This window comes from Zalophus californianus, chromosome 9 (genome assembly GCF_009762305.2).
Source record: "Zalophus californianus isolate mZalCal1 chromosome 9, mZalCal1.pri.v2, whole genome shotgun sequence".
NCBI classification, from domain to species: Eukaryota; Metazoa; Chordata; class Mammalia; order Carnivora; family Otariidae; genus Zalophus; species Zalophus californianus.
Genome location: NC_045603.1, coordinates 92,764,869 through 92,836,688, shown reverse-complemented (window position 1 = coordinate 92,836,688; position 71,820 = coordinate 92,764,869). Strand labels below are relative to the sequence as shown.

The 71,820-nt window shown below is 44.3% G+C and overlaps 1 protein-coding gene across 2 annotated transcripts; it reads left to right on the top strand.

Annotated features, from left to right (window-relative positions):
* Positions 1-33,906: 33,906 nt before the first annotated feature.
* EMP1 (epithelial membrane protein 1) lies at positions 33,907-55,480 on the top strand. Of its 2 annotated transcripts, XM_027594845.2 has the most exons (6): positions 33,907-34,076; positions 41,581-41,815; positions 48,567-48,681; positions 51,110-51,206; positions 51,319-51,459; positions 52,540-55,480. In XM_027594845.2, exons 3-6 carry the CDS (start codon positions 48,604-48,606, stop codon positions 52,704-52,706), a joined length of 483 nt encoding a protein of 160 aa, XP_027450646.1. In that variant the 5' UTR covers positions 33,907-34,076; positions 41,581-41,815; positions 48,567-48,603; the 3' UTR covers positions 52,707-55,480. The 2 variants fall into 2 exon arrangements, with proteins under 2 accessions (XP_027450646.1, XP_027450645.1); XM_027594844.2 differs by lacking the exon at positions 41,581-41,815 and having other exon boundaries at positions 33,909-34,076.
* The last annotated feature ends 16,340 nt before the right edge of the window (positions 55,481-71,820 follow it).

Here is a 71,820-nt window from a genome sequence, read left to right as displayed (position 1 = left end):
TTAAATCTTGCAACTATGGAGGCTTGGCTCATGAATATGTAGATAATGGGACCCCTGTGTGTATTTATGTTGCTGGGGCAGCACTGTAATACAGGTCTATGCCCCACCTGTCACTTAATACTGCATCACAGTTATTCCCTAGTATCTTTGAGAATGCTTGATAAGCATCATCAGAGGTGAATGACTATGTAATAGTCTATCTTATGGGTGAACCGTAATCTATAAATTATTGAATCATTCCCTTGTTTTGGATATTTATGCTTTTTTCTCCTTTCTTTTGGCTATTTTTATAAACAGGGCAATAAATAACATCTCTGAACACAAATCTTCATTACATTCCTGGTTTTGTTTCTTGTAGATACATGGAGGTGTAATTGTGAGATTAAAAAATCTGGATAATTTTATGCAAACTGCCAAATAGTTTTTTTGGCTATTGATAGTAATTTATAGTCTTACCAGCGGCATATGAGTGTACATGGAATCACCTTTGCCAACACTGAGAATTTCAAGTAAAATATTTTTGTTAAGCTAATATGTGAAAATAATACCGATTTACTCTTTATTTGAATTTATTTGATAATGGTTTTTAAAATGTGTATTAACAGTACTTTATTTTCTGTAAATTCTCTGTTCATGTTATTTTTTCATTTATCTATTGTGGATGTTTTTGACTCCATTTATTTGCAAGAGGTTTTTTATATTAAAGATATTTACCCCTTTGTTTAGTGTATTCGTAACAACCTAGACTTTTACTTCTTTTTATTATTATTAAATATTTCAACATATAGAAATGGAGACTTTCTAAGAATTCTTTATACTCACCACTGGTTTTAAAATGATAAATTTTGTCATATTTGGCAAGACAGTACAAAAATAATTGAATCCCCTGTGGAAGTCCACCCCTGGTTGCCACGCTCAGCTGTCCTCAACCCCTACCCTCACCCCAAGAGCCAATTTTTTTTTTTTTTTTTTAGATTTTATTCATTTATTTGAGCAGCAGCAGGGAGCAGCTGAGGCAGAGGGAGAAGCAGGCTCCCTGCCAAGCAAGGAGCCCAATGTGGGGCTCGATCCCAGGACCCTGGGATCATGACCTGAGCCAAAGGCAGATGCTTAACCGACTGAGTCACGCAGGTGCCCCCAAGAGCCATTTTTAATGCTTCTGATTGTCATTTCTTTTTTCTTTTTAAAGATTTATTTATTTATTTGAGAGAGAGAGAGAGAGAGCATGAATCTTTAAGCAGACTCCCTGCTGAGCATGGAGCCCAGCTCAGGGCTCTATCTCACAACCCAAGAGATCATGGCCTGAGCTGAAACCAAGAGTCAGAGGCTTAACCGACTGAGCCACACAGGCTACTCTGATTGTCATTTCTGTGTATGTTTTTGTATTCATTACACATTTGTGTGATCATAAATTATGCAGAGCATTGTTTTTCATGTTTTAAAAATGTATAAATGGTGTCTGTCATACTGTATGTCTTTAGGAGGTGGTTTATTCTTTTCTTTTTGTGATCCAAGGTAATTTTTTGGATTAATCCATGGTAATCCACTTTAACTGCTATAGATATTTAATCATAACTATTCATTCTTCTGTTTAAGTTTTTTCTTTTACTATTACAGTCAAAAAATTTAGAAATAAGCTTTCCTGTGCACTTGTGTTATAGTTTTTCTAAAGTGTATATACCTAGAAGGAGAATTTCTGTCTGTTCAAAGAATGCTTATCCTTAATTTTACTACATATTTCCATATTTTAATCCATAGTGGGTTGTACCAATTTACATTAAGAGTTCTTGTTTTTCTGCATTTTTGAGAAAATTTGGTACTGACAAGCTTTAATTTTTTTTAAAAACTTCCTTTTTCCTGATTCTAGTGAGGTTGAGCATCATTTCATTAGTATATTGGCCATTTGGGTTTTTCCTGCATATTTCCTATTTGTATCTTTTGGCAATTTTCTATTGGGTTATTCTTTCTTATTGAATTAAATAAACATTTCATATTTTTTGGACACTAATGTTTTGTTGATTATATGCACTGAAAATATAGTCTCTCAGTCTATGACTTATGCTTTCACTTTGTTTTTATATTTGTAATACTGCAGAAATTTAGAAAAACCTATTTAATCAAATCAATCCATTTTTTCATATAAAGTGACTGCTTTTTTGCTTGTTTAAGAAAATCTCTACCCTGAGATCATGAAGATATTCTCCCAATTTTCTTCTAAAAATTGTGAAATTTTCTTTTCCAGTTTGTATTTAAGTCATTTGGAATTTATTTCTATGGTTGGTAGGATAGAGGAGATAAAACTTTGTAGGTAATCTGTTGTATTAGGATTATTTATTAAATATCCCATCTTTTAAGAAAATCTCCATTGATTTTTTTTTAAGGTCTCTTGTCTCATACACGAAGTTTTAATTTATATGAAAGTCTGTTTCTGAGCTCTCTATTTGGTTCCATTGGCTTATTTGCCCATCTTTACTAATACACTCTGTCAATAATTCTACTTTATAGGAAGTTTTGATCTCTGGTAGGGTAAGCCTTGTTTCTCACTTTGTCTACTTCAGCAGTGTCTGGGCTATTTTTAGCCCTTTTCCTTTCCATGTGACTATTAGGATCAAATAAATATCTGAATGGAATCCTGTTCCTTTTATGGATTTATTTAGGGAGAATTGATGTTTTTGCAATATTGAATATTCCATTCATAGACATGTTTTATTTCTCCATTTATTCAGGTTTTCTCTTAAACATTTTAATATTGCCATTTTCTCAATAAAGATTTTACACAATATTTGTTAGCTTTCTAGGCACCTTACAGATGTCATTGATTTTGTGAATGAAACTTCTTCCATTAAGTTTTCTAACTGTTTATTATTTATAGACATCTCTCGACTTCTTAATACCTTTATTGAGAAGGAATTCACATACCATAAAATTCAGCCACTGAAAGTATACAATTCAATGGTTTTTGGTATATTCAAAGATATGGGAAATAAAGATATGGTCTTGGGAAATAAATCTAGATAGGTTGGAGTTTTATCTTATGAAAACTCTTGTGATGACTTGCAGCACAGACTGGAGTAGGAAAGCCAAACTCTCAGGCAGGAGGCCTTTGCTATAGTTAAAGTGAGTAATAGTGAAGACTCTTCTTTTGCACCTCATCAATTTTAAGATGGAGTCCAACCAATTAACTCACCCTGATTGACCAGGGCTGATGTGGTCTTTCCCCTCCTTCTCCAGCTTCATCTCCCCCCTTGCCCTCTCAACTCCAGCCTCACTGGCCTCTTTCAGTTTCATGAACCTGCTATGTTCCTTTTGATCAAATGGTCTGAATAAATTATTCCATCACTGAGGAACTCTCCCTTCTCTCAGCATGCCACATCCATTTTTCTAATCAACTTCTAGTCATACTTCATGTCTCAATCCTTAGCTGTGTTCTTCTCTTTCAGAATACTCATTTCGATTTTCAGTCATATATTCATTAGTGTTTTCTTGAGCAACATCTCTCTCTCTCTCACCAGACTGTAAATTCCATTGCTGGAGCAGGGAAAATCTGGGTCTGTTTTTGTTTGCCTAGTTCCCTGCACAGAGCCCCACACAGAATAGGCCCTTAATGCGTATGTGTTAAATGAATAAATTAAAGAAAGGAATTTTCTGAATTAGGGAAGGTGAAGTCAGTAGGAATGAAATGGATAAAAAGAAAAGGAGATGGCAAAATTTTTTTAGAAAAAAAACTGACTTGACTTGATAATTGACTAAATATGGGGAGGAGAGAGGTAGAGGAATTAGGAGTAGTTCTTAAGTTTAGCACACTAGTGATTAATTAAGAGAGAAGTTGTGTTATTAGTAGAAGCACAGAACCCAAAAAGAGGATGAAATTAATTTCAGATATATCAAATCACTATGAAGACCCTGAGGAAGACAACATCCAATAGGCAATTTCAGGTATAAGGAAATTAAGATTTTAGACATGTCTTCAGACTAAAACAAAAACTCATCTAAGAGAGTGGATAAAATAAGGAGAAGAGAATAAACAGAATAGCAGAGGTCCTGGGAACTAGATCCTGACAAATGTCTATATTAAGGAGCCAGTAAAAGGAAAAGGACTCGACAAAGGGGGTGTGGGCACAGGAAGAGAGATGGGGACGTGAGGTTGTGTGCCGCCATCGAAGTCATGGGAAGAGCAAATCCCACTGAGTGGAACATCCATACTGCAGAGGAAGAATGAGGACTGAAAATTGGCCATTGATCTTTAGATAACACCCTGGTGACATTTAAGAGTCAAGTTTTCATAGAGCATGAGGTAAGGCAAAATACTGATTTTAGGAAAACAAGGGACTGCGTGTATAGATCAGTGATTTAAGAAGTGTAGCCATGGAAAGAAAACAAAAATAAGACTGTAAATAGTGTAAGAAACATCAAGGAACGTCAAATTATTAGAAGTCTGAACGTGCTTATAAGCAGACAAGAAGAGGTCTGTGGAGAGGAGAAATTGAAGGGGCTGCCGAATGGGGTAAGCCATGCTGACTGAGGGAGATAGGAGGGTTTGGGTAGAAGTGACCAAGGAGGTGGTGAGTAAGGGGACGCTCTTTCTGGAAGGAGCAAAGTCTTGAGGTGGAGGATATCACTCTTAGTCAGATAGGAGATTATCATTTCTTGTCAAGACTGCTGAAGATATCGGAGTGAGAGGGTGAACTGGGTGCTCGAAGGACTTGAGCAATAGGGAATAGGTGTCCACGTCCTCAGTATTCTCCACTACCACAAGCTCAGACTAAGAAAAAAAAAAGGGATGTCACCCTAGAGCAAGTGGCCTGTTGTCCAGGCCAGTAGTGAGCTTCTTTAAAATGCTCCAGAAGCCATGAGAACCCAAATCAGGGGGCGGGGGGGGGGGGGAAGCGCAGAAAGAAAAAAAAAACACCCAGAGGGGCTGACACATAGAAAGAGTCACTGCATTCCGGGATTGTGCTCACATCTGGCTCCAGACACGACCTGCCTCCACCAAGCCACCTCTGAGGACTGTGGGAAGGGGCTCTTTCCTGTGCTCGGAGGCAGTAAGGAAAATCTCTTACGTTTCCTCTCAACAATTTCAAGTGTTTTCCCAAAATATGATCTCATTTCATTCTCAGGGCACCATGGTATTATTGTCCTCAATCTGAAGATGCCAGTCATTGAATGTCTTGAGTAAAGTCATGCAGCTCACATGTATGGAGGCCTTTTGATTTGAAAACCCTGGCTCTTTCAACCACCCACACGTCTACACCTGACTGATCCACTTTAGTGGTGAGGAGATTGGTTCTGGAAATTGGGAGGCAAGAATGGAGAAAAAAAAGAAAAGAAAAGAGGTGGATGACAACTCCGGGTGGCAAAAACCCTGTATTTATCACTCAGCTGGAGTTTGCCAGGGATAGCCATCCCCTTCTGTGGGCCAGGAAGCCATTCCCATATATGCTGGAGGGAACGAATGGCACCTATAAATTTAAGATCTTCTCATGGAAATAAAAGGCTTAGTGAGTTCTTAGAAGCAGTAGAGCAGGCAATTTATGTGTGTCTTTGGCAACCATGGTGGTGGTTGGGGCATGGACAGGAGGCAGAAACGTCTAAAACTATACTTGTCAATGTTAGGCAAACCCCATTACCTGAAACACAAGAGAGAAATGGCCTGCTTCCTCCTCCTTCACTTGCATGTGTGCTGGTCCACTCCCAGGTGAAGGGCACTGACCGGATGTGTGACCCTGGGCAAGTCCCTTCATCTCTCTGGGCTTGGGCTTCCTTTCCTGGAAAACAATGAGCTTGCACTAGTTGATTCCTAAGATCTGACTAACTTAAGTCATCTCTGAGTCTATGGTTCTTAGGAAGATGGACATCATGACAGCAGGAGGGGAAAAGTTTCTTCCCTCGGACTTCCCGCTCAAGGCTGTTTTTCTGATTTCCCTCAGGGGCAGGGAAATCATTAGTGAGTCTGTGAAATATCATTTTCTAGGTGGTGGGCTATGCCTTTGTGCTATTTGTAGAACTAGCGAACTAATTAACCAATTAACTAACTAATCACCTCACTGACTGACTGACACATATCTGAGCAGTAGCCAGAGAGCCAGGGAGGAGCCTCTGCGAGCATCCTCCGCTGTGGAAACCAGTGTGCAGTGCTGAGGCTTCCCCTCAGCAGGCCTGGCACTGCAGCTTCCCACAGACCCCAGATGTGGACAACAGGCCTTAAGTGGCCCCTTGGACTGGTCCTTCAGCCAGACCACCAGACCTTGGAATCAATCATTTCCAAGCCAGAGTCTTCTCTCACGCTTGAGGGGCCGGGCGGCAGCTTGGGGATGTTTCCCGATGGCAGCCCTGTACCTGCCTGGTGCTCCTCACCTCGCAGGGCACCGCTGATTTGGGTTTCACGAGGCTGTGCCAAGTGTGGCGAGGCCCCGTGTGCACTTTCTGTCACATGGCCCGGTGACTCAGGCCCCTTCTGGTTCATGCTTGTTGGAGTATGGGAACCAGGGAGGAAAGGTGAGAGAAGCCTTTGCAGCAGTGGCTCCCCGGGAGGGTCTGGGATTGAGTAACTACTGGCCCACAGGTTGCCCCGAAGCTGCTGAATGTGAGCATGATGATGAAGTCATTGTGGGGCAGCAAGACCTCCGTTTTCAGGCGAGGTTTCTAGAGCCGTGTTTCCAGCTGCAGGAAAGAATCTACGTTTCACCACTTCCTTTAGTGAAATAGTTTGGTATTTAACCACCTCGTTACCAGAGAGATTTTTGGGGGGCTATTTAACCTGAGTCCCCCCTGCCACATTTCAGCATGAGTCCTCTTATTCTGGGAGACAGAGTGGAAAATTCATTCCGGGACAGGAGGGATGTCTAAGTAACCGTAAAGGAAGATGCTTATTCCCGCTTTCTTTTCTCTTCCCTGCCTATCTAGAGCCCTCTGTTCTTTCACACTTGACTTCAAAGATCCCCTCCCCCCCCCCCACCCCCCAGGAATCTTGCTCTGGGGAAACCTTGCTTTCCATGGAAGAGACTGGAGCACTCAAGCTCAAAGTTTATTTGATCACCCCATTGTTCTTGCTGACAGGCTGTTTTGAAAATACTTTGAGTGGGGGCGCCTGGGTGGCTCAGTGAGTTAAGCGGCTGCCTTCAGCTCAGGTCATGGTCCCAGGGTCCTGGGATGCAGCCCTGCATCAGGCTCCCTGCTCAGCAGGAAGCCTGCTTCTCCCTTGGCCTGCCGCTCCCCCTGCTTGTGCTCTCTCTGTGTCAAATAAATAAACAAAACCTTAAAAAAGATCCTTTGAGTCCATTTCAGGGCACAGGGCTGTGTATTCCCTAGTAGGGGTGATTCTCTTTAATACAACCATGATGTGAAAAACACCTGGGCTTGGAGTTAGAAGTCCTGGACTCACCCCTTGCCGGCTGTGACTCAAGAGGCTCAACCTCAGAAAGACTCCGTTTACTCATCTGGAAAACAGAGAAAATGAGGCTTTCACTTCTGGGGTCACAGTGATGATAAATAAAGCACTGTATATAAAAGTGCCAAGGAAAATGGCTTTCAGTTAACAGGCGACCCACAGACCCTAAGTCACATTCTGTAAGGGCAGGGCCTTCCTCTGACTTCCATATCTGTAGTTTTTCTCTGTAAGGCCTCAGTGCACTGCTTTGCCCACAGGGTAAGCTTTGTGAGCACTGCTCACTGATCCTCTATTCGGTAGCTGAGGACAAGCAAGCCGGAAAGGATTTGAGGCCATTTTGAGGTCTGGTGAAGTCTGGAGAAGTCCAAGATTGAGGCTCCCCACTCCAGGTGGGTGGAAGGAGACAGGGAAGACGGTGCAGTGTGTGTGTCTGAGTTGGGAAACGAGGTGAGGTAAGATCCATGGACTAGGAATCTAGGGGAAATGGAAAAACTGAGGATTTGGTCCTCGAAGAGAAGTCGGGTACAGGCATATGTGGGAGAAAAAAGGGGCCAGCTATGTGCCCATCTGCCTCTTGTAAATTCACCGGCTCTTCAAGTTCACCTTTGTACTGCCTTGTCTGTATTACTATGTCGTTTCAATAAGTCCATTCTGTGGGCTTATCTGTGGGAGGTGGGGTTTCTTTATCCATGTGCGCAATTTATTACCTAGGAGGGTGCAGAAGGAAGCCGCGGACATCATTTCCCCCAGAAAGCATGAATCTTGCCTTCATCTGCTTCCTTAGTTCTTCTTCTCAGCTCAAGGGTGGGAGACCCAGGAGATGCTATGGGGCCGCCCTGGTGAGTACAGGGACAAGTGTTGACATTGCTCTAATGTGACCCCGGGTGAAGTGGGCAGGATTGCTGTGGGATTGAGCAACCCACTCTAAAGGGTGCTGCTGAAGGAAATGAGATTTGAGTGGGAAACACTCAATAAGGGCCAGGGAGGGGTTTGTTTACAGAAGGTGAGGCATTGTCTTTCTTTCCATGAGGCCAGATGAATGGAGGCCAGGGAAACTGTTGGAAGGTCAAGGACAGGGAGGGTGACGTCCTCCACCGCACAGCTCACCTCTTCGGTCAAAGCAAGTGATGCAGTCTGGCAGCTACAGCTCATTGGTTTTTCTACCACAGGTGCCTTGACCCAGGATAGGATAAAACCAGGTGGTAAATAGATGCTGGTTCATCGTGGGTTTTGTTTTGTGGAGCCTCAGACACAGAGAACTGAGTTAAACACATTCTTTAGTTTGTATTGCATTCTGGTTTTGTTTCATTATTTGTTTTTCCTGTTCATCCTTGATCTTTATCCCCAGTTCCCTTCCGTCCCTTCCCTCATTCCTACTCACCCCTGCCCCCCAGCCACCAATCCCTGATGCACACAAGACATTCTCTAATGATAGGACAAGTAGGCGTAAGTAGGCTTATACATGTGCTCCCTTGGATCTCTGCAAGAGCTGCTCTGGGCACATACCCAGCATGGGGGGATTGCTGGACATAAGGTACATGCTCACTTAATTTCACTAAATACTGCCTGGTTGCCTTCCAGAATGGCTGTGCCAGTTTAATGTTGCTTCAGAAATGCATGAACACGTCTACTTCCTTGAGTCTGCCTGTCACTTGGGATTACCTGGATTTCTAATCTTTGTATCTTGGATGTGTATGAAGTAGTATATCGTTGTTTTAAAATGTGTAATTCTCTGATTTCCAAGCCTTCCTAGAAATACCTATCTCATCTCATACTTGGTATCCATTCTCTAAATTGTGTATTGTTACATGTTTTGCTCATTTTTCTTTTGGGTTTCCAATCTTTTTCATGAAGATTCATGAGTTTCTTATATATGTTAGACATATAATTATCCATGTATATAGATACTATAATTTTGTTTTGTGTTCCTATCCTGTTTTGGAATCAAGGTTATACTTACTAGCCTCACAAAGTGATTGATAATTTAATTTCTATAATGGCCATTTATCTATGCAAGTTTTTAATTTATTCCTTGCCAGTTTTGATACTTTATAAATTTACAGTAATGTATCTAGGTGTGGATGGTTCCATTTATCCATGTTATATAACACTCTGTGTGTCTTTTCAATTCTACTTCTCTTCTCTGTATCTTAACATTTTATTGTTTTTTTTTTTTTTAGGGAAAAAGTGATGTTTATTGTGCTTATTTATTGTTAATTAATGTAAGTCTCATAGTATTTTCCTGCATTTATTTCTCTTCTTACTAGAGTACTTCTTCCAAGAGAATATTAAAAGACCTTTTACATATGCCTGAGATACCATTACCTTGCCCCGAATTTTAAAAATAGTTTAATCAGTATTAAAATTCGAGGTTGATGGTTCTTTCAACACTGGAAAAATTATTCTTTTGGCCAGCATCTATTGTTGATATTGAAAATTCTTGTTCCTTTTCAGGAGACCTATACCTTCTCTCTGGAAACTTTTAGAATTGTTATTTTTATTTTTGGTTTCTTGAAACACACATTTATTATTATTTTTAACCTTCTGAGCCCTCATGACATGACGGCAAAGGAATAAGAACTGGTACAAACTACCAGCAATGAAGAGAATGTGGAGAGGTCTTCAGAGGATAAGCAACTGTGTGATACATGGACTGTAGGAAGGAGGAGGAAGACTAGGGGCTGATGAAGTGAGGTGGACGGAGGAAGATGTAGTGAAGAATATACATAGTGCACACAGCTGTCAAGGACAATTGTTCTTGCAGATTCCTGGAAGGGCTCAGGTCTCAAAATCTCTAGATAGGATGGTGGGCAAAAGGGAGATTCGGGCTGAGAGAAACCCCCGACTTCTCCACCCTGAGGTCATGGGGGGAAGGATCGTTTCTCTCTAACAAAACTGAACAACCTGTTGTTAGTGCAGGAGCTAATGCCACTTCTGGGTCCATTTCTACTCACCCTGAAATGGAGGCCAATAGTCAACTAGGTATTTGAGGGAATTGTGGTACATGAAAAGGAAACATTGTGAAATAGAAAAACGATCCTGTAAGAAAACAAGAGATAATTCAAGGTAAATAAGGAGCTTGAAAGAGACGAATTTGTATCCTCAGAGACATTCATGAAGATACCACATCAATTAAACAAGAAGAGGCTATGAAATGCCAACTAAAAAGGTGGAGGATAAAATAGAGAATAAGGAAAAGAAAACGAGTATAAAATCACCACCACCACCAAAAAATAGCATTTAGAATAATCCAGGAGCTCAATATCCATTTGAGAGAAGAGCTAAAAAAGAAAAATATGTGGGAAGGAATTATTAAAGAAACATTATAAGAGAATCTGCCAGAGCTGAAAGATACAAAAGTTAAGGAAGAAGTGTTTGCTTAGAACCCATCATGAAGCAACATAAAAATTCAGAACACTAATAATGCAAGAGAGACTTAAATGTTTCCAGAGAGAGCAAAGAATGAAGAAATGAAGCAAAATGAACGACAACCCACAAATATATGGGCACCGGAGACTTGTAAGAGCAACACTAGGTGTTAGAAGATAATAAAGCAGTGCTTCAAATTATGAAGAAAATAACCTTCAACTAGAAGTCTATATCCAGCAAAAATCACTGTGAATTTGAAGGCAGAAGAAAAGACATTTTCAAACAGATGAGGTGTGGAAAGTCTTAATGCTACACATCTCTCTAAAGAAGTCACTGGAGAGTGTATTCTTGCAAGACGTGGGAGTAAAGCAAGCTGGGGCGGGGGGGACTTGGGTTCTGGAAGCAGCCCCTCCACCCTTGAGCTGCAGAAGACTGGTGTGCTTTAGAGGGAGTGCGCTGCAGGGGGCGCTGGGCTTGATAGGAGAAGCTGGAGTTGGCTCTGGAAAAGTAGACTAGGGCAAGGCTGTGGAAAGCGTTGAATACCAGGCTAAGAAGTTTGGAATTTCCTTTGTTGGCAACGGGGAACCATGGGAAGTTTTGAGCAGCGCGATCCCATCTGTGTTTTAGAAGGCTCATCCTTATGGTGACATCCTTGTGGTAGGATCTGAAATGTGGGGTCGCTAGGAGGCAGGAGCCCCGGAGGATGGGCTGTCACAACAATCTTAAGAGATTCTTGGGGGCCTGAAGGAAGGCTTTCGACCTGTGAGGAAACTGAAGCTCCAGACCTGTGACTGGAAAAGAAAATCTTCCTGCCACTTTGGCTGCTCCGCGCATTGCCGCCCGCCGTCCTGGCTCTGCGGTGGGCTGGGTGGCCCCTGCCAAGCGGTGGCGTGGCGGCGGGTGGGCCCCGGCCAGTCGCCCCGCCCCTCCTCATTCAGGAGCCACTAGGAGCCCCCCTGGGCCGCGGCTTGTTTTAGCTTTTTAAACCTTACTCTAAACCATTTTTTGGCCACTTTCCAAGACATGTTTTCGTTTTCAGTACAGGATTTTTACCAACTTCTTTTCACTCCCCTCCACACCCTTTAATGATTCCCTTGGTTTTTATAAGCAGTTTTTCAGTTTTTTCCTCCCGCCTTGCCAACTCATCTAAGAAGTAGGTTTTTTTTTTTTCTCCCCTCCTCCTTTTATTAGTAGTATCTTTAAAATAATAAAATGGAAAAAATGAATGTCTGTAAACTTCTGGCCTCCTCCTGCTTTCTAAGTTCACACCCACTGGACCCTCCCCCGGAGGCTTGTGTGTCTGTGTGACCGTAGCTCTCAGATGGCTTCAGCCCTGCCTCTCCTGTTCCATTATTTCCTCCCTGCCTGGTTACCGACTCCCATTCCTCCGGTACCCCTGCCCTCCCGTTGCCAGGCAACCCAGCTCAGGGGCAAGAGAGGCTGGTTGCCAGTGCCCCACCTACAGACACAGCATTGGTCTTTTCTCCCTCCTGTAGCAGCCTGGCTGGGAGTTGAGCAACTCGCTGAAGGTCAAAGGCAGCCATCCATAACTGTGGCATTCTCCACTTGGCGTGAACCTGACTCAGGAGGGGAAATACTCGAAGGCAGGGAATGGGGTGAAGTAATTAGTTTTCCCTTCACGCCCAAAGGCCACGTGGCTCCCGCCTTCCGGCAGGAGAGGGTCAACGTTAAGCTGAATAGTCTTAGTGCATTTCAGGAATGTGAATTTCATTTCTTTCTACACCTCTCTTCCCACTGACTGGGCTTGAGATTTAGATTGGGCACTGTAAAAATGGCAGGTTCACTTGTTAGCAGAGGTTGAATTTTGGGGCTGGGGATCTACTTCCCTAGGACCCAGCATGTCTGGGGACAGTGTAGGCATCATCTGGGATTGTTAGAAATGCAAACCACCATCCCACCCCAGACCTGCTGAACCAGAATCTGCATTTTTGTCAGAATGAACGGTCAGGTAATTTGTATGCACCCCACTGAGAACCACTGATCAAATACTCTGTCAACTTGGTTAGGATGACAGGTGTGGCTGACAGCGGGATTTGTGTTCCAGAGACCTCTGCCCTTCTGCGCTCAGTGGTGTATCATAGAGAAGTAGCCTAGGGCCCTTCTCTTTTCTCCATCTGTCCTTATGTTACCCAGGGTGTGAGACCAGGCATGTTCACTATGTTATCTCACCTTACCCTCAAACAATCTTATGGGATAACAAAACACGTTCATTGGTCTAATTTTAGACAAGAAACCCCCATTTTATTGATGAGGGAATGACTATCTTGCTCTGAGTCACAGAGCTAGGAACTGGACTTAACGCTGGTGATTGCTGAACATCTCACTTTCCACCTTCCTTTTCTATGTGACTTAGGCTAGAGCTTCCAGTCCTTTTAAACGTGAAGCTCAGAAAAGTAATAACTATAGAAAAAAGAAAAGCAATCGGCAACATAATGTTTGGTTTGAGTCATAAATTCCACCATGTAGGGATAAAACGAAGGACTTTTTCCTGAGCCTCTGCAAATGATTCCAGTAGTTCAGAGGCCCTTTTGAACAAGAGGTTACATGGATTGAGTTTCAAAGAAAAGAATGTAAAAAAAAAAAAAAAATCTTCCAGATGCGAATGGCCTCCAGATGTGCACAGTGCTCTTCCAGATGCGTGGAAGAGTGGGGTGGGGGTGGGGGGCCGAGATGCCTCACATGTCTGCAAAATGGAATGGAAAAACTGCTCTCAGCCACAGGGGGAAAGTAGGACGGGGGAAGAGAGATGAAACGAGAGAGATGGAATCCAAGTTAAACTCTTCAGCGCGGGGCCAGACTAACTCCAAGGAATCATTCCCACGTGGGCTGACCTTTTGATTTGCATGGCACATGGAGGCCACACCTCAAACTGTGTGGCTGGAGAGAAACCTCTGAAGGTGTTTCGCCTGCAGGAACTCAGGCTCCTTAGACCTGAGCGAATCTGATTGGGCCCCTTCGAGGTTTCCCCAGTGCAGGGGGCAGGGCAGGCAGGACCGGCTGGGCTTGCAGTCTTGGGGAGAGAACAGAAGTGAGGCCAGAATGCGGAAGGAGGAGAAGCCAGGAGCTCCCCAGGTCTTTCCTGCTCCAGCTTCTGAATCAGCTGCTCATTCTCTCGGGGATCTCCTGCTTTGTTCCTCCATAATGGCGAGGAGGTCCCAGGTTTCTCAGATGAGTAAATCTGAAACTGCAGGAAACTGAGGCCTCATGGCCAAGTCATCATGGTTTGTCACATCTCCGAGAATCAGAGCCATCCTCAGACTCCTGGCCCCATGACATAAAACCCCTTTCTTTCCCTCTGTTGTCATCTTCGCCTTCTCCGGGCAGATCTGCCAAATTGAGTTCCAGGTGCATGTCTCCCACCTTCCCACGTGTCCCTACCTTTTTCTTCTTCCATGTGTATAAAGACTGTCCTGAGCCTCCATTTTCCGTGCCACTCTGGAGGTGTGATTTTGATTTCCACTTCCGCCTATGTTTTTTCCACAACACAAACAACTCACTCTGTGCTGGTCTCTCTGGGAGGCAGGGGGGGAGTCCACATTTTTATTTCCCTCTAGGGCTTCTTAAGATCTAAAGAACACATTCCAACAGAATGAGTAAATTTAAGTTGCTAATTATTTATATTATTAAAACATGTGCATGTGCAACAATGCCTACATACTGATCGCTCACACACACACACACACACACACACATACACACACATACACACACACTGCTATAATCTTTGGCCAATATACTAACAATACCATTAATAATTACTAAGTGGAAAAGTTAATTAGCCATCTTCTGTTTTCCTTTGTGGATCTAATCTCCTCTGATCTGTAGCCTAATGCATTTCTCAAAGGCCAAACCAATCAGAGGTAAATGATCTAATTGGAAGGTACTGAGATTGTTGAAGGGCGAACCCAGGATCAGTGTACCCTGGATACATAGATAGATGTCATTACTCTGTGATTCAAGTATCAGGAAGTATAGTAGTTTCATGATCAGCATCATTGGCCTCATCACTACTGGCTAATTGTAAGCTCTATATTTCTTTTTGTTTTAATCTAACCATATTTGAATTTTCAAGCTACTGTTTCTAAGTTTTGATTTTAGGCATATTTTGATATCCCAATGAGTACCTGATTCAGTTTTATGAAATTGATTCTGTCCTGGCTCACTAGGATACCCATCTTTAAATTTTTTGTACTTAAACCCGCTTAGCATTGGTTTAAGGTTTAGGCAAATAAATGACTTTGGTTTAGTCCAATCATGTGTTTCAGAAAATGTATATACTTCATTCTGGCTTTTAACTACAAACTTGGTGTGTTTCACGCTTCTGAATCAGACAGATTTCTGTCTGGCATTTGTGACGGCAAAAAGGTATATTATTTTGTTCTTGTAAGTTGGTTGTATTCATTGTTATTTTGAAAAGATTCCAGAGATCCTGGTGTTGCGGTTAGCTCCAAAATGCTGCACAGGAGGACGTCAATCATTGCATTCTGCTCAGGCACCAGGATTAAAGAGATTCTGCACCTTGTAATAGGCTTTTCCCATGCCTCCCAGCCCAGAGCCACACATCTGCTGCAGGAGACATGGTGTTTGGGTTCACTTCCTTCCCTGGTGCCAACAGGCCTGTCCAGAGAAGAGGGAAATGGCCTTTCTCCTCTCACAGCTCAGGTCCTTGCCACGTAGATTTCCTGCCCAAGAGGACCCCACCACGCACTCTCCAGCTCACTGCTCCTCAGCAGTGACTAAAGCTCAAAAACCCAGCCCTTGTCTTTGGATTCCAAAGGTGTAATTTCTTGTGGAATGTTCCTTTCTGTTGACTTGTTCTCCACCTTTCTTTTCACCTGTCTGTTATGCTTAGCTCTACCCTCTTGCATGTGTTAATTTAATCCTTTGTTGACTTAAGTTAGAGAAAATGTCTCAGCAATAAACTTTTCTCCATTTATGAGTGTTTTCCTGCATGATGTGACACCTATTCCTCTAATGTTCATATTTTAGATTAAATCTACCATTTTGTTACATGCCTGTGTGCCAAGCAATTATATTTATCACATTTATTGTTACTAACAACTCAATCAGCTAGGTAGCATTATTCCCATTTTACAGATGAGGAGACTGAGGCTCAGGGAGGCTGAATGCCTCATCCAAGGGCCTGCAGCTGGAAATCAAATAAATCTGGTTCCTCTGACTCCAGAACCTCTTCTTCATGGACGTTCAGTCTGGTTCATGTTACCTCAGGCAGCCCTCTCTGATTTCAAGAAATTCTAAAATTCCCCTACCAAATCTATTTTCATTCATTTTATTTAAAAACAATGATGCTGGCAGGTCTTATAGGCAGTGTAATGAAGTGAAAAGGAGAAAACAGTGTTGTAGCCTGAAAGGTTGGAAATCAGCCCCTCAACCCTGAAAGGAAGATTTCAGGTTACCAATAAGTTTCCCTCAGGGTGACTTTTGCTGAAGGTGCGTGAACCTGCCACCGCCTGTTTCATTTGGTGGATTGATTTAATTCTGTAGCTGAACCTACTTGAGGAGATTCCTTCCAGGTTCATGACTCTGGTTGTGGAAATGCAGAACATGAATTGGTAGGTCCTGGTGATGGAGTACAGAGCCTGAGGTATTCGAATGAGATACAACAGGATGGAAGGCTCAGTTTATCATCAAACAGAGTAAAGTGCAGACTTTCATTCTAGAACTTGTAACAAGATAGGGTTCCTATTAAAAGAAAATATAAACCATTTTCCTTGAGTCTATGCTCTGACACCTTCAAGAACAGCCTCTCTTGGCTGCCAGAGGACAAGTCTATGTCAGCATAAGAGTAGAAGTGTGGTCAAGGGTCGACTTATCCCCTCATTGTGACTCCTTCCATAGAGCCTTTGAGGCAGGACGTGAGGTCCTAAGAGTGCCATTTTTTTTTTCCTGTAATGACACTCCAGTCTTTGCCCTGCTTCTGGAACCCTGCAGACAGTCCTGAAGGGATCAAACAAGTCCTCCAACAGAAGCCCTAGAGCTGAAAGTCAGAGTATAACTCTGCAGTCTTCTCATGAGAGATGGTATTTCTGGAAGATGCACAGAAGACTTTTCCTATGGCATCAACGAGACTATTGAATCCAGAAAGACTATAGAGGAAAGGGTGTAATTTCTGAGCACTCAAAACAAATTTTAGGACAGTGTTTTTTCATCCTTTATTGAGTGCAAATAAAAGAAAGGAGGCCAGATGCTTCCCAGGATCCCCTCTTGGTCATTTTTGCCAATAATGGATGTGGTATCAGGGGAGGGAGAGGAAAGCCTCTTGTTCTTTGGGTTATATGTGATGTTTGCACAGGAAATATGAGCGAACATCTTGGAATCCTTATCATTCTATGTAAACTGCCTTATGGGTTGATTCTACAGAGGCTATCATACAGAAATACAATGATACCACCGTGGAGAGTCTTTCATCATAGGATTTCTTGGCTTAGTCATCTCTCCCTTAATCTGCAGAGATGAGAATAAAAGCCAAGAGAGGTCACTAGTTGCAGAACAAGCAAAACACGTTGGGAGCTCAGCCTTCTTCCAGCTGGCCTTGTAGCCAAGCCCTGGGTCCAGCCCATGAGCCTCTTCTGTGCTCCCAGGCCTGGATATGTACTCTTACTGCAATGGGCACATGCAGTTAGTGGGCTGGAGCCAGCCCAGCTGCTGTTGAGTCAGTTGCAAATTCAAGCTCAGTTAGGTTCCTTAATTGTTGCATCCTCCAACAACAGTATTGAACATCCTTGGGCCACGTACTGCATTGGACCCCAAGGAGAGGAGGCAGGGGCTGTGACAACCAGCATTTAACTGGTGCAGAAGAAAGGGCAGGCACAATCTTGTCCTTGTCCTTAGAGAGGGGGTCTCTGAATAAACATGAAGCCATTAGAGCGTGACAGGGGTATTTGATCAAAATGGCAAAGCAAAGAGCACAAAGGGAGCATCGAAGGAATGAGCATCCGTCTCCCAGCAGTGGAGCCAGGTCAAGGCTTGGTGGAAGGAGGGACACAGACTGGTTCCGAGAGAAGGGGAAACAGTATGGGAATGTTATTGTGAAGGCAAAGGAGTGGGACTCTTGTCAGTGAAAGGGGGGCTGGATAAGATATGAGGTCGGCTAGAGCCATGGGGCCACGTTGTACAGTAGCAGGGGTGAGGGGGCTGAGGTGGGCGCAGGGGTGGGAAGGTAAGCAGCCATCTACAGATCTTGAAATGGATATGCAATGGTCTTGGGAGCTGGTGATTCTGAGGAGCTTAGGTGTATCAATTCACATTAAAAACCACAGAAACCAGAGAAATCCCTAGGAAGACAGACCTAGTAGTCTAGCACTGAGAATCTTAAAAGAGGAACTAGTGTTGATACCTTTGGAATAGAGAAAAAAAAAGACCCACAAAACAGGAAGTGAGGCAGGGGAATGATTAGCAGGACTCAGCAAAAAAAGAAAAAAAAAAGGCTTTGGGATTGAAGGAGTGCTATTGAATGTATTTATTTTTTATTTTTTTTAATTTTTCATTTAAATTCAATTTAGGTAACATATAGCATATGATTAGTTTCAGGGGTAGAATTTAGTGATTCATCAGTTGCATATAACACCCAGTGCTCATTATGTCAATGCCCTCTTTAATGCCCATCACCCAGTGACCCCCATCCCCCCCCCCAAGCAACCCTCAGTTTGTTTCTTTTTTTTAAAGATTTTATTTATTTGACAGAGAGACAGTGAGAGAGGGAACACAAGCAGGGGGAGAGGGAGAGGGAGAAGCAGGCTCCCCACTGAGCAGGGAGCCCGATGCAGGACTCAATCCTGGGGCTCCAGGATCATGACCTGACCTGAAGACAGACGCTTAACCGACTGAGCCACCCAGGTGCCCCCCTCTGTTTGTTTCTTAGAGTTAAGAAACTCTTATGGTTTGCTTCCTTCTCTGTTTTCATCTTATTTTATTTTTCCTTCCCTTCCATTGAATCTTGGAATTCTTGAGTTGGAAGAGAGCTGAGTTCAGTATTCTGACTTTGCAAATGAAACCAAGGGCCTAGTCAGGTCAGTAGAGAAGTTGTTCATGCAGAGGAAAATGTGGACTGGCGAAGTTTAGTTAGGCCCGGATTTAATTTAGAAAATAACATAAATATATTTTTGGATTCGGACCCTGAAACTCCTGCACTATAGTTGGGAGACCAGAGGAAACAGAATATTGAGGTTTGGGCTCATGACGTCTGCATTCTAATTCCAGAAAACTTGACCCCTGGGAAGCCGTGATCCTCAGAGACCTTTGGGGGACAGAGACTTACTTTGCATTGAGGCTAATATGGGTGGAGAGAATCGGATTTGGAAAGCAGAGGCCTGGTGGGATCCTGCAGCTACACCCTGCTTCTGGGGGCTCTGAGATCTGGGAGCAGTCAGGCTAGTTGGAGTGACTGGCACTCTTCCAAGGTGGCCCGTTCCAGTCTGGGTCACCCGGCTCCCACCCAGACTCACGTCAGCTTCACACACTGTGATTATCCATGACACTTCAGCCAGCACCATCTCTCCACACTAGATCACAACTCAAAACACAAACAAAAAGAATTTTAAGAACTTTCCCAGGGACTAGAGATACGTTTCATCTAGCTCCATTTAAAATACATTGTTAGAGCTGGGCTCCACAAATCTGTCGAATACTATAAATATGTATGAAGTCGCGGTGGCCTCCCACACCCATGCAGAGGCTGGTTTGTGGATGGATAACAGACAAGGGAGAATTTTAAGTATATCCTGTTCCACCAAAGCTGACTTTTTTTCCCATTCTGCTCTCCCTCTTTCTTTTGCTCTCTCCTGCTCATCAACACCCTCCTTCCCCAGCAGAAAAAATAATTGCTATGAAGTCTCAGCCTGGGCAGAGGCAAAGATTTCTTATTTCTCTTCTTTAAATGTTGCAAAACCTTAAAAACAGTAAGGGAATAATGCCTCCCCTTTCCTGCTGCAGAGCTTGCCCGCGCGCGCACACACACCCCCCCCCACCCCCCCACCCCCACCCCACAGCTTTCCTCCAGCAAACAGGAAATTATCCCTGGGCTGTGGGACTCCTAAGCCAGGAAACTGGTCTTTGCTGCTCTGGCTACCTTCCCCTCAGGTTCTTCCTGGCCATTCAACACAGTTAAAAATAGTAACCACCAAAACCAGAAGAAAAGATGATTTCATTGTCTAACCACTGCAACTTGCAGCCTGATTTGGGTGGTGGCAGATCGAGCTAATCCTCTGACTGGGCACCTTGAGAATTCTCTCAGGGTCAAAGCCAGTCCCTCCCACAGGAGGATTTCAACACTCTGGTGCTCCCAGAGGAGCCAGCCCATCTCAGGAGGGCAGAGAATCAGGCAGAGCCGGCTGGGCACACACGTGCTTGTGCACACACGTGCAAAGGCACGTGCACACACATACACACTGTGAGTGACCCGGCCGTGAAGTCCATGATCTCTCCAGGGCACGACCTGTGCACGGACCGGGTAGCCACGCACATCCTGGCTTGTGAGGCAGGGCAGGGGCAAAACCTGTCCGCCCTCTGAGCCAGTCCCTCCTGCTGTGGTGTGGGGTATGTGCATCCTCACCCAGACCTGGCAGGCACAAGAATTTGTACAACATGCCGAATCCCGTTCCTAGCACAGGGAGCTGTCAGAGTGACAGGTACAGAGAGAACCCAATCGTCTTCTGGGGCTAGGAGAAGAGAAAACTCCTTTGGGAAGTCACGAAGGGTCGCCAACAGTTAATCCTGAAGAGTAAAGGAGAAACCCATTTTTACCATGAAGTACTCCACCTCTAACCCTGCCACGTAGATTGAACATCTCCAAACGGAGGTAAATTCACAATGGCAAAAAAGATCCACATCTCTCGATATTGGGCTTATGGCTGCAATCACTGCATCTGGAACTTGGAGGAAGCACGGATGTGGGAGTGTTCCTTGTTCTAGCATGTGTTGGCTGGGATGATGGCAGGGGTAGAGGAGCAGGGGTTCTGCCCTCAGCCAGAGGGCTGGGGGTTCAAGTCCTGCTTGGTTATCTCCTAATCTTGGAACCGGGTATGCTACTTAATTCTCTGAGCCTCAGTTTCCTCAACTCCAAACTGGGAATGCTACATTTTTTTTTTTTTTAAACAGGGCTGTCATAAGTTACATATAAAGCGTTCAGCAGATCATAGCCATTATTATCATTATCAGGATATCACATAACACTGTGGAATGAAATGATGGGCACCCTCTCATGAGTCTGAGGGATACTAATAGCAGTGAAGATCAGATTTCACTGTGGAGCTCTCTGCCCGCGATAGATGACTAAACCGGGGACACGGAGTGGTTAAGTGATGTATCCCTGTCACCAAAGGTGGGGTGTGGCTGGATCATGTCCTCAGACCTGGGGCCGCCAGAGCATGTCAAGGGCCTGGGGGCTGCCGCTGGGACAAGGGAGTCAGGAAGAGGCAGGGAGGATGTGAACGGGGATGGCCAAGGGGTAGGACTAAAGCAGACATCAGCCAAGGGGCCAGGAGCTCCTGGAAGCATCTCTACAGAAGGTACCTGCTCAGTGGCATCATGGAGTTGTGGATTGCCTCCCCGGCCTTCCGTGGGAGTGTCACTCAGAATGGGACCTTGGGAGAGTCGGCTCTGGGACTTCCGCCCTCCCCAGGCACTATCTCTTCCTTTCTTTTATGGATCTGGACTGCTCACCCATGTGAGTGCTCAAAAGTCATATGATAAAAACCTCATAAAGCTGACTATGACCCTATGAGAGTTTCAGGCATTTAAAACTGGCCTGGAAAAGACTGAGAGAATCAAAAATTAAGTGAGTCAAGAAGACCAGAAGGCACTTGGAAGGTTGGGGAAAAAAGCATGGGGCCAAGGGAGCTGAGTGTTTCAGAGCAAATTAAAAGTCAAAAACTAATGATGTAATGTATAGTGATTAACATAACATAATAATAATAATAATAATAATAATAATAATAATAATAATAATAATAGAGGTCCATGGTGGGTGATAGAGGCCAGCAGTCTGGGTGATAAGAAGAGCAGGGCCTACTGCAAATACCACATTCAGCTTCTAGAGTGTTTAAGCCGCTTGCAAGTGGGATTGCTCACCCCTGAGCTCAGGCCTGCATCTCAGCATAGAAGACAAGCATTTCTGTGGCTTTCTACACTGTCCTCCCATGTACCATCTAGAGTCTCTATCGTGCTGGTGACCCAGGCCTCTCTTTGCTTCCCAAGGGTCCAATAGACAGGCATTCAAACCCTTGCTGATTCATTGATCAAAAGGCAATTACTAGGACTTCTTAACCCTTAATTTATTTTTAACATTTATTGAACACTTATTATATGCTAGGCACTATGTTTTACCTGCATCATCTTGTCTTATTGTCATAAAAACTTTATGAAACATGTACTCTAATTATATTTGTTTTGCAGGGGAGGAAACAGAGCCTAAGAGAGGTTGCACAATATGCCTAGGCCTCACAGTTGGTAAGTAACAGGGCCACAATTGAAACTCAGCCTCTGTCTAACACCAACGTCTGTGTGCTTGAACACAATGCTAGAGGACCTTGAACCCACCATCACTTAAGTTTTGACTTCTTTATGTCTCTAAAAGTAAGTTCCTAAAGATAGGAGATGAGGGGCACCTGGGTGGCTCAGTTGGTTGAGCGTCTGACTCTTGATTTCGGCTCAGGTCATGAGTTGGGCTCTGTGCTCACCACAGAGTCTGCTTGGGATTCTCGCCCTCTCTCTGCCCTTCCCCCACACTCTCAGGCGAGCTCTCTCTCTCAGATAAATAAACAAAATCTTTAAAAAAAAAGGAGATGAGTGATTTTGGGGGGGAGGGGAGGCAAGAGATTAACCTACTTACAGTACATTAATGCATTAATGTTATAACCAATACATTTTCACAATCTTCCATTCCCTTAGAAATATATTTTGTTCAATAAAAATAACAGAGCACCAACTATGCTTAGGCATGGTTAGTAATTGGTGAGGATTGAAACACCAAAGCCCATTCTTGCCTTCCAGGATCTTGCCATCTAACAGAAAGGGGGAGACAGGCAAGTAAATGAATATTGTGTTTCCTTGCGATGAATGCTAAAGACAGGTGCACTCAGAGCCTATGGGAGCTCCCAGGATGGGCACCAAATCCACACTGGGGCAGACGGTGTCTTCCTGGAGAAGTTGATGCCCATGCTGAGTCTTGGAGGATGGGCCAGAGGGGAAAGGTGTTTCATCAAGGCAGGATATTGAAGTCTTGGAGGTGTGCTAGAACTGTGTGGTTGGGATATGAGGCATGAGGGGTGGGGTGATGGGCTGGTGACAGGTGGGACTGGGGAGATAGGTCCAATCAGACTGTAGAAGGCCTTGCATGATCATCAAGTAGGGGGGTCCATGTCCCGATGACAGTGGGTTGCTATTGAACAGCTTGCCTTAGCAGGGAGACATGGTAGTTGGGGAAAGGTACTCTGAGAAGAGGGAAGAAGAATGAGAACATGGCACCTGGAGTCGGGAGCAGATAGGAAGTGGATGCAGAGATCCAGGTGAGTGGTCAGGGAGCAGGGCTGCAAGGGCTTTGATCTGAGTGGAAGGTTTTAGACACTCAGTTACCCTCCATCCAAATCAGACAATATATATTATGCTTTCATTCTAATGTTATGAGCATCATACTTAAATTCAAATGGGCATTTCTAACTTTCTTATATCTAATGCTGATTGATGATCACTAACAGAGGCTATGGACATTACTGAGAGCCTTCTGTGGCAGGTATTGTTCAAAGTTTCTACATATGTCATGTCGTTCTATCTTCCTCTCAACCTTCTGGGATGGACTTTATTCTCTTCGTTTTAGAGTGAAGACGTTGAGGCTCAAAAAGGTTAGGAACTTGCCCAGAGTCCTTCAAAGTGACAAAGCTGATTTTCAAACTAAGCCCGGTGTTCTTGGTGAAGTCTCATCATGGATTTTTGGTGTTTTTTGCAGGATGTGTGTGTCTCTAATTCTTCCTTTTCCCACCCATATGCACACTTTATAACTGTGTGTTAGTAATCCAGGTCTTGTAGAAAGTTCATTTTTGTACCCCCCAATTCTTGTAATTAAATAAGGGTTGCAGCTTGTGCCAGGCACCGGAATGGAGACTTTGTAGTTTGCAAAAACATCTACGCCTGTGTTACCCTCATTAGTTCCTTGTATATGCCAGGGAGGTGGGAAAGGCATTATTAATGTCCATCGCACAGGTAAGAAAACTGAGGGTCAGAGAAGCAGAATCACACAGCTGAGGGCTGTGGCTTGCTCAGTGCTCTGAAGTTACCCCTCTCCTTTTTATTGCCCTTCATTGACTGCTTCCTGGTGACGGACGGCATCTCATGACAATCTTTGGTGTATGGAACTCTGGGAAAAAATGGACCCTCTGGCTATTTCTTTTTATTTTTTTTTGAAGACTTTACTTATTTATTGGAGAGAGAGAGATAGCAAGAGAGAGCACGAGCAGGGGGAGTGGGAGAGGGAGAAGCAGGCTCTCCCGCGGAGCAGGGAGCCTGATGCGGGGCTCGATCCCAGGACCCCCGGGATCATGACCTGAGCCGAAGGCAGACGCCTAACTGACTGAGTCACCTGGGCGTCCCAACCCTCTGGCTCTTTCTATCTTCCCATCCAACCCAACTCATTCGAGAAACGCTGAGCACCTAGCGTCCGGGCACTGGGTGCTTGAAAATGTCCCACGCGGCCCTTAGGGAGTGAGTGCTGCACATAGGGTTGCACACAGTCCAGCTCAAGGTGAGAGGATGTGGGCAGTGCCATCTCAGAGGTGTGGGCAGAATTATGACTCCTTCTGTTTCGGGCGGGGTGGGAGGATGAGGAAGGCTTCCCTGAGAAGGTGACATCTGAACTGGCTATGGAGGTACAACAACATTGCTTCAGGGACGAAAGGGCAGGACAACAGCAACAACAAGGCGAGGATCACCTGTTAAGCCCTTGCTGTGCGCCAGGCCCTCTATTAAGAGTTTTACAAATGTTACTTCTTTGGTCCTTCCCATAACCCCGTGAAGCATCAACTAATATTATCCCCATTTTGCGGACGAGGAAGGCTTAGAGAGGATTTGCACCTCAGCAGTCTGATTCTAGCATGTTCTCTCGACCACTACAGCACAGGGCCAGGCACTCAAGCTAGAGAACAGAGCTCGAGCAAAGCCTCAGAGATGGGAAAATGCCCAGCACGCTCAAGGTGCAGGCTGAGAAAAAGGAAGGCATAGGCTTGAAAGGTGGACGGAGCCAGTGGGTGATGCATGCGGAATGCATACCATGATTTTAGTTTGCCTGCAAAGTTAGATTGCAGTCACGTGATCCCGTTTGATGAGATCTGCGTTTCATACGGATAACTGGTGGCAGGACAGAGGAGGCACCTCAAGCATCCGTGCCTACATCCATGCCTTCAGGCCCATAAGTCAAAGGAAGCAGGCCAAGGGGGAAGGAGGGGGTGTCCCTGCTGAAGGTGGCAGGCTCCATGCCTTCTGCTCCTTCCAGCTCATTGCAGCCGTGTGGGAATCGCGTGCCTTGTTTCCAGTCCCTCTGATTTTTAAAGAAACTTTGGAAAACCAAAATTTTGTGTGAAATGTAGGAAACTAGTTAATATTATTTTGAGAACATTTTCAGGGCTAAACAAATTATGTGTGTGGGCTGCTAGTTTGCCTCCAATGCTCCATTCCATGGCTTGGAATGGAGAGCGCTCAGAGGCAAGTGGACCAGTGTCAGGAGGACTCTGTAAGTGTCTAGACAAAAGAAGACCTTAGCAAAGAGGAGGGGTCAGGCCTGAAACACATTTTAAGTGGGTTAACTAGGACCTGGTGACTTTGGACAGGGAGGGTAAGAGAGGCAGAAGTCTAGCTTGAGTGGGTAGATGATGGAACCATTAATTCATTTAATTTCTGGACAATTACTTTTTGACTACTTACTATATATGCTCTGCTGTGTTAGTAGCCGAGATACAGCGGAGAATAAGACACAGTGCCTTGGTGTGAAGGAGTCAGAACTTCCCACTGTCCCAACTAGAAACTTAAGTACTTTGCCCAAGTTCTAAATGGCCTTTTCTTTGACCGTAAGTTCTTTTTAAATCCCATAGATGGAAGCTTCTCTATATACTCTGAAAACAATTTATGTCTTCTTTTTAGAAGGTAATTTAACTGTGTCTTTAAATACTCCCAATGATCTATTCACCAGATATACACCTTCTGTCATAAAGCCTTTATAACCTTTAATTCTTTGTCCTTAACTAAGAGTCCTTTCTGTGGGAAATGGTTCTGGGTATGACCAAAGGGTGCCGGGAACCCAAGGTTGCGATGGTTCACTGAATTTGGTGGGGCAAGATCCTCAAGTAAGCTTCCCTAGGGAGGGGTCGGTTCTCACCAGATCTCTGGGCATGCAAGATAAGCCTGGGATGAGGAACCTAGAGGTCATTGCAGAGTTCATTTGGGTTCAGTGAGTTCTCCACTCAGAGAACATGGATAAAGAGATCTCTTGAGGTCATAAACTGCTCCATGAGGGACTAGGAAGCTTCAATTTGGATAGCACCCAACTGGAGTAGTTCAAAACCACCTCACATCTCTGGAAATCCTCCACCTTTTTGGACCATCCTGGATCTTTAGCAGACCCCTTATAGCTTCCACGAGCCACAGAAAGGTAAGCAATATAGAGAAAAGAGAAAACTTAACAGCAAACAAAGAGTGAAAAAAAAATAAACCCAAATCTAAGAAAACTAGGTGCTCTCCCTTAATAGTTCTGTGGCCTTGACCAAACAATTAGGCATCTCTGAACCTCAATTTTACCCTTCCAATAATGTAAAAAAAGAAAAAAGAGGTTAAAATACAAGGAACGTATGCCCATAAGGTGCCATGCAAATTTAAGACTTTACTGTTGTTATTTTTTTGTTATTATTACTATTTTAAGATTTTATCTATTTGTTTAGAGAGAAAGAGAGAAAGAGAGCATGCACTAGTAGGAGGGGGAGGGCAGAGGGAGAAGGAGAGAATCTCAAGCAGACTCCGTCCTGAGTGCGGAGTCTGACGCAGGGTTTTATCTCACGACCCTGAGATCATGACCTGAGCTAAAATCAAGAGTTGGACGCTTAATCAACTGATCCGCCCAGGTGCCCTTCTGTTGTTACTATTTTTAGCAAGCCTCCCTTCGGGAGTCCATACTCTGGTGGACCCTAATCCTCAGAATTGTGCCAAGAGCTCTCCCTCTCAAGAGGGAGACATCCCAAGAGACATCCAACAGCCAGTGCCTAGTGAGCCAGCCCCTGCCCCATCTATCAGACAGCCAGCACTGGGCTGAGGAATCTGTGCAGCTGTCACTTTCCACCAGCTAGCACGGACCTTGCATTTTATTGCTTCTGAGCTAAGACTGGAAATTCCTTGGCAAAATCTCTATCACCACAGCCTTGTTTGTTTCACTGCACCTAGTTTGCCGAGGGCACCCCACGGGACCAGGAGCTCATTAGGGACGGGTCACGGGCACACCTCCTGCTGCCCCTCTGAGTTCTGTGTGACTCTAGCCTGTGGAACTGATGAGGGTCACATCCTGAGCCATGGGATTAAGGCATAAAATGAGGATGGAATGATGCCATGAGCCTGGAATTTTGGGAAATGGGTGTGTTCGAGTTGAGAACACTAATGGAGCAGTCCATGGAGATTTAGCCAGAACTAAAGAATCTTTTAAATCTCAAATTCCTGGCACTCACCCAGCCCTATCTCTGTAGGGTTGGGCAGTCCCATTTGGCTCCATGTTCTCAAATGAAAGATCAGAAGGACAACAATATGAATTGTTAACTACTGTTCCTGAGATAAAAAGAGAAGGAAGAGATCAGAGACAGCTGGCTGGCATCCATTTATCCATGCTTTGCATGAGTTTTTAGAACTGGGAAAGTGACCCAAAAATGGTAATACTAGACAGGACCCTCCAGATCATGAGGAACAGGATCCAGAGTGCTGAAGTAAGTTTCCTAAGACTGTACACAATTGAGTGATGAAATCATTTCTATGTGTCAGCGCAATAAATCAGGGACACAATATTTAAAAAGATGGCAAATATGTCATTATGTGTACAGATATGTACCTTGTCACCATCGTATTGTTTATGGTGACAAGAAAGTCAAAGCAACATAAGTATCCGTTATGGTAGATGCACATGATGGAATAGTTTGTAGCCATTACAAATAATGAAGCAGATCTTCATTACCGACATAAGAAGCTATGGGATAGAGCTAGAGGGACTCTTGAGGCTTTCTTTTGTGTGATAATAGCACATGTCAATGCGGCATGTATACCATCTGGGGTAAAAGTTTATGTATACATATATGAAGGAATATTTACAATAATGATCTCAGAGGTGAGGTTTTGGATGATTTTAACGTTCTCACTCACATCTTCATGCACTGTTGGAATTTTGTTCAAAGATCATGTATCATTTTTATAATCTGAAATCAAACAGTAAAAGGACATCCTCCTTTTGGTCACTGATATCTGTGTGCAGTTTCCAAGGTTTGCGGGATGGTGGGAGTGACTTTCCCTACATCTGGTTCATTCGTAGTTGCTTTTCCCCTCAATGATTGGCAAGTGCTGCTCAGCCCACAATCTGGAAGGAAGGGCATTATGGAGCACATGATGTCTTGGATCTTTAAAAAGAAGTTGTTAGTACAAAGGTAGATTAAGATATCCACCAAACATCAAGAAGAAGTCTCTGTTTAAGAGTAAAAATTAGGAAGAACAGAGTGGTTGATTTGAGCCTCTGTGGATGTGACCACCCTGAACAAATGGGTGGTGGTGATTAGGGACCCCCCAACTCTTACTTAAGATGCTTGAGTGTAGCCACAGGTAAGGGTAACTAAAGCAAAAATATAACAAGCAAGAGGAAACTGAATTAGTCGCATTGGATAGCACTGTCATTTGGCTGAAGTCATAGTGTGCTAACCAACGGGGAAAAACCAGTAGAGGGTCTGGAAAAGGAGCTTTGTGTCTTTGTCAGCATTTAGCTATCCCTGCTAGGGAAGAACGGTTGTGAATCCTGTGGCCACAGCCTCTGCCAGGTTCCAGAGCCTTGAAAGACCTTCCTACATACCACCCACAAAAAGCAGAGTGGACCTGGCATCCGTGTGTTTGGAATGGCAAAAGTCACCTTGTGTGTGCGCGTGCGTGAACCCGTGTGAGTCTTAGGGATTTGAAAGATGTCTGTTTAGTCCCGTAAGACTTAAAAATATTCAATCAGTTTTTTTGGGCACCTGGGTGGCTCAGTCGATTAAGAGGCTGCCTTCGGCTCAGGTCATGATCCCAAGGTCCTGGGATCCAGTCTTGCATCGGGCTCCCTGCTCAGCGGGGAGCCTGCTTCTCCCTCTCCCTCTGCCTGCCGCCTGCCCTGCTTGTGCTCTCTCTCTCTGTCAGATAATTAAATAAAATCCTTAAAAAATATTCAATCAAGTATCCTAAAATTTAACTGGAAAGAATACTCCATTTTCTAATGAGGCTGAATAATGGAGTCACTTTACTTAGCGTTTGCTTGTTTGTTTCCACCAAGAAACAATTCATGTCCTTGAAAGTGTTAACTTGGTCTCAAGATCATTTCTAGAGCGTTGCTGTGTCTTGTGTGCTCTGCTGACCACACAGTCCCAGTGGAGCCCCAGGCTGGGCTGTCTAGCTTTGTGCCCTCTTTCCTGGCAATTTTCCTCAGGCAAGTGTAAACCTATGTGTTAACAGCTTTCTCACATCTGTGGAAGCCTAGCCAAAGGGGTGCTCAGATCAGCACCCGAGTTTGAGGGGAAAATCTTTAAGGAGGACATGAGATTCTTTTATTTGGGGATTGGACACTTCATTAATTAAATATACTAGGTTTTAATTGAGTAACTGCTATGTAGCCAGCATCTATTTACTGGACCTACTGTCCACCACTATATGCGAAAGGAGGGATAGTCACTCTTTAATTACTTATAAATATTCAGTGCTTTCCCTGAAATGGTCCGTGAGGCAGTAGTAATTATGCATTCAGTATTATGAGGGGCAACGCGAAGAAGGTGATATACCTTTGCTAGCCACCTTCTAGTATTGCCATTGACATTAGCTGGAGAAAGATCTTTTCACTTTTTATTCTGATCACCATTTCTTTGTTTCCTGGTTATTCTTCTCTGGCTTTGAAGCTGCCACGATGTGGACACGGCTTGGGTGTTCTGTTCTTTCAGCCATTTCCAACATCCATACACATCCCAGCTGCCTGAACTTAAAGACGATCATTAGGATCCATCTGGTAACTGTCCAAGGTGGCAGGGTTGGTTCTTTTCCCCCGCCAAGTTCAGATGTCTTCAATAGCCCTTCCTCTTCTACCACATCATACTGCTGGGTTGGCGAGACTTTCCACTCGGCTCTAAGTGCCAGGCCGGGGGCCCACATTCTTGGAACGCTCTCGGAGTTTCGTGAATTTTATCTTTCAAAAGCAGTTTTGGGACAAGCTCACTGAGACAAGAAAGGGGGAGACTAAGAGGATTTTAGAGCCTTCCCGTTTTGTGGAATTATATTCAAATGACATGTCACTGAGAGGGATTTGAGAAAGGAAACCATACAGGCGGGAAGAAAACAGTCTGAGGGAGAAATAAGGACAGGAGTGTGGCAGGAAGGAAAAAAGGGAAGAATATGAAATTTCTGGTAAATTCTCAAGCTTCACGTAGGAGTGGCAAGGAACACTCATTTGATTTTGGAAGCTACTATACAACTTTCTTTCAACTTAGTTACCTTTCAAGCAGTGTTTTGCTAATCTCAGCATTGACATCCCTGCTCATATAATGGCTTTGGGGAACATGTTTGAGATTCCTTTTGGCTAACTGAGTTTGAGCAAAAACAAGTTTAAGCTATTATTAGTTTTCTTTTCTGGGAGCCATAGGGGCCAGACCTACCTTTGGAGATTTCTCCTGGTCTCTCGTCATAAAAAGCCCTTGATTCCTACATTCATTAAAAGTGTTTACGCCAGCTCGAACTTGAAAATTGGCCCCAAATGGCATCGTGCCAGAAGTTGATTCTCATTGCTTCAGAAGGAGGGAAAAATATTCTTGTCCTTGAGGGTAACACTGTGGCACTGGGCAAGAGGGGACATTCCTTCCCAAGAACATGTGACTTTACTGAGTTCAAAAGAAACTTTGCCTGGTTCTTTACTCATGTGGAAAATGAAAGTGTCTACTCTACCCTCCAGATGAGGGGCATGGGAGCACAGAGCAGAAAGGCAGATTACCCCGAAGAGTTTGAAAAGACACGTGCAGATGGCAGAGGAAGTTGCGTTCTCCGGCCCCATGTGGTTTTAGACGCCTGAACTCGTTCCTATCCACAGTCTTAAACTCATGGCTGTGGAAAGAATCAGACTTAAGATTTTAATCATATCCAGAAGCACAGTAAGCTGGAGCTTCAGCCAGAACAGATCTGATTTCCTTCCAGACTTGATAACTTTGTTTTACAAAATAAGTTCAATGACATTTCAAGGGTTAATCATGAGCCTTTAGAGCTCCTGGACTGGCATTTATCTTTTAAAAATATTTATACAACTTAGCTTTATATGACACCACTGTGTGTGTCTGTGTGTTTTAAGAGCTCAAAGCATTTAAGATTTTCTCTCCAAACCCTCAACATCTGCAAAGGGCATAGGCAGGTGAGATTTATTAGGCCCTTTTGGAAGGCGAGGACATGGACTCAACTTTAAAGTTGAAATGCAGGACTTGCTCACCTTCTCACCCCACTGCCAGGCAGCGGGAGAAGAAAAGTGGACCTTCTGTCTCCAGGAACCCCCTTCTCAATGCCCTGCCTCTTCCTTTCAAACCCAGTGTGGGAATCCAGCAGGACCAAGCATCTCCTCTATTCCAGTACCTGAAGAGAAGTTTCTGCCGTTCTTTGTTTGCCTGAAAGGGAGGCAAGGGAGAGAGCGCTTCCCCTCTAGTGTTTCTTGGCTCCAGATTTCTCTACAAAAAATGCAACCAGACCACATACTCCTCAGCATCCCAGGACTCTACCCCCACCCCCAACCCGAGCCCAGTCTCCTTCACATGCTGCAGGGGGTAAGAGGGAGTTTGAAACTGGCAGAAGGCCTTGGAGGTGAAGGCCTGGCAGGTTGCAGCTCAGAGAGGATGTGCTGGTCGTCCTTCTGTCGTTCTGCCCGGACAGCCCACCAGGGTTCCTGGGCCTCACCATCCTCTCCTCCTGAGGGTTAGGCTGCTCAGAGATCACAGGGCTTCTTAAACTACTCCTGGGAGTGGCTTTTCTCAAACAGGTACTTTTATTATCAAATGAGTGATGGGGGAGGGGGAGGTGAGGAAAGATAAGAGAAACTGATGCAATCTTGTGTCACATCACCAGTTTTTAATGAAAAACCTACACTGTCTCAGCCTTCCAGGGACAGACTTCAGTTCTCAGGGACTTGGGAAGATGCAGTATCAAATCGTCTATGTGTGTGTGTGTGTGTGTGTGTGTACATGTGTGTGTGATGTTTTCCCCAGCATCCACTTCAGAAAATATTCTCTCCTTTCCACTTTAAAATAGTTTTCCTAAAAACCAAAGTAATGTAGGTTCATTGCAGAAGATTTGGAAAATACAGAAATGTGACCCAGAAGAAACTGAAATTCACCTGCAATTTTACCATCTAATTCTATAAAAATTTTGGTGAATGGCCACAGCCCACCCTCTATTCTTTTACGGAACAGAAGTTCCAAGAGGACAGGGATCTTGCTTACAACTCTCACCCAATGCTCTGAACCGTGCCTCATGTGTGGCAACGTGCAGATGTATTGGTTGAATAAATGCATAACTGTAAGAGAATAATTTAAATTAAAATAGGTTGTCACGATGCAGCAGAGAACAGAAATAGAGTCGCCTGGATGTGGCAGACTGGGATCCAACCTGCCTCTGCTAATTGTCGTTGCCTCCTTGGATATGTCACGTCACCTCTCTGGGCCTGAGTTTTTCCTTCAGTAAAGTAATCACAGTTAACATTTCTTGAGTTCTTCTAGTTGCCGAACATTATTATAAGCTTTCTCCGTGTATTTATTCTTTTTAAGATTTTATTTATCTATTCATGAGAGACAGAGAGAGGGTGGCAGAGGCAGAGGGAGAAGCAGGCTCCCTCCCCACTGAGCAAGGAGCCGGGTGCGGGACTCGATCCCAGGACCCCGGGATCAGGACCTGAGCTGAAGGCAGACTCTTAACCAACTGAGCCACCCAGGCGCCCCTCTCCCTGTGTCTTTCAACCACAGCTCTATGAGATAGGTACCTTCTGCCCCCATTTGATGTGCAAAGAAACAGGCCTGGGGAGGTCCATTTGTCCACAGCCACACAGCCAGCAAGTGGAGAGTGGGGCTTGAACTCAGGCATCCGAGCTCTTGTCTCCAGGGCATGCCGCCTCGGTTGTGGGATTAGGTGACTTCCAGGGCCCTCCTGGTGGAGCTCAACTATGGGGCAAGGTCCAGATGATTATTACATGGAGATCAGAGAGCGAAGTCCTTAAGCAGAGGACTTGCTCCTGAATGTGAGGAGTCCACAAGGGCATTCATTCAGAGTATAATTAAAGGCCAGGAGGCTGGTCATTCAGAGGCAGGGTGACGCGGGCTCTCTGTGTGTCCTCTCCTGGTTCCCAGGCTTGCCTTACGGCTGCCCATAGGAGAGTGTGCCAGGGTCAGGCAGGGAAGCAAATAAATAAATCTGCTCATTCCTGACAGTGGGCAACTACCGGTGCATTAGGTCGGGGAGGACGAATGGAGATCTCCTTGGATGATTAGCTAGGATTTCGATGGGCAGGGCCCTGTCCCTTTCTCTCCCCCTCCCCAGATGAACATTTGGACAGAGTACTTGTATTTTGCCTCTGCCCATGGTAACCAAGTCTCCTTTTTCGGTGAGGAGGAATGGGCTTCGGTAAACAGATCTATTTGTGTGACTCCTATTACTCATTTGAAGCAATGTCACTCCTTTTTCCACTGTGGTCTGTGTGTGTGAGTCAGAGAGAGCCTAAACAGGCTTCTTTGAATTGATGGCTCACTCCCAGCCTCTCTTGACCAACTGCCAACCCAGCAGGGCGTAGCTTACCAACAAATCTTTTTTTTTTTTTTTTTTAAAGTCAGACTGATTCATAGAAACTCCTTTAAAACAGAGTGAAAAGAAACCGCCCATCACACACCCCAGCACACCAGCTCTGGAAACTTATAACCTCGGGAAGCAGGTCCCTCCCCTCACAGCGGTCACATACCTCCAGAAGAGCAGACCTGACAGCCACCAGCTCCAGCTCCTCAGGGCGCCTCAGTGGCTTGGACCTCAGGTAGGACAGCTTCCAATGCTGTGGGGAAGCTCAGCGAACTTTCTCTTTCCTCTGCTCTCCTTCTCCTGACCCAGTAGTCATCTAAGCCTTGCTTTTTCTTTTTTCTTGTGCTGTTTTTCCTGTGATCCTCTAAATTGAATTCTTGAAACTTCTGGCTACAAGTGGATACCCAGACAACTTTTTCTATAAGGTTCAGGAAAATGCCTGATGACGGGGGGTTGGGAGCCTCTGGGGAAATCAGCGGGCCTGGGCTGTGATTATGTTTTGCAGTAACTGGGTTCTTGCTTGGGAGCAGGGACTTTGGAACATGCCGGGATAAGGGATTCTTTATGGAGGAAACACTGCATACCTTTGAAGGACATACGGACTTGCCAGATGTTTTCCAGGTTGTCTGTTTTGATTCACGTTGCTTCAGGATTTGAGTTGTTTCCCTTGTCGGTTGTTTGCTGGTCTTTTTCGGTTGATGGATAGATAGGCGCTTTTCAGTTCACTTTTGCTGTTGCATTTACAGCTCGTTCATTCACTTCTGTTTAAATGTCAGTGTTGTTTCTCCCCTCGGGGATGGGAGGAGGGGGTAGATTTGTTTAAAGAAAACAGAGAGGTGGGGGTATCAATGGGTATTTGAAATGAAATGCGGGAGGATTTCATTCTGTGCAAATCAGCCTGATGTGGAACCCAGAGCTCCTTCTCTCCTTGCCAGATGTAGAGGATGGGAAGAAGCAGGAGGGAAACCGGGTTTGGAGGAAAGGGTGGGTCGGGGAAGGGAGCTTCATTTGCTCCTGCTAAAAAAAAAATGTTGAATGGCTTTGTGCTTCCACCCCAGAAATTTTAGTGCTGAGTGAAAAGGGCATATTAGAAATAATAAACTACTTTATTAGTTTTTAGGTGCATGGAAGGAAGTGATTGTTTGGGACCACTTATCTTCTCACTCTTCCAAAATGTGGTTGTGCACATGCAAAACCCTCTTGCTAATCAGAAAGTGAATCTGGAGAAAGGAAGAAGGGTGATTTCTATTTGCTTTTGTTTTGTTTTGTTTTATGTTAGCATTTTGGTTGGGGTGTGGCCCATTTCAACATAGATACTGGTTTTATTTTCCTCCCCTACATAAACAAGCCGAGGAAAATGACAGGATTCAGCTTGTCTGGCGAAATTAGGCTTTTCCTTTAGAAATGCCGTGCGTTGGAAGAGAAGATTTAAATGTAATCAGCCTGTGTACACTGTACAGACAAGGCGCCTCGTAAAACTGCCCTGGAGGGGATGATTAACTAAGTGCAAGGGAAACTTTGCAAGATGCAGGGAACTCCCACATTTGCTTAAAATGTTTATTATTTCCAGATTACATGGCTGTGGATTAAGGGAAGCCATTATTACAGTTGGTAGTAATGGTATTCTGTGAATCTAGTATGAATCTTTTTGCGGTTCTTGTGCAAGTTTAAACTCTAGGCAATACTTAACCAGCCAGCAGACAGAAAATACTGAGAAATCTGCGGGTGTAGACCATCCTGAATTGCATTTTTTGGTGCAGCGTTTCCCGATGCACTGTAGTTCTAGAAGTGAGAAAATACACTGTTATGTTATTTCCCGGAGTTTGAGGGCAGTTTTGAAAATGCTGTTCTAATTCCTGTTTTCCCTGCTGCCTCCAAGAAATGGTGAGGGAGCTCCTTAGCTGCAGGAGTTTTTCTGGATTTCAGCTGTAAGTCTTTGAAAATCCTGAAATGGGAGGGCTATCCCCCCCCCCCCCGCTGCCTCCCCCCCCTGCCCTGCGCCCCTCCCAAAGGCAGATTGGATTCCACCACAGACTCTGAAGAATAGGGTGGGGGTGGAGTGCTGTCTGGAGGGCTGCAGGCCATCCGGTCTGGCGTCCTGGTCAGAGGACCCCCCAGATTTTACATTGTTTGAGGGCACTAAACTATCCTGGGAGTTGGCAGAAGGCCATCAAGGGCCAACCGAGAGTGGACTCCATCCCAGAACAGAGGCTGGCTACTTCCCAGGAGGACAGGACACATCTCTGAGGAAAGGAAAGACATCCCTTCCACTGACCAGAAATACTGTGACTTTCTCAACTCTTCCTGCTTCCCTCTGGAGACCAGCTTAGGCCCATCCAGTTCCTGGGGACCAGCCAGACTCTGGGGGATGTAGGGCCTCTTGGCTTGGTCCCGGGGGTGGGGTGGGGTGGGGGGGCTCTGAGGGCTTTCGTTCAGGCCAGGATGCATTGGGATCAATGGAGAGAGCAGTCAGAGACCTAGAAGGCTTACAGATGAGGTAAACTCCTGTTCTGCAGACTCCTCAGAGCCTGATTGGGGAGTATATCTGAAAAATGGCCACAGAAAAGGGCACAAGGCAGATTTAGTTATGTTCTATCTTTAATTTTGTGTATCAGATTCTCAGTTTGGGAGGGATTCTCAGTTTGAAGATCTACTCATTCATTCTCCCAGCCTATGCAGAAGTCCTATTTTAACACCACCTTGGACAGATGGCCATTTTACGTGTCCTTAAAATATCCAGAATAGGGGGTCTCCCTACCTCAGACTGTGCCTCCATGCTTCCCTCCCCCATGCCGCCCCCACGTTGCTGGACAGCTCTAATGACTAGAAAATCTTAAATCCAGCACAATTGGCTTCTCTGTAACTTCTGTACTTCGTTCCTACTTCTGCAGTCCTGGGTGTGCAGAAATTCTCCATTCTGTTTTTGTTGTTGTTCTTCCCAGTGCCCCTTAGCCTCTAAACACTTGACCCTTAATTAATACTTAATCAGTAAAGCTTGATGGATCAGTATGATTATTATTACCTAAGACTCAAAAAGAACAGGAAGGCTTTTTAAAGCTTTGAAACCATATACATAGTCAGCCATACCCATGTGATCCGATTCTGAGGTATTTCATTTTCTAAATACATGAATACAGTTTCTTCTTTAACGTTCCACATGTATATACAGGGATGTCTAACACAAAAGCTCGGACACATTTGGGACTTTTGGATGTACAGACTCGGAGGGACACACCCAGTTGCTACCCACGAGGTCATGGTTGAATCAGCCCAAAACCAGAGACACAGTCTTCTAAGTTGGCCCTGTTGGGGTGATCCCGTAACTTGGCTTATAGCTCCTGTAGCTCACACCTTCACGTTGTTACCACCTGTCATGATAACTACAGGAACAAGTTGCCAACCCATTGTAACTCTGGACTAATTGCTGGCTTGCAAAATGGACGTCAGTCCTGGAGAAGAGCTCCTAATCTTCAGCCAGTGTAGATCTGAAATTTTCTGACCATAAATTTCTCTTTTCCAATCCTCTTCCTGATTCTGCTTAGATGATCCCAAATTTCTATTCAGTAATCAAGGGAGCCCAAATATGGTCCCAATTAGTTCACAATACCTGCCCCCGCGCGCCACCCCCCCACCCCCCCCCCGCCCCGGCCAAACACTCATGTCTTGAGACCACTCTTGTATCCATCCCTTCAGTCCTTGGTGACCTGACTGGGTAAAAATAATTTCTCTTAATTTAACTGGGAGATCCACTGACACTGAAGCATAAAGATAACCGTACAAACCCTTGTGGAGATTGCTGTTTCTCTCTCTTCCTTTTTAAGAATCTTTGGGTCAGCATTTTCTTCCCTGTTTTGGATATGGGCATTTCCTTGGAACTAAAATGGACTCCTCTGCTCTTGGTGCCGTTGGTTTTATGTGGGTGTGGAAGCTTTTGTAGTTCCTGAGTCTGTTTCATGAATTGTCTCTTCAAATGGGGCGTTAAAATCGAGAACATAGGCATAGTGGTTGAAAGTGGGGGCAAGAATCTTGGGGCCAATGCGAAGTGGCTGAATAGGGAGCTGGAGGGCTGTGGTCTTGGCCTGACTCTGCCCTATGACCATGGGCAAGTCACTTGTGTTCTTGATGGAGGGAACTGAACTTGATGGTCTCCAAAGCCCCTTGTGGCTCTGAAATTCTAGCGTTCTAAGATGTTATCGTCCTGTTTTGGAAATCCTTTGGCTCATGCTAAGAGTTTAATCCATAAAAATTGGTAGAAAAGTTAAATGAGGCATCATGATGCATTGCAGGGCATGTTACAGAGGATTGAGGGCCCAGGCAGACTCCTCTGCTCATCCACGCAGATTCCTTAGGCCTCATCATCAGATAGCAGTGAGCATTCACCCAGCTCTTGGAAGACTAGGAAGAGGTTTGATGAATGAAACATCAAGGATGCGAACCGATGAGAAGAGGCAGGCTATATAAGCCTGTTAAGACACTGACAACAGCAAGGGATTCATGAGTAAACGAACCAGGTTCAGGGAGAAACTGAGCTGGTCCTGGGAAAGGAACTCCACCCTCTTCTCTGGGAGGGAGACCCAGCAGGGGGAGGGTGTGGCAGTAAAGGTGTGGATGAGAGCGAATAGGAGAGGAGGGGGAGGGCGCAGGTGCAAATGCCTGCTGTTCCTCAGGCCTGTGCTTTGAGGGAGAGAAGAGGTGAATGAAGTGGAAAGAGAAAGACAGGGAGAAGGCCAAAGAGCAAGGGAGAAGTGTCAGGAGGATTCCACTCTCATTTCCTTCCTCCTTTTTTTTTTTTTTTTTTTAAAGTAGGCTCCTCGCGCAGTGTGGAGCCCAACGTAGGGCTGCAACTCACGACCCTGAGATCAGGACCTGAGCTGAGATCAAGAGGCGGAAGCTTACACGACTGAGCCACCCAGGCGCCCCTTATTTCCTTCCCTTCTTGTCTGGGGACCACCCACCCTCAGTGTTTCAGAACAGTCCTTAGGGCCAAATATTCTGCTCTTTGTCCCCTCAAAGGGGGGGGGGGGACATTTGTTGCTCAAGTAACAAATGTGGGTCAATACAGGCTTGGTGTCATTTGAATTTCCATTGAATATTTATGCCAACAGGCCAGTGATCTCCCTTGATGTTTTCCCTCTTTTCCAAAGGGTCAGATCAGAGCTAAAAGCAAAATGAGGTCCTTGATCCTTCGGCTTCTTTCAAATAATCAAAGACCCCTCCCTAGGGGGCTGGAGATGGGGAACTGGAGAGAGATTTGCCCCCCTGAAACAGTGAGCTGGGCGGGCGGGTGTGTTCCAGCTTCCCTTTGCCGGATGTGGCTTTGGTGGGGAAGGGACCCGGGTGCTGTGGGCGGGGGCCAGGATGGAATGTTGGAAGCGTGTCTCAGCGCTTGCAGTGTGGGGATCTGGTTTGGGCGTTCTGGGGGCCTTGCAGAGCTGACTCCTCCGGTGGGCCTGCTCAGCCCTATGACAGGAAGCCGCCGCCGCCGCCCTACGCACCCTTTTGAGGGGCCGTGCAGACCCTCTGATTAACTAGGAGCTGGTGGGAGGAAGAGAGTGAAGGGGAGCTCTGGGAGGAGTTCTAGAACGTCTGCCGAACCCTGAGACAAATCTGGGAGAGAGAAGATCATGCTGGAGTAGGAGAGGCCCGGCTTGGGAGATGGGAGATGGTGGGCTTCCGTTCTGGTTCTGGTTGCGCTCTGGGGAAGGTGCATTTCCTCCTTTGTTCAGGGATCGGAGTAGAGAGCCTCTAAACCCCTAAAGAACCAAGCGCCCCCAAAGAGACTGCGAGCCCCTGCCGCGCACCCGGCGCCCTGGCCCACGTCCCGCTGCAGGCTGCGTGCCCCCCAGCTCCGCGGGCTCTCGCAGCCGCAGCTTTGCCCGCTGAAGCGTGTTGCCGCCACCTACTGGTCACCCGCCCAAGTGCCGCCGGGCCCGGGCCACACCTTGATTTTCTTCCCAAACCCTAGTTATGGTCCTGGCAACCTCTCCCTTGAAGACATTCTGGTCGCCAGAACACTCCTCTTTTGTCAGAAGCAGAAGACAACTGCAGCTTCTGTCCTCACCCGGGGGACATCGCCCCGTGGCCCGGCCAGCTGCGGTCTGGGGGCGTGGGCCGGCCGCGCCACGGGGGCCCAGGTCTGGATGTTGCCAGATCCACCCCCTCCTTGGATGCGAAGGAGGACAAGGGGAAATGAGAGAAAGAGAGAGAGAGAGAGATTACTCTCCTTGGGAGCATTTGCAAAAACAAGATTCATGCTACTTGTTTGCCTTGAGCATAGTTGCTGGCCCTCAGATTCTACCAGAGAAGCTTAAAGCCCATTCTGCTGGCCTGAGCCTCTCACTGTACATAAAGCAACAAAAACAAAAACGGACAACCCTATAGCCTTTGCGCTGCAGGCACCAATCCTCACACTAGCCCTCTGAGGTCTACAGATCCCGGTTAGGAAGTGCTGGAGTCAACAAATCACCTTAATGTACACTTTAAATATCTTACAATTTTAATATGCCGGTTATACCTCAACAACACTGAAATTAAAAAAAAAAAAAGAAGTTGTGGCGTCAGGATTTGAACCTGGCACCCATGCTCTACCACTATGTACTCTTGTCTCTGTAGGAGCCACCAGCCAGAGGTAATGGGATTTTCCCAGAGTCAGCAGTTACTCGGAGGCAAAATTTGTTTCAGATTTTGTTTGTCTAATAGGTGCTCCCTTTCCTTCCTTCCTTCCTTCCATCCTTCCTTCCTTCCATCCATCCTTCCTTCCTTCCATCCATCCATCCTTCCTTCCTTCCTCCCTTTCTCTCTCTCCCTCTTTCTCTCTCTTTTCTTCCTCCCTCCCTCCCTCTCTCTTTCCTTCCTTCCTTCCTTTCTTTTTTTTTTTTTTTTAATAGCATGCTTGCTACCCCACCCTCATCCCTTGGTTCTTCATCCCTAACTATGCGAGAGTCTGTGCTCCTTTACACCAGTGACAGATACACACTACTCTTTCTATAATAACCCCCATTTGTTATCGATAGACCACATTTGGGAGATGGAGCTCCCTTTCCCCCAAGACCATGAAAACATAGTTGTTTTCCCTGGAGCACGTAGTTACTTTTGTGGCTTGATTCCTGATGTTTCTTCTGGTCATAAAATCTGCCCGCATGTAAAAACATCAGGCCCCAGAATGACGTGCATATAGTGAGGGACAACCTGAAATTCTTTCCTTCCACACCAAACATCAGATATCCAGAGGCAGGAGGAAATGGTCCTTTGGGATCCTGTCTCTCCCCATGTTTCCCACGGAGAAATTAACATCCCCCTCTCCCACCCTTATGTAAAAACAATATTTAGAATGGAAAGTACGCCTACATAAAACAACAATAACAATGGCCAGAAAAGCTCATCCAAGGTCTCATCCACTCAACCTGCTTTTAATCCCAGCCTTTTCCTCCTCTGGATACATCCTCTCCGACTGCTCCCAAAAGAGAGTGTTTCCTTTTCTGCTTTGGTGTTAAATGGACATCCACTTTGCCAACCCAAACGATCCTCCATGGGACACAAACACATCAAAACAAACCGACCAAAGCAGAATGAGACTCATGTGTAGAGAATGGAAAGGTGTTGGTGCTGCCAGTCTGCACAGGGAGAAGCGACAGGCTGCTGGGTGTCACGCTAGGGAGATAGCCAGAGATAGCGGCTGACTCCTGGAGATCATGTGACCAGGGGCAGCTTTGTCTTTCATGTTCTCTTGTGCCTTGCAGGAAACACCACGTCCTTCGTCAGATGGTGTGAGACAGCTTTCTTCAAAGTTCACCAGAAAGTTTTCCAGAAAGAGATGGAGATTTCATGATCGGGAAAACACAAATCAGTGAAAAGACAGAATAGTGTCTAACAGTTGAATAAAATCAAGGCTGTGTTATGACGTGATTGAGATTTGGGGATCCTAGGTGATGTCCTTTGGCTAGTTCTCTGGTAGCCTGAAAGTTCTGCGCAAAGGTGAGCATTCTAGAAAAGTTCTGAAGAGGCTGCTTTAGATTAAGGGCAGAACTAAGATCAGGGGTAGTAGTTGCCAAGAGCAGATTCTGATGGGTTGTCAGAAGGACTTCCTAATGGGAGGGTTTTGGCAAGTAGTGAGCTCCCTGTCACGGGAGGAGTGTAAGCATGACTTAGGTAGTTCTGTGGTGTAGATTTGTAGCTGAGGTTCCTATACTGGGGAGGAATTTTAAGGCCCCTCTTCTCAGTCCAGAGATTCTATAACTTAAAGAGATAGAAAAGTTAAATCCGTGGACAAATTGGGTTTAGAAATTTAAGATATTTTCCTTGCATCTACTTATTTCCTCTTAAATAAAAGGCAACAAACACATATATACCCTCGTATATTCAAATGTCAAAGTTACCCAGGAAGTATCCATATGTTTACAAAGATATTTATGTAGCAATGTGTAACACAGAGTTTGCATAGGATAAGATGCTCAATACATAGTTATAGTAATATAAATAATTTCTAAAAATTACAAAGGACTAAAGTTCACGTATGTAAGAAAAAAATATTGCCTTCCTAATAACATTTATTTGCTCACTGAATGGAAGTTTACTTGCTTGGTACCTGTCATAGATAAGACTCCCCCTTCAGAAACTTAGAATCTTAGGGGTTGAGGAGCCAAACATTTCCATAAGTATTTCTGTTACCAGGCAGGCTGCCATTAGTGGTTTTAATAAAGGGCTATGTAAGGACTATAGCATAGTAGGGAAAATGACTACTTCTGACCTGTGTATCTGGGAAGGCTTCCTAGAGGAGGCAGGGTTTGAGCTTCCTTGAAAAATTTTCGATAGGTAGTTCCTGGAGGAAGGACACTTAAAAGCAGGGCTTTTTCTTTGGAAACCACATTCTCAGGACTTCCAGGGCCTGAGTAAGGTGTTTGGAGCCTCTTCCCCAGTGATGAGTGGGAGGGGGTAGTGAGGTGTTTGGAGGATTTTGAGCAGAGGAGTGACAAGTTTGGATAACGCAGTGGCGCGGAGGATCCATCAGAGAAGGAGGAGCTCAGAAGGAGGATCATGCCAGAGGCTGATGCTGGGGTCCAGGCTAGGATGTGAACTGGGCAAGGACAGTGTGAGCAGAAGTAAGGAATAGGTGAGGGGTAAATAATGGAGGAAGAACTCATGACCTGACTTGCTTTGGGCAATATCATCCGAGAGGAAGGCGAGATGGGGAATTTGGCAGCTGGCCATTATTGCTCCCTTATCCCCAGAGAAGATTGGGTTATCCAAGGCGGTCAGGAAAATGACCAAACTGTCTTCTAGCTAGCCAGCGGATTCACATGCTCTCAGAAAGCTCTCTTGCACCATCTGGTAGAGGATGCCTCCGCTGTGCCTTTGTCTGGGAGAATCTCACCCACTCTCAAATGAATCATGGACATTTGAGCTCTGCGAGACTCCCCCTCTGCTCACACAGCCCCTGCCCTCCCCACCGTCCACCCCCGTTTCTGATTATGTGACACCCCCGGGGTTCAGGCTAGTTCTTCAGTGAGTCAGTCAAGCCCAGGATTTCCACCACTTCCTTTGCTGGAGAAGTGGGTTTTTGATTGTTCTGTTCTGCTGTATTGTTCCCAATTACTGTGACTTAGACCACCCTTAAAGAACTGTATCCCCCAGACTCTGGTGGCAGCTGTTCAATAAACACACACACTCTGCGGCAGGAAGAAGTTATCTGACCCTAGTTTAACAACCATGGATCCAAATTACGAACATCTGAACTCCCCTGCTGTGTCTTTAAAAGTCAATTATCCTCAAAGTCTCTGCAGTATTAGGTACTCATCAGAAAAGGAAAGGTGTTCACAGGGGCCTGATTGATTTCTCATGGTCAGGGCACCCTAAAAGCAAAGGCAAAGAGGCAATGCAAGGCAGTCTCGGAGCTATGTTCCTTTGGTTCTTGCATATTTTAGGGGAGTAGGAAGCCATAAAAGGAAGGCAAGAAACCAATAAAGGTTTAAGCGAATGGAGACAACTGGAGAGGACAGTTATCTCCCCCACCTCCACCCCACATGAATTAGTCCTTTACACCTCCAATCCCCAGCAATTGTAATTCTCAAGGTCATTTCCGCTAACTGTAATAACTTTCTTTTAGCACAGAACTTAATCCAAATCTAGAATGGTCAGTGGTTGTGAGGTTTGCATCGGGACTAGGAGCATAAAGAGACTGCTCCTCCTCTGTGCGCTGGGCAATTCGAGAAGAAAAGGGGATGTTTGTTCAAGAATAAAAGTTGGTGGTAGTAGAAAGGGAACCGTCTGGCTTGTGTGTTTGGAAGAAAGAACAGCAGAAAAGGGATGTCAGAGAGTTGATGTGTGGCCCTAAGTCTCTCTCTCTCTTTTTTTTTTTAAAGATATATATATTTTTTTTATTATTTGTTTGACAGAGAGAGAGACAGCGAGAGAGGGAACACAAGCAGGGGGAGTGGGAGAGGGAGAAGCAGGCTTCCTGCTGAGCAGGGAGCCCGATGCGGGGCTCGATCCCAAGACCCTGGGATCATGACCTGAGCCGAAGGCAGACGCTTAATGCCTGGGCCACCCAGGCGCCCCCCTGGCCCTAAGTCTCTTACCTTCCTTTTCTCTTAACGCTCAACTTCTCTCTAGAGTCCACATTCATGCCTCCTATTCTTTTCTCAGTTTCCCACCCAGTGCAGTGATAGCCCTGAGTACACCTGTCCCAAGAAGTCCTACTCTGCTTACAGGGATGGGCGGAGAAATGTGTTCCTTGGCACCTCACATAGAACAGTCAGTGGATGTCCTATCCTTCAAGAACACTGTGAATGGACTAGCGCTGTGGGCCTGGGTCTGAGAGCAGAAGTACCTTAAATGATTTTATTGGGAGTTCCCAAGCAACCAGCTGAGAAACTTTGGGACTGCCCCGTGCCCCAAATGCTCTGAGAGACAGACATTGCTCCTAAGTGTTCAGAATTGCAATGCTGTTATTTTGTACTTCCTGGTTCGAGCTGCCCAGCTGTGACTAAGGGTATGCTTTCCACTGGAGAGTGCCATCCAAAGCATTTTAGAGAGGTGTGAGGAAGAAGCCAATTATTGTTGTAGTGAAGCACATTGCCAAGAAAGTTGTAGCAGCCAATACTTCCAATGATACGAACGTTCAGAAATGGTCTCTTTTCAGTGCTTTTGTATGACACAAGATACACACCAGGGTAGGGAATAAGTCTCCCTGCAAGCTACGCTGCAAGTAGGGGGTGGGTGGAAGTTTCAGGAGCCTGAGACCGTCTGTTATTTATTCCCTTTGTGCTCTGCTGTTCGATAGATTCCCAGACATTCACCCACTAGGTAGCTCTCATGGTTGCCTATAAATATATCAAGATTTGCCCTTAGACGCACCTCTGGCTGAGGGTTTCTCTACTGGGGGCTCTCTAGTATGGGCAGTGGAAGGGGTAATCCGGGTTAGAAACTTAAGAAGATAGTTCATTCTGCTTCCAAATGTGTTGGGGAGGGCCACTGAAAACAATGGAAGCCCCTCTAAGCTGATGATGGATGACACTAATGAAACCTGAGAAATTGGGGGCCAGTGAAAAGATGGAGAAGCTATATGCATTATGTACTAGCTCCAGCCAGATAACCCCTACTTCTGGCTGGATGCAGCAGCCAAACGCAGAGGGAATTACGTGTTCCTTACACAAAGAGCTCCAGCTAATCCAAGACATTTTTGCTCCTTTCCTTGGTGGACAGATGTGGTATAATCACAGGAATCTAAGAAGAAAGAGAGTCACTTCTTTGCTCGATTCCCCCACCCACTCCTCCAGCCTGCACCAGGCAAGGGAATAATGATCAGGTGGGGCTTTGGTTTAGATCAGGAGTGAGATCCAGACTTGGTTCCTGTGGTGGTGGCAATGGGTCTCATTTCATAAGCAGACCAGAGCACATCTAGTTAAAATGCGCCATGTTCAGGCCAGGGACCAAACACTGCTCACGTCAGGCAAAGAGAGCTCTGCAGACAACTGGCATGAAGGATAAAGTGACCAGGACACAACAGCAGAGCACACGCAACACAGATGGGGAAATGCCAGGCCCTGAAAAACAGGGGGCACTGCCCAGCAGTGGCACTATAAGATCTCTTGTTCAGAAGGCCATTACCCTTAGATCAGGAGTGAGATCCAGAGGCTGGGGGTACAGTGGATGGGCCGAAGTGAGGTTCAGTAGGAAGATGGTGCACGGAATGCAATAACGATCAAGTCATCAAAATGGAGAGGGTGAGCAGGGATGAAAGCAATGAGACTTACTCTGGAGGGTTATATAGCAACCCAAGGAGCCTGAAAGGGTTGCTGAATTCCTAACAGCATGTAAGGCAGGGAATGCACAGTGTTTCCTCCACCTCACTTAAGAGGCCTCACTTGGTGTATTCTACTCTGTTCTGGGCCCCTCAACCGCCTCCCTCTATTAGGAGGAGGATGTTTGTCAGTTAGAAGTCAAGGAATAAAAAAGACATTTATAGAGGCCAAGGAGGATTAAACATATGACCTGTCATGTAACATTTGTAATCCCCTGCAGTCAGCTTCTTCCTTTCCTCATGAGGGGCAAGATCAGGATCCAATGATGGTGTGCATTTTGGGGGTGTCGGGAGGACGGTCAGGGCCGAGAAGACTGAGCTTTCTCCTTCTGATTCCTGAGGGTGTGCTCTTAGTAGTCTCCCCACTCACAGGGCAGGGATTAGGCATAATGGCAATTTCTAAGAGGACCAAAATAATTTATACACACCGCTTGGTGAAGTACATAGCAGATATGCTATTACTTGTACTTAACATGGGGTAGCTTGGTGACTAACTGACTTGTTATGTTGGTAACAGCTACTCTCAGTTTCATAGGATATTAATAGTAATGCTAATAACCACAACCAAAGCAGTCTCATTAGTATCTGCCATGTGGTGGATGCTGCTAGTTTCACAAACATGGTCCATAACCCTCATATTTTCCTGTGTGACCGGCATTATAGCCCCTACTTTATAGAGGAGGACACTGAGAACGGGAGGACATGACTAGATGATTCTAACTCAAACTGTTTAATTCAAAAACCTCTTTTCACTGTGCATTAAAGTAAAGCAGAAAATCGTGGACGTATGCGTGACCCGCGGAAAGCAAAAATGAATTTGAATGTGCAGAGAGATTATTAATAGCAGGCATGAAAGCTCCAAGCTTTCCACCCTGAGGCAGCAGGATAAACTTCATGATTTTTGTCATTCACAGTGAAATTGGACAAATCCCTACAAAGTAGCCTGGGTTGGAGGGAAATGCTGGGACTGGGAAGGAAGGCAGGGGTTGTTGGAGCAGGTTGGGAAGCCACAGGCTGCCTCTCATGCCTGGCCTGCAAAGAGCAAGGCCCCTTCGTGTACATTAGAACTTTCTAGATTTTTTTTTTTAAAGAACATTTTAGATTTTGAATACCTGATGGGGAAAGTGAGAGGAGATAAGAGGCATTTGGAGTGTTGAGAGAAGCATCAGTGCTGGCCACTAAGTACCCAGGACAATAGGAAAGTGGCTCAAGCAGGCTCAAAGCTTCAATTAAGTTAGGTGGAATGAGAGAGAGGAGCGGGACAATTGCAGGATGTGCCCAGCCATCTCCTCCCTAGGTGGGGACATCCACACCTCCACCCTGGTGTGAATAACCTGCAGCTCTTTGAATGGAACCTTCCCTCTGCAGCTGACGTAAGTCAGAATAGCCACTCCCATGAGCATCCTTCACACTTTCAGTGGGCTCCCGTCTCCTCTGCTGAGATTATGGCTGAACAGTTTGGTTTATCTATGCCCATTCTTAATCCATATTCATTCCCAATCCTCCCAGCATGTGATTTATGCATTTGCATATCTTCTCCACGGACTCCTGAAGGATTGGACGGTGTGTAAATGTCATGCACAAACAGAAGGCTCATTTAGTGGTGTTTCAGTCTGCATACTTCAAAAGCCCCAGAATGGACATACTGCATCAAAGAAAACACAGCATTACGCCCCAGACCAATAGCAGAGTCCCTACCATGAGGCACATACAGCCCCAAGGCTCAGGTGCCGCAATACAAATCTGAAATGTTCAATCAGTAGGTGATCGGACCATTACACTTTAATTAGGTTATTATAATTATTGAATACCAAACAGCATTATAATAACAGAAGTTGTGGCTCCTACATTTTACATCTCACCCGGGAGAAAACAAGTAGCCTATTCAGTCTTATGGGCATCGAGTGTTAGCTGCTATTTGGCAGAAGGGATCCACTTCTATTAATGTCACAGGGCGAACAGTTTGATAGAGCCGCAGACGCTTCCCTAGTGGAAAATGGAAATTTATGGGACATTGTTGCACAGAGACCTGGAAATTACAGCTGCAAAAAGGCCTTTTAAAAGATCAAAGTCTTATTTTGGTTCTTAAGACACAAACAAAATAAAACATGAATAGTGCTAAAGTGTGTGTGTGTGTGTGTGTGTGTGTGTGTGTGTTTCCGGAAACATGCTCTATTAGAGAGAGGAGTATATAAATACTTGAGAAGCAGAATTATGTTTATATTTAAGTATATGTAAATAGATAAAGAGGCATTTAGGAAAGTAGATTAACAAGATGTTTTCAGGAATTTATAATGAAATCGTGATGGTTTTTATTGAAATTCTTCCTGATTTTAGCAGATAGTCCACACGTGTGGGGAAGCTGAATCGTCTGATTGAATCTGACAGTAACCTTCCCCCCCACTTTATCTTCTCCTTTCTTTTCAGAACTCTTCGTTGCTCTTTGAGGCATCAAAAAGCCAAGATGTTGGTATTACTGGCTGGGATCTTTGTGGTCCACATCGCCACTGTCATCATGTTATTTGTCTCCACCATTGCCAATGTGAGTAATATGTTCTTTTGTTCATTCATTCACCCAGAAATTATCTGAATATTTACATAAAGTGCTACAAAAGAAGTTTGATCCACAATCCCTGCCCCTCGGGAATATACAGTTTCGTTGTGGAAAAAAAAAAAAAAAAGCACCCACTGGCACGTCAAACACTGAAATAGCAGGAGGAGAAAAGCCGGTGTCTACCAGAGTGAGCCCGCCAGGGCTGTGGGCGGCTAGAGGCTGGAGAAGACAATGAGGCTTCTTCAGTCCCTGGCAGAACCTTCTCCGGAGGTAGAGCTTGGAGGATGGGTAGATGGGCGGGGTCTCTTGGCGGAGGATGAATCGCGGAAAGAGCACAGGGATGCATTCCAGGCAGGAGGGCTAGCCAAGGTGCCCCGGTGAGAGGGAGAGGCTTTGTTTCAGGGCAGCGTGGTCATACCCATGCGGCGAGAGCAGAGCTTCCTTTCCGTCTGGGAACCTTGATTAGAAGGATAGAGGGGAGGGAGAAACGATGAGAGGCTTTGGTTGCCAGACTGACACATTCAAATTCTGAACTGAGAAGAGCACGTGAAGGTGGAATTGTGCCAGATTAACCTGGTTCCAGGGAATTAACTCACTCAAGCAAAACAATGTAAAAAAAATATTTTTCTCAGAACCTTGGGCTACTCTGACCTCTAGCGGTCGTTTATAGCACCACATTTGCTTTTATTGTGCTGTTCTCAGAAAGAAACAAGACAGCCCCTGGCACGCAAAAGTCAAGGCCATCCGTCACTAGACGGGCAAATGGTGGCTCCAGACTCTGATTAGGTCCATGTTACAGTTCAAGGACAAATGGGTTTCGAAGTTCAGATAGGAAAGTTTGGCTGCCATTGGTGGATGTGATCGCCAGGAGCAAGGCTGATTTAAGAATCTTAGCCCATGAGCCCTCCTCCAGACTTCGGGTCAGCCATTCCGGGCCCCAACCCCTAAGTCTCTCAGGGTAACAAGCGTGATAAGTGACTTCAGACAGCATTAGTGGATGCCAAAGTGCTGAATATCTGAATTATCAGCTCCTAATATAGGGCTTGGCATACAGTTGCTTATTGAATCAAGAGCAGGTGATCACACATCCTTGGCCCTGGCCTTCCAGCAATGCTCATTCTAATAGGTGCTCTGCGTGCACAAGCCGGGTGTTTGTTTTCCAGAAGAATAATTGTTTTTCTTGGGCCGGGTGGGAAGGGACACTGGCACCACAGTGAGCCTTGAGGAATACATGTTGGTCACTCCTCTACTTTCAGGGGCCCCCATATCCTTCTGCTTAGATGGAAGTGGCTTCTTGACACCAAGACTCATTGCTGTTTTCCTCGTTGTCCATATGTTTCCTATTTGCCTCCAGTTGAGCGTTTTTTTTTAACCCCCTCAGGGCCCTTACATGAAATGGTCTATTTATTTATTTCTTTATGTATCTGAGAGAGAGAGAGAGAGAGAGCGAGCATGAGCAGGGGGGAGGGGCAGAAGGACAGGGAGAAGCTGGCTCCCCGCTGAGCAGAGAGCCCCCTGTGGGGCTTGATCCCAGGACCCCCAGATCATGACTTGAGCAGAAGGCAGACACTTAACCCACTGAGTCACCCAGGCGCCCCTAAAATGGTCTTGATAGAGCATATGGATGGTACGTACTTAAAACCAATCGCCTCAACTGATGTTTCTCTTTCTCAGAACCTCAGAATTTTAAACCACTTTTTTTTCTTTTTGAGTAATAAGGAATGTGAAGCCCAGAGAAACTATGTGATTTTTCTTCAGTCACACAATCTTCCACCTTTTCTCTTGGCACCTCTGTGGCTTCAGTTTTGGTCACACCTCATTTCCACCAAGAGGTGGGGTGCTTAGCCATGTATGGAGCTCAGTATGGGGTGTTGCCGAAGATTCGATCTGGACACAAATCTGACTTGCTATTTCTTTTCCTTTTAAAGCAGAGGGTCAGCTTTTTTTTTTTTTTTTTTTAAGATTTTATTTATTTATTTGTCAGAGAGAGACACAGTGAGAGAGGGAACACAAGCAGGGGGAGTGGGAGAGGGAGAAGCAGGCTTCCCGCGGAGCAGGGAGCCCGATGCGGGGCTCGATCCCAGAACCCTGGGATCGTGACCTGAGCTGAAGGCAGATGCTTAATGACTGAGCCACCCAGGCACTCCATGACGGTCAGCTTTTATTTTATTTATTTATTTTTTAAAGATTTTATTTATTTGTTTGAGAGAGAGAATGAGAGAGAGAGAGAGAGTATGAGAGGGGGGAGGGTCAGAGGGAGAAGCAGACTCCCTGCTGAGCAGGGAGCCCGATGCGGGACTCGATCCTGGGACTCCAGGATCATGACCTGAGCCGAAGGCAGTTGCTCAACCAACTGAGCCACCCAGGCGCCTGACGGTCAGCTTTTAAACAACTGTTTGTTTCCTTTTGGTTTCAGGTCTGGGTGGTTTCGGATATTACGCAAGCATCAGTCGGTCTTTGGAAAAACTGTACGAGTGGCGGCTGTGAAAGCATCCTGTCATATGCCAGTGAAGGTATGTGTTAGAGGGCTGTGCTCAGTAGGATGATTCGGGTGGTCAGGGAAGCATGCAGCCTGCCGGGGACTGCTTAGCCCAATACCTTGTTCTCCTCCTCCCGTGTCCACAGACGCCCTCAAGGCGGTGCAGGCCTTCATGATCCTTTCCATCATCTTCTCCGTCATCTCCCTTGTGGTCTTCGTGTTCCAGCTCTTCACCATGGAGAAGGGAAACCGCTTCTTCCTTTCCGGGGCCACCATGCTTGTGTGCTGTGAGTATCGTAAGGGTGGGCTCCGGTTTATGCCAGAAAAGCTTTTAGGGCGGCCTTCCCGTGGGTGCTCCTGGCAGTTTGGACAGATGAGCACATGCCACATGGACAATTTTCTCCTCTACTTTTTTGTTCTCTTTTTGAGAACCCCTGCTGGTGCTTGGCATAAGTACTGTCATCTGCTTTAAACAGACTGCCATGTTTAAACCTAGCGCTCCCGGGCTGGGGTGGGGGGGGCAGGTGGCCACCAAGTGGCCGGGCCACGCCCACTGCAAGCACTTGTACAGGAGACACTCGAGGGCAGGAAGGTGGGCGTCCTTAGACGGAGCCACTGCCATAGTGCATGCCAGCCCTGCTGTTCTCTTTCTCCTGCCGTTCTTCCCCAACACACACGACTGGGTGCAAGGCTGTGTTCTTTTGCATCCTGGGCAGCCTGCCTACATATGCTGGGGTCCAGAAGGAAAAGCTGGGTGGTGGACGTGAAGTCCTGTGTTTTACTTCACACTTGCAGCTACACAAACCAGTGTAGGTGTGAGAGCCCAAACACCTCTAGTTTATCAGCACAACCGTCAAGGTTGGTTGGTTCAGGGCAAATCAACAGAACTATCATATAGGGCTAAACAGCCAGATTTTATTTTCCCAGTGAAATTTCCCATTTTGCTCTGAGGGAAATAGGATCTTTTAAAAGTTATACAATTTTTTCTTGGTTTTAATATAAAAAACCGAAAAATGAGACATTTTTTTTTTTAATTTTTTATTGTTATGTTAATCACCATATATTACATCATTAGTTTTTGGTGCAGTGTTCCATGATTCATTGTTTGTTCATAACACCCAGTGCTCCATGCAGAACGTGCCCTCCTCAATACCCATCACCAGGCTAACCCATCCCCCTACCCCCCTCCCCTCTAGAACCCTCAGTTTGTTTTTCAGAGTCCATCATCTCTCATGGTTCGTCTCCCCCTCTGACATACTCCCCTTTTCTTCCTCTTCTATTATCTTCTTCTTTTTCTTTTTTCTTAAAATATGTTGCGTTATTTGTTTCAGAAGAAAATGAGACATTTTTTTTCGTCCCCCTTGCAGGGTTGTGCGTTATGGTTGGGGTGTCCATCTATACTCATCATTATGCCGGTGGTTATGGAACCAACTACTCGACCAGTCACCATGGCTACTCCTTCATCCTCACCTGGATCTGCTTCTGCTTTAGCTTCATCATTGGTGTGCTCTATCTAGTCCTGAGGAAGAAATAAGGCCGAACAAATTCACGGGGATCCGGGGGGTGGGGAGAAGGAAGCCGTTGAATCTGGGAGGGAAGCGGGAGATACTCTGCAGGAAAAACCGAGAGAGGGGAGGGGGGCGGGGAGGGGAAGTAGGGTGGGAGAGGCTGAAATCCAAACCATTCCTGAGGAGGTTCTCTGCTGGGCGAGCCCCCACCCTTGGGAGAAAGTAGTTGGCTAGCGCTCTGCTGCTCCCCGGATGCAGCCGGAGAGCCTCTCTCCAGCCACCAGACTTGGCCTTCGGCTGTTCTCAGTTACACACACTGCCTGGGGCCCCATCAACTGCCACACCACGGGCTCCACTCCTGAGGCTGAATTCTGGGTCTCGTGCTGCCGTCCTCAGACAGATTGCATCAAGTTAAAATAGCGGTACAAGTTCCAGCAAGAGCAGATCTTGTTTTTGTGTTGAATATGCTAAGCCTGGAAACCATCGTGCCTTTCTGACCCAAAGCAAAACATCGCATTCCGGTCTGAAGGTCCCATATGAGGGCTTTGGCCAGTGAGCCATTATCCCTCTTTAGAACAGATATTTAACTCGGTGGAACTCAGTGGTATTTGTGACGAAATGGGAGAAAGACATATAGTCCTAAGGCCAAATTGGTGGGTGAGTTAAACCAAGAAAGAGAACTTTTCACAGTGGAAGTCCTGGGGGATGATCAGAACCCAGACCGGACCTCACACAGCTGTCCCTCCCAGAGACCTCTTGCTATGGACTTTGCTAGGCCTCTTGCTTAAAGCCAAAGCAGCTCTTTTGGCATTTCTGTAAAGCCACCAATGACCAATTCCGTGGTGAAAGCACCACACAAATTATGGGACCAAGGGGCAATCTGGTGACAGTGCTACAGTAGGGTTATGTTTTTAGGACCCCCTGTCCATGCAATCAGTGTTTCTTTTGAGCACATACTGGGAGAGAGATGGACATGGTTCCTTGTAACATGATTTATTACTCTCCCTCTAAATTATAACTTTTGAGGACATTTTGTCAAATTATCTGCATTGGGGATCGGGACTCCTAGTCTCAGTGGTAGCTCTCTCTCTGACATGGGCTGGAGCCATTGCCTTTCCCACAGGTGAGGCAGGGCAATTCTGGAAGCTTAGTAAAACACAAACCAAAACCAAATAGATCCTTGGGTGAAAGGTGCTATATAATTGGAAAGTATTAAGCATACTAGATTTCGGTCATGATTAGAACAGAGTGCCTGCCTTCCCAGGAAAATTAGAAAATTCCCACGAGACAAATAAAAACATAGGTGTTGGGTGGATATTTTCTTTAAGAGAAAAAAATAAAAAGCAAAAACTCTTGTGGTACCCAGTCAGTTGGCGATTGGGCTGTCTGTTGCCATAGGAGCATTTCTATAGAACTTGGTAGCAGTATCTTATTCCTGGGTAAGCAGGCATGGCTCTGGCCTGGAGCAGCTGAGCCATCTCAGATTCTGTCGAAAGGGGTTGTTTTGGGAAGAGATTTCCTTTATTACCTGAGAAGAAGATCTACCCCAGGGGGGATCTGAGACATCTTGCCTACTTTCCTTCTCCCAGCTCTCTCCTTATCCCATTTCTTACGTAATTTTCCTTTCTGGGGGTTGCCATGCCATGATTGCTGGTATTTATGTAAAAGGACTATGACTAAGTGTATTGCTCTATGTTCATTCTGGTTAAGGGAATATTGAAGGCAGGCCACCAGATTACCTGGGCTGGGGGTAGAGAGATGGCAAGCAAAAACTGTGGGATGATGAACTTTTTAATTATGACTTAATTATCACATGATTATAGAAGGCTGTCTTATGTGCAGAAGCATACTTACATATCAGATATACCCAAAAGAGATACTCGCATTATGTTGAAAAGTCAAACTATGACTGGAGTGAAACATGTATTCCCTTGTCTTTTACTTTATTTCTGTGACATTTATGTCTCATGTAATTTGCATTACATTGGTGGGTTGTTCTAGTACTGTATTTGGCTTCTTTAATAGATTGATATTTCATATACTATAATTGTAAATATTTTGATACAAATGTTTATAACTCTAGGGATATAAAAATAGATTCTGACTCCCTTCACCGTGTGAATGTTTTCTTCCTAAAAAATGCAGGACAGTAGGGATAGTAGTGACATTTGTGCCTAATGAAGTTGTCAATCAGTGTGATTCGAACAACTTGGCATTTATTTGAGACATTAAACTACTTTCTGGTGATACATTAGGCATTCTACAATAATTCTTTCAGGCAAATGAACGTTATTAGATATAGTTTTATCTTACATTAATTAAACCTCTAAAGCAAAAAAAAATAGAACTTCATAAGCTAATACATCAGGGAGATGTTGTGGTCTTGAATCAGAATGACTTATGACATTAAGAAATCAGATACTTGTGAAGTTTCTTTGAAATAGCCAATTCCTCTAATGTGTCTTCAAAATATAAAGCAATTCACAAAGGTATGCATCAAATACATACCTTTGCAGAAACCCATTCACTGCATAAACTGGGCATATCTGTACGGGGCAGGTGAGAAAAGGAAAGCTTTACTGTTTTCTGTGAGCAATAAGGACTGGAATTAACAGTGGAAAAGCAGAGTAGATACTTTGTACCCTAGCATTGTGTCAACACTATCATTCAAATGGTTTTGATGTGGATTTGGTGCTCTGTCAGTCCCCCTGTGGTTTTGGATGAAGTAACTGCACAGAGTAATACACAAAAAATACACAATGGAACCTGAAAATAAAACTCTAACATATTTTAAAGTCAATTAATCAAATTGCATTGATTACTGATACCCTCTCAGAGACCTGTGTGATTTCTTAGATCACTTCTGGCATACTGTCATAAGAGGCTACTTCTCTCCTTTTGTTCTCCCTGGGATTCATTCCCCCATGTCATTTGCCTGGTCATGGGTCAGACCTCCAAAGCATCCTTTCTTCCTTTCCTTCTATAGATCTTTAATCAGAATCTCCAACAAGCTCTCAGAAGTGCTCAAAGTTTCTCTTTTGCCAAGATGAAATCTTCTATCTCAAAGACCTGGATGGTGAATGGGGGTGTATTACTCAGGATTCTCCAGAGAAACAGAACCAATAGGATGTGTAAATTATATATAGAAAGACATTTATTTTTTAAAAACTGGCTCACATGATTGTGGAGGCAGGCAGTTTCAAAATCTGCAGGGAGAATAGGCCTGGCAGGCTGGTGCCCAGGGAAGAGCCATTGCTGCCGTTCAAGTCCAAAGAATGTCTGCTGGCAGAATTGTCCCTTGTTTGGGGGGAGGAGGTGGTCGGTTTTTTGTTTTATTCAACTGATTGAATGAAGCCCACACACGTTACAGAGGGCAATCTGCTTTACTCGAAGTTCACTGATTTAAATGTTAATCTCATCGAAAACACCTCACAGAAACATCCAGAATAATGTTTGGCCACCTGTCTGGGCACCATAGTCCAGCCAACATGACAAATGAAATTAATCATCATGGGGGAAACATTCTAATTAAGAATAAGGCACCAGGTTACCAAACATTTTCAGAAATAATTTAAAAGAAGCTTAAACAGTGGAAATCTTTATGTTTACAGTTGATACTTAGAGAAATAGTAAGACATGGGGGTCAACTTGAAAGATAATCTTGGATATCCTATGAAAAGACAGGAAGTTGTCAGAGTCCCTTTTATAGGGGAGCTTAATAAATATTTGTCAGAGTCAATGTCTTAGGTAGGGTCAAGTTGAATTAAAGTGGTTAAGAAAATACTCTTAGGTGAAACTGGTCCAAATTTATGAATATAGGAAACATGAGCTGCAGAGCTCTCCATTACCACTTAGGAATGGTTAGTAGACAGCTACACCACTCTTGTGTTGGACCCAGCCATTATAATCCCCGTGCAAAACCCCATTGGCTTTGAGGCACAGAAGAATATTTCAGTAGGGCCTTGAAAGAAGGCATATGAAAACTAAGAGGATATTGTGCAGGACTCCACCCTTAAAAAGAGAAGCTCTCTCCTATGTTTACTAAGAAATAGTCAGACTATACCAAAATACAGATAAAATTCCCTAGCAAAAAATGTGTACACGAGTTTAGAAAAAGACTAGATTTTAGGGAATAGAAAAGAATGGGGTAGAGTGGTAGGAGGCAGGATGAAAAGAGGAAAACTTGCTGGAAATTTTGGAGTAGATTCTGAAGAGAACTGATTCATTTTAAAGAGGTATTGCAGTCCAGCAGAGCAGGCAGCAGGTGGAGAAGGATGTACACTGATGAGGTGGAGCCCAAGGAAAGGAGTGTTTTGGAGTTCTACCCAGTCTTGTTTCTGGAAGGGAGACATCTGGGGCCTCCTCATGGGGCAGGAGGGTGACCATTAAAACTTGTATTGATAAACCACTGGGGGCTAGGTGCTGCACCTAGAGGCTAGGGAATGAAAGATCAAGCAGACATGTTTCCTGTCTTCATCTAATTTATAGTCTAGCCTGGGAGTAAGACTCAGACCTAGAGAAAATGGAAGAAGACCCTCCGGGAGCACAGAGGAGATGGGAGCACTAGCACTTGTGGGAGGGTAGAAGATTTTCAGGTCTTCATCCCTTCCTCATGGTCCTTATCCCATCCCATGAGCAATTAGCTGACAAACTCTTATGGATTCTACCTCTGCTGCTTCTCTTACCTACCCAAATCTCCCTGCCTGAAAGGCCATTCCTTTATTCCAGGCTCCCATTGCCTTCCATCTGAATAACTGCAGGTGCAGAACAGCCCAGTGTCCTCCATGTCTCCACCTACTCTCTCCAGCCTCTCCTTTCTGCTGGTGTCAGGAAGGGTGGTGATGGATGCTTTTCCGTCACTGCCAGGGAGTCAATCCGGGGCCAGGAGGACCAGAATTCCCACGTAGGATGCCGGTGTGTATGGCAGGTTCATACTCAATCATCTGGTTAACTGGTGATGATCAACAAGGGCTATAGAGTGAGTCCCAAATAAAGAATCACTGTCTTCATATGGCAAATGAAGGACTTTATTATATTAAGAGATAAACTGAACAAGGGGTGGGGGGTGGGGAAACAAGAACAAACTGTTGAATCCTTCCCAATATAGGAATGGGTCAGGTTCCAAAAGCTATTTTCCTAAGTTGGTTGTTGGTTAAACTCAGAGCACATTTTCCCATAGATTCATTTCAGAATTATTTTGCTTTTGATATGGGCTAAAAGACTTTTGTAATCTAGCCTGGAAATAAATTTAATAATTATTGAGCTATTATTATTTTTGATGGGAAGGAGTTAATTTAAATTCTGGAAGCTAGACCCCTCTGTTACCCTTCTAAACCTTTCATGGTAAGAGGAGTGTATCTGATGGAGAATGGAATGGAGAGTAGATATATGGGTCCATATTCAGAAGACAAGGCAACCTCTGGGCCAGGGAATCCTTTTACCCTGACATGTTCAGAGTTTGCCATTGAGTATAGGAGAACATGGTGTTTACATACACAGTACGTAGTTTTTTAAATGAGGTGTTAAGCTGGAAAGGCTTGCTCCATTCTCTTGGTCTCATGGCTCAAAATCAATCTTAATTTTCTCACTTAGGTTATCACATCAATGGCTTCAATCCAGTCTATCCAGGGACTTTAGAACGATTCTAACTCCTTAGTATAGTAGTCAACATGCTTTTGGGCATTATGAAATCTTACTATTTTAGTCTGATTTTACAACTTCTCCTCCCTCTTACAAAATGCTGACATAGGGCATATATATTTATAAGTTTTAAGGTGAATCAAGATCCAACCTGCTTTGAGTATTTGGGTACAGTTTTGCAATTGCTCTTGAGGTAACTAGGCATTGCAAAATCAAGTTTGAGAATTATAGTACAGGATTTATGAGGGAAGTAGATTATACTAATTAATCTGACATTTAGTCATCTTGTTTTTAAAAAAGTTAGAATCTTTCTGGCAGTAATATTTAAATCCAGATTTCTTTCCATAAGCTAAATTACCAACTTCACTTCAATATGGCATACTTGCACTGACTGCTGATTTCTTTCTCTGGAGTAATTCACATTCTTTACCTCTCATTGTATTTAATACTTGTCAGAGCTCCGGGAAGGACAGATAAAAGGTAAATGCAGACAACTCTTAAATGTTCAATTTAAGTTCATTTCAGCTATGCATTCCCATGACCTTCCCCTGGACACCCCAATTCCAAGAGTTGCTCTTCCTGACTTGGAGGAAGGAGTTCTCCTTTCTGTGGCTAATGCCCACCACCACCATTTTGTGAATTTCATACTCTTTTATTTCCTCAGGGATGCTTTATAGATTACCTCCTTTCTCCTTGTATCCCCAACTTCTCTCTCTACTGGACATTTTCTTTTGAGGGTAAATAAGTGTAAATTTATCCCATCGTAAGTAAAACAAAACAAAACACTTTTTCCTATCTTGATACTCTACCTCTTGCTCTCTCTTCACAGGCGTGCTTATTGAAAGTGTGGCTTATTGTCTATGTCTCCACCACTGGGCCCCAACTTGACATTTGTGGAGCCTCAGGCAAGAGCACAAATGGAGGGCTGCCCACGGCATGTCTAAATATTTAAAACTTATATTATCAAGTTAACGAGCTGCTAAATAAATGTATCCTATTGTTCCACCTTGATGAATATACCTAGAAGGTCAGTATCAAATTTAGAATTCTCAGAGTCCTTGCAGTTCTGGGGTAGAGCATGGTTTTGTAGGGGAGAGTTGGTACTGGACCTCCCGCTCATAGCCTGCTTTCCTTGCTGTTCACTTCTGGCTCCATCCCTCATCATGAGGGACCCAGAGTGCATACATATGGAGACCCCAGTCCACATATCTAAGACCAGTCCTCATTCCTTCCCTATACTGCAAATGGCTGCAACTCAGCCATTTCGCTTTAGGAGTGTGCACACCTGTGACATGTTTTGACCTCTGAATAGACTGGACTAGGCCCAGGGGAGGGAGGTCTAAAAGTGAGCATGGGGACTTTGACTTTGGCAGGGAATCTGGGGTCCTGGATAATCAAAATAGAATATTGAAGGAGAGTGTGGCCTCCGGGAGGTATGTTCCTTGGCCCCAAACCCAAGGACTTTTAGTCAATGGGAGGGTGTAGTTGGAGGAGGGTCAGAGCTGAGCCTTGAAGGCACAGGCCCAGTGAAATCCCCCTCACCTGGTCTCTAAGGGCACTGGCCTATCATTTCACTTCTCACTCCTTTCATGGCCGATTCAAGCCAGTCTAATTCTACCCTCACCAGTTTGCTGCTCTCCTACAGTATCTTTAGATTCCATAGCACAGTAAATACTTTTAATCTGTATCTTCTTCTTCCTCTCCTCCTCCTTCTTTTCTTGACCCTTTACTCATTTTATCTCTGTATTCTGCACGATGACTTAATTAAAACTCATATAATTAATCACCACTTATCTTGCAATGAATCTAAAATTTGCATCTTGACTCAGACCAATTTTCTGGATCCATAAAAACTACGTATTCAACTGAACCCATTAGGTCCTGCCCCTTTCTTTGTATTCCCGGTCTCAGAAAATAACCACCTATCACTTAGATGCACAGGCCAGAAACCTAAGTGTCATTCACGATTCCTCCTACTTCATTCTTCACATCTAATTAGTAACCGTGTCTTGTTGATCTAATGCCTAAATATTTCTAGACTTTTTCCCTACCTTTCCATCCCCTTTGCTGTGATACCATTTTAGACCTTTAATAGCATTTTTCAAAAATAGCTGAATGGTATCTTAAAAATTCACAGCTCTAACTCATTTTCCACTCTGTTGCAAAAATGATTGTCCTAAAATGCAAATATGATCATGTCCTTCCCCTGCTTTTAATCCTTCATTGGAACCTTCATGTTGTTCATGATAAAATTCAGAGTCCTAAACCTGTCTATTGCAAACTTTTCTCCCCATGCCATTCTATCCTTGAGTGGAAACATACTACTTATACCATGCTTTTGGAAGTGTTTCCCACACACTATTTCTTTTCCCTGAAGATCTTTCCTTCTTCTGGTATCTGGCTACCCACTTCTGATTCCTCAAGACTCAGCACATTCCTCAGCTTTGAAAAGGTATGACTACCCTAGGCCCTACTGGGATGCCTTCCATCCGTGCTTACATAACACAATGTGCAAGTTCCATCAGAGTATTTTTCACTAGATATTTTAATTGTATCTTTAACTGAATGGCACCATCACTAGACTGAGCTCCATTGGGGCAGGGAACTCATCTTTCATATTCTTTCCTTCAGCATTTAGCATTATGCCTGGCAATTAACAGATGCTCAATATAATTGTGTGAGAAGTGCCAGGGAAGATGCTGGGGATATCACGATGCGTGACGGAGCCCATCCCCTGAAGTGCTTACTGACTAGAAGGTAATTAGACAAGAGGCTCCAATGCAGGTGAGGTGTTGCTGATGCTGAGAAGGAGGGAGGAAAGATACCTCTAGGTAGGTGTGCCTAAGTCTTTTAGGATCATTACATTTGATAAAAGCTATCTCTGCAAAAATGTATATATATACATTATATACGCATATAATATATATATAATTTTTTTTTCATAAAATTTAGTATACTCACAAATTCCCCTGGAGCCATCCATGGATTTCCTAAGTGGTACACCCCTTAGGTCTGGACAAGAGTGGCCTCTGCCTTACAGCAACCTGCTCTGGCCCTTATCCAGCTGTGCTCCATGGGCACATGCATTTCAGGAACATTTGAAATGAACTCAAAGGGTGGATACAGTTTTGGAAGTTGTACATATGGGAGGAAGGGGGAAGCTAGTTCAGAGGGATGAGCAAAAAAAAAAAAAGTTTAGGGATGGAAAAGCTAGCCAGGTCAAGTGATATGTTTGGAGAAGTAGATTAGGGTCTACAGAAAGAAGGTCCTGACTCTCTCAGTTAGGAGTTTTAAACTGACTTGGTGGGATCATGAGGGAGTCATGTTTTTGAGGAGAGCATGATATAATTTGGCAGATTATAGAGTGGGTTCTAGGGAAAGAAAAGAAAGGTGGGGAGAAGGCTGAGAAGCTGTTGCAGTACTTGAGGAAAGAAGTGAAATGGAAGTAACTGGACAAAGAAGTTGGGATGGGAAAGGAAGAGATGAATACAAAAGACCTGACTTATATGCCACAGGATTCAGCAAGAATTTGAGGAGAAGACATCACAGAGTATTCTGATTTATAAGACTGGATGGTGGGAAACTGGCCATGCTGTTGATGAAACAGGGAAGCTGAAGGAAGAATTAATTTGAGGGGGAATAAGATGAGCTCAGATCTGGACATGCTAAATGTTAAGGAGCCAGCTGGACACGAAGGTAGCTCTCCCCTCCAAGTCTAAAAGGTTCTAGGATAATCTTGAAGGGTTCTATTCCAGAGTGGTCCTGGAGGTCCCTGAAGCACCTCAAAATAGAAGTCCTTAGGAGGCTGCATATTTCTCACGTTTAAACTCTAGAGAGTTAAACTTTTCTGGGCACATCCATCATCCTGCGTCAAATCACTTGGGACTGACACTTCTTATATTTGTTTTAATTCAGCTGTCTTCTCATTGAAAATTTTGCTTTTAAATTGTTTTATTGCCAAGTTTAGCTTCCTCAATTAGCACAATATTTTCTCTTTATGTTAGTTCCTGCAGCCCTGTGGAGAACAAGGCATGGCGTGGGGTAGGCATGGAAAGATGACAAAAGGAGAGGACATGGATTTGGGTCACACTTGGAGTTTTAATTTGGTATCCCATGAAACTTCTTGTTCAAATCTGATTTGCTTAAATTTGATTTAAAAAAATGTCTTTTACTAAATTTTCCTTTTGAACATTTTTAACATCTGCTTTTGTTTTAAAAATGGTTGTATTTTTTTTTAAAGACATTTTTTACTTTTACCCACACTTTCTTACCCCCTCAATAGAGATTTCTTTTGGGCAAACTATTTTGATGCTAAACCTCTGAACATCACTCTCACCAATGAGAGATCTGGAATGATGTCTGGATACAGGTAACAGTGACCTGGCATGGACATTAGTCAGATGATTATGACAAAGCCCATGTGGTACCAGGATGGATGAAGAAATACGAAAATGAGGGGCAATCATTTCTTCATATTCTGAATTAGTCAGATTATAGTCTGAAGTAGAGAACCACTCAGTGTTGGTCACCACTGTTCAAAGGGATGTGAAGAAATTGGAGTGACTGTAGAAACAAGCAACAAAGATGATTAAAGGGTTGGAAAATATGTTCCAGGATGAAAGATGAAAAGGTTTTTGATGTCTCAGGACTGGAAGACAAAGGTGGGACATGATTCTGAGAGGTGTTTTATGAGGGGATATTTGACGGAGAGATAGGACACTAGAATGTATGATAAAGGAAGATTGTGAATGAACCTAAGAAAAAAAACTCCCTCGTTTAGATAATTTAGCCAAGAGTCAACTTTTTACCCTTTCCTGTATCCTTGACAGACATTAATAATTAATCACAACACTCTTTTCTGCAGTTTGGGTCAACCCTCAAAAATCCTCAACCCAGAATTCCAAGTGGCCTCTACCAGTCCTTTGAAACATTTACATAAGAAGAAATCCATCTGCTACTCTAGCTGTAGACATTGCACTTTCTGACAGCTAGGGGTTTTACCAGATGATTTCTCAAAGATTTTTGAAGAACCATGGCTCTACTAAATAGTTTGCTTCATGAGTTTCATGAGAAATAGACTTAATTTATAAACAATAATAGATCTTGACCCTTTGAGCAAACTGGGATATCTTTGGAATGCTTTTAGTGAAGGAGTGGGGATTTTGCTACTAATTTAACAGAGAGTTTAGTTGTCTTCTCAAACAAGCTCTTCACAGACAGCCTTGAAGATCTCATAATGCTGACAAGCTTGAACAAAAAAAAAAAATATGTATGGATGGAACTAGTTATAAGGGAACAGTTTCTACTAGGACCGTCCCTTTAAAATGTACTATTTGACCCAGGAGAAAAGAAACTGGGCTCTAGGTTGACCAGCAATGCTGAAGAAGGCATTATGATGCACTAATGAAGCTAATTGAAATCTCTGCTTTTTCTGTAGTTCTTTATGTGTTGTTATGAAAACAAAAACAAAAACTGATGAACAGTGGTATTCTGACACCGAGTCTCTGGGAGGTAAACAGTGATAAATGGCAGATCAGGAAGCTGAAGGGCAGAAATCAATACTTGCTGTTACTTGGTAGTAAATTATGAGAAGCTTTGGATGAGAGGAGACAGATGTTGTTTTTCAAATCACACTGTTTGAACTTCAGTTGTTTATAAATTTCTTCTTTCCCTGTGGATCTAAATTTCTATCTTCGCCATATATACCCTAACCATATGGTGATTTATATCAGGTCACTTAAAAAGGTGGGAGGTAACTCAATCTGTTAATATTTGAATTTTATTCTCTACCATCTAATTTCTCCAACTTTTCTAATGATGAATAGCAGAGTTCTTTGTTAAAAGAAAGCTTTTGGATCACAAAAATGGATTAAAATAAAATAAAAAGAACTAATTGTGCTTAAAAAAAAACGTTAAGAATTTCCTGATGCTAAGTTTCAAGGGCAGCATCTTCTTTGGTGCCATTTGGCTCAGAAACACACATTCTGGAGTCACTAAATTTTAAATACAGAAGTAGGAGAGTTTAAAAAAAAGCCATTTCTTCCAATGAGGTCAGCAACATTTTTTACCATATTTTAGACAAATTCACCATGTTCCACCAAGTCACACATTTACATATACCAACCTGAACTTTCAACCCTGAAACATAATAAAGAAAACAAAATCAGTCTTCAAAGATGTTTTTGCTGTCTTGTTTTTTTTTTTTTTGTGGCAGTTGTTGACCTTTAGTGTTTATTGATTTTCCTACCTTTTCCTTATTTATAATCCCTCCCTCCCTTTTTTAAGAAGAGTGGAGTAGCTTCTTGAAATCTGGGCATATAAAGCTGCTGTTTTAAAATATACTATTTTAAACCGCCTATGAGGCTGATAGGCCAAAGAAATGTATGAGACCCCATTGGAGGAGATGTCTTGCAGCCTGTCACTTGGGTATATGGTGTTTTTATTGCTGTTTACCTGAGGTAGCTACCAGGTGCTTTCTAGAACAAGCTCAGGTGGGGTCTCCAGAGTCAAGATTACAGAGAGAATATAGCCACCACAGTGCCCTCTTTCACCCAGGAGCACTGCAACCACAGAGGAAGGGGTTGGCTCTTTTTGCCCCCATATCCTGTGGGTCTGTGGACTGCAGGCTTACCTGACCAAACCTAGACCAGAGCTCAGAAGGAAGGGAAGCCTCCTGCCAGACTTCATAATGATTATTTTGAAAAAAAGAGAGAGAGCATGGGAGAGAGGGCGAGCAACCAGGAGAGCCTTACAGACCTTGGTGTTGTAAGGCAGAGAAATGAAATGATGGTTTGAGGGGCTCTGACTTAAGGCCAGATCATAAATAATGCCGAGACATGATCTAATTAACACCAAGTGTACCACCTTTGACTGTAATTACCTTGAGGGCTTGTTTCATGAATTTTTCCTCCACTATTTTCCCAGACCCGACATATTGCCTGGCTCATAGTAGACATCGAATAAACATGCAGTGAACAAGTTAAATAAGAGAATAAATAAAAGGATCTTAACTTAAAATGAAGGAGAAATGGACTTACATTAAAGCATCAGGGATATAGGGTATATCTGCAGGGGAATTTTTTGGCAAGGAATATTATTGAAGTCTGTTATTGGTTATTGAGGAAGTTTCATATAATCTAAGGAGATGCATGGTCACAACAGAATTTCAACAATTATGGGATGAGTTCCTTGGGGGAGGGCATGGATTAACTATTCACAGGCTCTCATCCTTCCCTTGACTTTGATAGTTCTGAATCTTAGGAAGGTACCTCTTTCTCTGCTCCCTCAACTGGCTGTGTTTATTTTCCCAGAAAATTCTAATTTCCTTATTGTCCCGAAGTACAGAAGCCACTCATCCTGAAGCATTTTTGAGAATATGGTACTGGCAAATGTTTTTTCAGAGCAAAGATGATACCTTCTCAAACAAATTAATGGTGCTATCTACTGAGGTGCATGAAGGCCGAAAATGTGAGAAGGCCCAATGACCTCCCTGCTAAAAAATATAGTGTATCATTATGTCCTGGTGTTAGCTAGCAAGTGTTAAAAAACAGAAGTCAGAAGCTACTCCCACTTTCTTTTCTTTTTCTTTTTTTTTTTTTGCATTGGCATCTGTTGACCTATATTGTGCGTTCTGTGTAAATTCCATATGCCAGAGAAATTCAAGAGTAAAAAGGTCATGCGAAGGTAGAGTGTGGGTTGGAGAGGACCCAGAATAAAAGGATCCCGAATAAGAAGACAGTTTATCAAGATATAAGCAACAATTTCTGATTTTTTTCAACCAGGCAATAAACCCAGAGGATGCTCTATCAGTCTTGGATCAATAAGGCATAATTTACAATAAGAAAAATAATACATTTCCCTTGTCTGGGTGCCTCTTGACTTCTTCTCTCTTGGGAGTACCTGTGAGTTGGCAAACCTTTCCAGCGGCTTACTGATGGACCCTTTAGAGCTTTGAGATCAAGAGCCAACCCTTAAGGAGTGCTACTTGTTAACCCAGTTAACAAAAAGGATTGACATCCTTGTCCTAATGAGTGGCTGGTTCCCAGTCTGTTATTTCACACTTTGACACTAGATGTCAGAGAAAGACTTAGCCTTCTAATTTGTGGTTCTCACCCTGCTTCAGCAGAAAGAAAGACTGCCTTGTGAGAGAAATCAGGTATCGAAAATTGGCAGATTTCCCACTGTGAGCCACTGTGGACGCCAGGGCTTTTATGCCAAAACATCACTACCCCACTCATGCCCTGTTAAATGTACCTTCTATGCTATTAAATCCCATGTACAGAATGGGTTAGATCAAGGTCACTGCTTAGAAATAGATTTTTGGCGGGGGGTGGGGAAACGACAACCACCAATTTAGTCTTCCAATTTTACAAAACATATTCAATTTTACTTGGAAATAAAAGAAATAAAAAGAAATAAAAGGTATAACATGGTCATGTTCTTATAATCCTTTTTATTAGTGAATTAGGAAATAGCCAAACCAATTAGAAATTGCATGAAAGTCTTGTAAGATCATTTTAATATTCTGTGCTAGTTTCTTTCATTTTGTAAAAAACGGCATTTTGTTTTAAATGATATTAAATAAAAATTTTGTTTTATTAGAGTTATTATTTTAATTATATTGCCAGATTCCCAAGGCTTTTAGCCCCTTAGCAGGCTTTCTGATGTCGTAAAAAAATAGTGTGCTTTCTCATTACTAGGGATGGCACATTAAAAAAATTTTTCTTTTCTCTGTTTTGTTTTGTTTTTGACCTGAAAGAAGGCAATGTGAACAAACTGGAATCAGGCAAGACAGTGGTTAAGGACAAAGCCAGAAAAGGATATGTGGTTTTCCTCATCATGCACATTTCCCCCCCAATTCCGAAGGGTCACGGCCATCGTGTTCTCAACCATCCTTTGGAAATAACTAGTCATCTACCCACCCAAGGTTAAAAATAGCACTCTTACAGTGAAAGAGGGTTCACTCAGACATGGAGTAGCAGCCCTGCTGTGGAAGATATTCCAGGATTTCTCTTGGTGATTCTAGAAGCCATTATGTCATCATCAAAAATAGCATTATTAATATTGCATGGGTGTGCCCTTTATTTATTTGTGAGCTGGGTGCTGTGGAAGGCACAGGGAACACGAAAAGGAAGAGACAGAACTTCTCTGAAGGCTCATGATGGAAACAGGAGAGAAAAATCATTCTAACACCCGTGACAATATTTACAATGATCGCTGGTTGTCACGGTCAGCAACCTCGACAGCGCCAGGCTCTTGGAACTTTCAGATAAAAGTTGATGTGGACAAATAATAGAAACAATTTCCCTGTGAAGCTCAGATTAGAGGATTACTCAGGCAGGATTAAAATATGGAGGGCTGTCAGTACCATTAATTATGGATTTATTGACTGATTTATTGATTTATTTTTTAAAAAATCACTCATATGGCACATACTATGAGCCAGGCATCAGTCTAAAGATTTTGTGACTATCAATACCTTTCATCCTTAAAATAACCCTACTAAATAGGTACCAGTATTAGTCCCATGTTACAGATAAAGAAACTGAGGCACAAAGAGGTTAACTGGCTTGCCAAGTATTGACAAGTAGGGCCAGAATCCCCCGGGGCCTGTCTCACCTTTTCTTCTACCCAACCTGAACTCCCACCTAACAACTTGTGCTTTTTCTCTTCTACCCAGAAAGAGCACAGTAGGGTTTAACAGATTATGATTTTGGAGTCAGTCAGATCTGTGTGTGACTCTTAGCTCTGCTACTTAATAAATGTGAGTTTGGGACAATTTTTAACCTCTTTGAGCCTAGCCTTTCTTATAGGGATTAACGATAATCATGTCCCACAGTTGTTGGGAGAATAAAAGGAAATATCATAGTAAGATTACATAGATTTGATACATGCTCTTGCTTCCTATGGGAAAGCCAGCTCCAATCACCCCCACTGATTCTGGCCTGATGATCATGCCCAGTGGATTTCTTCCCACTCCGGAGAGGGCTGACATATGTAACCAGTAGGATATTGCAGAAATGTCAGAGTGACTTCTGAAGCCAGGTCGTAAAGGACATTGCAGCTTCTCCCTGGCTCCCTCCTTGATCAGCCAGTCTGGAGAGAGCCAGCTATCACATCCAAGGCCCCTTAGGCAGCCCCAGTGGAAAATGCCACATGGTGCCAGAAGCCTCCCACCAATCGCCAGCATCAGCTTGCCAGCTGTGTGAGGGAGCCATCTTAGAAGCAGACTCTCAGCCCCAGTCGAGCCTTCAGGTGATAGCAGTCCTGGCCAAGATCTTGTTTACAACCTCAAAGAGACCCTGAGCCAGAACCACCCAGCCAAGCCCCTTCCAGATTCCTGACCCACAGAAACTGTGTGAGATAGTGAGTGTTTGTTGCTATTCTAGGCCACTAGGTTTGGATAGTTTGTTACACAGCCATAGGCAACTAATACACTTTCCCTCACCTATTCTTTCTCCAATATATCAAACTAGACTCTTTTCTTGTCTCCACTTCTCACAGAACATTCTGCTCCAGAAATAAATTCAGTGGATGGAGTTTGTCCTGAGAACCCACCTATAGTCCATTTCACCTTTTTTTTTTTTTTCCTGTCAATGACCAACTTCCCCACCCTGTTGATAGCTGGAAGGTTCTCGGCATCCTTATGTGGCTGACCATTCTTCACTGGCATTCAGTTGCCCACTAGGCATTTGTGCATGTGAGATTTCCTGTGTCTCTTTGTGGGGATAGTAGGTTGTAATAGTGGATATGGGTGATAAAAAGCCTTAACAGCATGGTGAGTATCTGTCTCAGGGTGAGGTCCTACAGGTAGAAGTGGTGGAGCTGATAGTTTGGGGGAAACCCCTACTAGGTAAGTCACTTTTAGGAAGATGATTCCTGAAAGTATTAAGTTGTATGGATGTCTATAGGTGTACAACGTGGCATATAAAAGGGACTTGCCTGGAAGTTTGAAAAGCCTGTAAAACTGAAAGCTTTCAGCACTTTTGGGGTGTTCCTAACATAAATTTTCTTTGGCCAGCTTTTAGTTTAAGCCTGGAGCTTGTCATGACCTAAGCGCTGGCCCAGAATATCCAACCTACCACCATTCAACTACCTGTGCTGATGGGATATCCAGACATGCTAGATTTGGTGAACCCAAGTCCCTGAGGAGATCCCATTAGCTGAAACAAATGTGTTTAGTGGAAAGAGGCAGGAATTTGAAGTCAGACAGACCTGGACAGTATCTCTTTAGACCTGAACAACTGGGGTCTCTGTCCTGGGCCCTGAAACTCATGAGGGTTCTACTCTGGGGAGGGTACAAGGGGCCAAGGGAACATTCTTGCCTGGAGGCCAGACCCCTCCCAGACCACACTTTGGGTACTAGCGGCCTAGGATTTCCTGCCCAAAGATACAAAACATCCTTCTGAGATTCTTCCCAGGGGTGGACCACTTGGCTTCCTTGGCTTGAAGAGTGAGCAAGGGATGGTTGTTCAGGGGTAAGGGGGGGGGCGGGGCTGAGCTTGAACCTAAGGGCTAGGGTGTCCACACACATGAGTGTGAAGTTCTTTGTGGTGCAGGATGGAGCAGAGTGGGAAGAGAAATGTGGCTTGAGGGTTCCTTTTATACTCTTGTCCTGGGCCCTGCAAATGTGAGGTGTAGGTCTGGGCCCAGGTTTGAGTAATTCCTTGTAAGTTAAAATAAAATACAAATTCCTGGTAGTAGCCTTTGGGATCTGGCCCCACCTACCTCTCCAATTCATCTTTACCAATCCTTCCTTGCTCACTGCAACCAGCCCAATCAGGCCTTTCTATCCTGAGAGAATGTCAGGACTAGTCCCCTCTTGGGGTTCTTGCACATGCTGTTCTCTCTGCCTGGAATCTTCTTTCCACAGGTCTTCACTTGATTGGTTCACTCTCATCATTCAGATTTCAACTCAATGGCAACTACTTGGAGAGGCTTTCATTTATCAACCAGTTTAAATGAAAGTCTTCCCACTGCACCTTCCCTGTTATACTTTATGAGACCTGCATGCTCTCATCTTAATAGCATTTATCACTATCTGAATTGTCTCATTCATTTCTTTGTTCACTTGTTTTTTGATCCCCCACCCATCTTGCATGTTACATATGTTTCATGAGAGCAGGATTGTCTTGCTCACTTGCTGTATCCCAACTGCTTTGAAGAGTACTTGGCATATAGTATTTGCTCAAGAAATATCTCAGTGAATGAACTTCTCAGACTTTGTTTTGTTGGCTATAAATGAGACTATGCATAATCATCGTGTACAGATCATGTACAGATTTGAAACAATAGACAAGGACTGGGCCCACATTCCTGGTATGTATTAGGAATCCAAAAATTTTATTTTTCATTCTCTGTTGCCCATATGGCAAATTCATCTCAAGTTTACTAGAACTATAAGAATTCTATGACTCTACCCTGGTTCCCCCTCTGGGCTACTCTACTATCCTCCACCTCTTCCCTTTCCTGTTCTGCTCTAATTTCTGGTGTCTAGCCCCCTACCTGGCCTGCTTCTTTTCTGGTCTCAACAGTTGTTAGTGTAAGTGTGTCCCCTGGTGGCCATATCAGATATGGCACATTGTGGAGACCGGGAGGATGCTTGTGAAGGAGAGACCTATATATATGAGTCATTCTCAAGCAGTTTCAAGAACCCCTCCTTCAGATGAAAGTCAGGCCACAGAAACTATGGTCTCCATATATATTCATTGTAAAAGCCACATCCACCTCTCTGATCTCACTGCCTGCCTCAGTTCAGGATCTAGAATCTCATCTGGATCTTTACCTTCTTTCATTTGAGAGACCAGCCTCTAATTGACTCCCCTTCTACATATTCTCCTTTTTCAAGTAGACCATCATTTTCCTAAAGCTCAGATTTTCTCAGACCATTTTTCGCTGCTCATAAACATTCAATGGCTCTCTATTATTTGAAGAATAAAGTCCCATCTCCTCAGCCTGGCATCCTAGACACTTCAAAGTCTTCGTTCAACCCGACTTTGAAGTTTCCATCTCTCTACTCTTTCCGCTGCCTCCTTCACCTTCACCTGCTTTTGTTTATGCATCTTGACTACTTCTCAGAAATATGCGTCCACTTCACCCATGCCATGTCGGCCTTCATGCTGTTATCTCCATCTGAAATACTGTCCCCTCACTTTTCTCTGACAGTTTAATCCCATGTTTCTCAAAGCCAGCTCAAGGATCTGACTTCCATGAACTGCCTCCTGCTCTCATACCCCTCTCGAGATCCACCGTTCCCACAAACCATTGTTCATGTTTCTGCCATGACAATTATGCAGGTCTTATCATTGGTTTGATTTTTACAGGCTTGCCTTTACCAGGTTTGTAAGTTTCTTTAGGGCAGGGATGGTGTTTCATCTGCTTTAACAGTGCCATGTACATGGTAGTTCAATAATAGTTGCTGAATGGGCAAATGAATATCAAGGCTCAGGCTGCAGTATATGTTTTCTGGAGCCTAGTCAGACTGGTCTGAGAAGTAAAAGA

Excerpts from the sequence above, each read along its gene's own strand:
- EMP1 (XM_027594845.2), top strand. The coding sequence starts at position 48,604 with ATGTTGGTATTACTGGCTGGGATCTTTGTGGTCCACATCGCCACTGTC. Across the intron at positions 48,682-51,109 it reads TTGTCTCCACCATTGCCAAT|GTCTGGGTGGTTTCGGATAT; the intron begins GTGAGTAATATG and ends TTTTGGTTTCAG. Across the intron at positions 51,460-52,539 it reads GGCCACCATGCTTGTGTGCT|GGTTGTGCGTTATGGTTGGG; the intron begins GTGAGTATCGTA and ends TCCCCCTTGCAG.